Source organism: Panthera leo, chromosome B3 (assembly GCF_018350215.1).
Source record: "Panthera leo isolate Ple1 chromosome B3, P.leo_Ple1_pat1.1, whole genome shotgun sequence".
Classification (NCBI taxonomy): Eukaryota; Metazoa; Chordata; class Mammalia; order Carnivora; family Felidae; genus Panthera; species Panthera leo.
This window is the reverse complement of record NC_056684.1, coordinates 119,530,218-119,584,225: the sequence shown is the minus strand read 5'-3', so window position 1 is coordinate 119,584,225 and position 54,008 is coordinate 119,530,218. Positions and strand designations below refer to the sequence as shown.

The 54,008-nt window shown below is 42.5% G+C and overlaps 1 protein-coding gene across 1 annotated transcript; it reads left to right on the top strand.

Annotated features, from left to right (window-relative positions):
• The first annotated feature begins 14,196 nt into the window (after window positions 1–14,196).
• On the top strand, window positions 14,197–53,747 carry TMED10 (transmembrane p24 trafficking protein 10). Its single transcript, XM_042943830.1, has 5 exons — window positions 14,197–14,457; window positions 33,788–33,899; window positions 38,829–38,902; window positions 52,024–52,150; window positions 52,549–53,747. The coding sequence occupies exons 1-5, from the start codon at window positions 14,233–14,235 to the stop codon at window positions 52,668–52,670; spliced, it is 660 nt and encodes a 219-aa protein (XP_042799764.1). The 5' UTR covers window positions 14,197–14,232; the 3' UTR covers window positions 52,671–53,747.
• Window positions 53,748–54,008: the final 261 nt, after the last annotated feature.

The window sequence follows — 54,008 nt, the reverse complement described above, 5'->3', positions numbered from 1 at the left end:
ATTTTGTGGCTCAGAGCAGAAAAGTTTCCCAGAGATTAAGATTTTTGAAAATCTGGGTATAAACCAAGTTCTGGGGGTATATATATATATTTTTTTTAAGTTCATTTATTTATTTTGAGAAAGACAGAGAAAGCCTGAGTGGGGGAGGGGCAGAGAGAGAGGAAGACAGAGAATCCCAAGCAGGCTCCACGCTGCCAGTGCAGAACCGGGTGCAGAGCTTGAACCCATGAAACCGTGAGATCATGACCTGAGCCTAAACCAAGAGTCAGACACTCAACCGACTGAGCCACCCAGGTGCTCATATCCCCTGGGGATATTTTTAAAGCACATTCTAAAGATATATTCCACTACTTTGGCTAGAAATTAGCTTTGGAAGTTTTAGATAGAGGACCCAAATGAACTAGCTCACCGATCATTCATTAGGCCAAATATCTTTGGGTTTACTTACATAACCCTCTGGGTTATGCATTTTGATGTTCAGAAAGGTTATTAGTACCCTCAGGACATTCTGATGACCCAGGAAATCTTACTCATAAATAGTAAGTTCTGAGAACTTAAGTCAAGCAAACTATAATTTTTTTTTTTTTAACAAAAGGGAAGGAGTGCAAATTCTTAGCTGATCATAAATACAATTAAGAAACAAGGTCGATTTTAAATTGATCTAGTGGCAAGACTATTAATAAATTCTCTTTCCTTTCTTTACCTATTTTGCTCCTTCTGCTAAATTAGCTCCAGTCACCGATTAGCCATTGCTATCTGGGTCCACAGTCACCAAAGGCTTTTTTATTCCCTGTTAGTAAAGAGAGGTAATGATTAAGTTAATTTCTCCTTCAAGATTGGTGCAATGAATAAGACCGCCTTGGAGTCCAATAAACTTGGGTTTAATAAACCGCTCTGACACTTGTTCATAGTTTAACTTGGAGTAGTTTTCCTTCTCTAGGTCTCGGTTTCTGTATCTGTGCAATGGGGACAATAATGCTGGCCCCCGTCTCCAAGATTCTGATGCCGTTGGTCCAGGATGACTGTGGATCCTTGGAATTTTGTTATGAGGATCAAAGGAATGAAAAGCCCTAGAACAGCGCCTGGCACCAAGTCAGTGCTCAATAAATGTTTCTTTCCCTTCTCCTTTGATAACTTCTTCCCTGATACCTTCCGTTCATTTCCACTCCAGACCTCAGATCACATTATGTACAGGTAACATGTGCATAAAAACACATTATTTTAATGTGTAAACATATTCCGTGTACATATTCACTCATTTGTTCAACAAATAGTTATCGGGAACCCATCGGTGCCAGGCACGTGGTAAACCAGTTAGACAAGTTCCCATTTCTCATAGATCTTACTCTCTAGCTGGAGAGTATTCCCTGTGTTGGGATAGGAAGGCAGGGGTGTGGAGAAGGAGGGCCACAGGGACCAAGCAGGGGAGGCTTCTCTGGAAAGAGGGGCTTTGAGGCACAGAGGATGGGGAGGAGCCAGCCACAAGCCAGCCCGGGGCGGAGCACCCCAGACCGAAGCACAAGCTTGGCCTGTGCAAAGCCCCAGGGGCGGGGGTGGGGCGGGGGAGGGGCGCAGCTTGGTGCTTTTGGAAACAGAAAGGGTCTAGGGCCAGGAAGGACGAGAGTGAGGGGAAACGGCAGGGCCCTGTTGGCCAGGGTGAGGTGTTGGGATTTAAATGTGACACACTGACGATGCTGAAGTGGGGAAGGAATGGGATCTGACTTAGGTTTAAAAAGCATCTCTCTGGCCACTGCGTCCCAGAGTGGATTGCAAGGGGCGAGGATAGAAGCAAGTGCACCCGACTACATACACATTCCAGGCATGTGGACTCCCAGAATTAGAAAGGAGCACAGAACAGCTCCGGCCGAAGGTGTGGGAATTCCCAGGGGTTGGGGGTGGTCACCAGCCTGGGGAGCACCGGTTCACAGTCACCTGAGGGCACAGTTAAAATTCCAAGGATCCACACAGCCGCTCCCATGGGCCAAGAGAATCAGAATCTCATAGATGGGGGCCGGCTCTTGGGATTTTCTTTACAAAACTCCCCCGGGGTATTTTGTAGGCATCCAGAGTTAAGAATCACGGTGTCTGGGTGAACTCTCCAGGGCCCGAGACGGCTTTCCAGCGTCACACATCCCATTACTACAATGTCCTTTTTCAGTGGAGCTTCCCTGCACACCCACTCTCGTGGGACCAGCCAGCAACTCTTCCTCCTACGAAAGTTACCCCACCCTCCACCCCCACTGCCACACCCACCATCACCCAAAGCAAAGGGAAGGAAAGAACCTGATGCTTCGGGAACTCTGGATAGGAAAGGGGTTGTCAGGCTTCTGGGCATGCCCCCAAACCCCTTTGGGGCCCCGTCTAACAGGCCCTTGCATCCAGGAGCACTGTGTGGACTGTCAGAGCCTCTGTCTGACCAAGTCCCCAGAAGGTGAACCAATGACTGTCCTCCCCAACCCAGTCCACATGCATCACCAGAGAATTTGAGCACTGGAAGGGCTTTCCCATAGGCAGTTTAATTCTAAGTTAACCACAGGTTGGCAAGGGGGTGGGGGGAGGGAGCCAGACACTAAGTATAATCAGTCTTGTATTTCTGGAGCATTCTTAGAAGCTTGGGGTGGGGGGAGGGGGAGGGAACTCCATCACCTACATTCTGGCAGGCCCTGTGCTCTATAATTTACAGTTCTCACAAAAGCTCCATGAAACAGATGTGGTCATTCTCTTTTAGGGACTCGGTAGCTGAGATTCAAAGAGGTAGAGTAGCTTGGCCAGGTCACACAGCTGGCCAGTGCTGAGGGCCCGATGAAAACTGAGTCAGCCTTGCACCAATGCTGGGGCTCCGTCTGCCACCGCACTGTGCTCCCTCTTGGTTATCCTTCTCTAGAATCTTCCTTCAGCGGAGGGGTAATCAGCATCACCCCTTTCCCCAGGTCACCCCATTTGAACCCAGGAACCAGCTTGCCACGTCCTGCTACTCCCCCTTGCCCAGCATTCTGTGCCCCCTACCAGCACCCAGCCCCTTGCCCCCCTCTGTCCTCTCCCTCCTCCATGTTTCCTGCAAACTCGGTCCAGAGCACAAAACAACCCCTTCAGTAGCAAGAAAGAACAAAATATGGAGGGCAAAAGGTTGTCCATTTTGCCGACATGTTTTGACGGAGGGGCAGAGAGAAGGAGCTGCTTTTGGGTCTTGACATCTTGCTGGTTGCTTTGCCTGGCTTGTTGTGATTTTACATACTTAACAGTGAGAAATTTCCCAACTACTCAAGGCCTACAGTGGTCTCTCATTTTAGGACTTGACCCCAGAGTTAGCACTTACGTAGGAAATCAACTTAATCCTATCATGTTCTCTTGTTGTTGCAGATGGACATATTTTGATTAACACCGCCCCCCCCCCCCCCGCCATGCCCCTTGTTTAACCACAGGGTTACTTATTTTTTTTTAAGTTTATTTATTCTATTTTGAGAGAGACAGAGACAGTGCAAGTGGGAGAGGGGCAGAGGGAGGGAGAGAGAGAATCCTAAACAGACTCTGAGCCACCATCACAGAGCCCAATGCAGGGCTCGAACCCACGAACTGTGAGATTATGACCTGAGCCGAAACCAAGAGTAGGACGCTTAACCACCTGAGCCACCCAGGCACCCCAGGGTTACGTTTTATACATCATTTGTGTTCCTTTACACAGGAGTCGCTAAAGGTTCTTGTTGACTAAGTGATTGGCTGACCCTGTCATATGCAGGGACCACTCAGTTTCTACCTTAAAGGTGGCCCCACATCTACTCTTAGACTTCACAAGAGCAGGGCCTAGAGAAAGAAGCCATTCTTCAAGCATTTGCTTTCAAGGCAGAATTCAGTCCCTGGAGGAAGCCACTCCTAAAACCACATTCCTCTTCCACCTGAAGGAACCCCGGGGCTCCTGGCAGACCTCTCCCCACCCCGCCTCCCCCAGGAACTCTGGAGCTAATGTCTTTATCTCTGGTGCTCTGCCAGGCCCTTTATGGATCTTATCTTAGCTCGCTCTCACAGCACACCTAGGCAGCGTTATTCTCGTTTCAGAGCTAAGGATACTCCAGATCAGAAAGGGTAGGAAGTAACTTGTTCCAAGGTATATGCAGCTGGTATAGAGCAGAAATGGGATTAGAACCCAGGGGTGCTGGGCCACAAAGCATCAGAGCATCTGATACTCATTTCTGGGCTTTAGCTCAACCAGATTCAAGGCTCCTCAAGGTGGAGACCAAGTTTGGATTCCCCACAGGGCTCAGCACAGGGCAGAGGCGTAGTGAGTGTTTGCTCAGCAAATTGTCAGAGGAAGTTTACCCTGATTACCTATTGTGTGAGAACCAGTATTGGGGAAAGAGGAAGTGTTTGTGCAGTGATAAGGTCTGTGTGCCATGGTGGCCCCATGCCCTGGACCAGGGACAAGAAGTGGGAGGGTGGGCAGCAGAATGGGGCAGGGTGAAAGGCTCCTCCCTTACAGGGGCTGAGGGAAGAATTAGGGGCGGCTGAGAGACCCGGGATTTAGGAGAGGATGGGAGGAAGATTTTGGGGGTTGACTGGTTGTTGACTTCCCTGGCATCCAGGCCTACAGGTTTCCCCCACCTGAAGAAGCTACAGAAATAAGGAAGGAAGGGGAAGGCAGGCTCTCAGTGGATACAAGGACCACCTGGAGGTTGTAGGAGAAACCAGTCAGTGGCTGCGCGAGAGGTGAGGGAGGACATCAGGTTTGGGAGAACTTGGGGGCAGATGTGGGATTTAAAGGAGCTTCCGGGAAGTTGGAGGAGAAAGAGGACTAGATTCAATACCTCTGAGAAGAGGACATTTTCTTGAAGAGTCCCATACCAAGAAGGCAAAGCATGGAAGCATGGCTTGGAGGGATCAGAAAAGATGGGATTTGGTGTGGGGAAACGGCAGGGGAGGTTTAGGAAGCTGGTTCGGAGAGGTAGCTGGGCCTGATGAGGGTACAGGGAATGCCTTGTGGGGGTGGGGTGGGGTGCAAGTTCAGGGAAGCAGTGGGACCGGGGACCCAAGCTGATACTTCACATCCCCACCTCACCATTTACTGAATGTGGGACTTTGGGGAAATTTCTTAGCATGTCTGACCCTCAGTTTCCTGAGCCATAAAATGGGAAAGAATAATACCAGCTGCCTTATACCATCATTGTGCAGGTGAAATGAGATAAAGTGTGTGCACTGAGCTTAATATGGTGCCTGGAAAGAGGAAAGGCTCAACAAAAATGAGCAGTAATTGCCGATGGTGGAAAGATTAGGGTTTGTTCCTGGGAAGGAGGGATCTAGGAATATTGTGAAAAAATAAGCCACTGCCAACCTGTTCTGTTTCATGACAACTTAAATTTCCTGAGTGCCGAGTATGTGCCAGACTCCTTTCTATGTTTCAGATGTTTTATTTCATTTGATCCTCCTTCCCCCACCCCCCCCCCAACCCTATGAGAAGGCACTACACTTATCCTCATTTATACAGGAAGCAGAAATATGGAGGGTTTGGTAATCAGCCTGGAGTCATATGGTAGATGACAGAACTCAGGCATTCTGACGCCAGGCCCACATGCGCACCTCCCGCCTCACATCAGCTTAAGTAAATGTAAGACATCTAGAGATGCGGCCGAGAGAATGGGTCATAGAGTTCACGGCGTAGCATGAGGCTTCTCAAACCTCTGGGGCATAAGGTTCCCCTGGGAAATGATCTAAAACGCACAATCCAGGGCCCCGTGCCCAGAAAGCCTGCCTCTGGCAGCAGAGACAATAAAATATAGGGGCTGGGGCAGGGAGGTCAGAAACGTATATTTTTTAATCAGCTCCTTAGGTGATTCTGATGCAGCCTGGAGGGCTAGAGGTAGGAAGAGAACACATGAACAGTGCAGGAATAACTAGATGGCCCAGTGGGGACGATATCTGAGTGGCATGAAGAGGCAAAGTTGCCCGGGTAAGGTGGGATTTGATGTAGGCATTTTTTAAAATTGAAGTATAATTGACATATTAATTTCAGATGCACAGCATAATGATTCAATATTTATATAGATTGCAAAATGATGACCTGGGCTTTAAGGATGGGTAGGATTTTGTACACCTTTCCACCCTTCTCCATTTGGAGGCTACATTGGGTTAAATTGTGTCCTTCAAAAGATATACTGTAGTCCTAAGCCCTGGAACCTGTGAATGTGACCTTATTTGGAAAAAGGGTTTTTGCAGATATAATTAAGGATCCTGACGTGAGATCATGCTGGATTATCTGGGTAGATCCTAAATCCAATGACAAGTGTCCTTTAAGAGACAAAGGAGAGACACAAAGAGAAGTCCCTGTGAAGACAGACACAGAGATGGGAGTTATGCAGCCACAAGCAAAGGAATGCATGGAGCCACCAGAAACTGGAAAAGGTGAGGAAGGATTCTCCTCTAGGGTCTTCAGATGGAGAACATCCCTACTGATACCTTGATTTCAGACTTCTGGATTCCAGGCTGTGATATAATACATTTCTGTTGGTTTAACCATCCAGTTCGTGGTGATTTGTTATGGCAGTTCTAAGAAACTAACACACTTTCATCCTACGCACACCATTCACCCTGGGGAAATCTTTGTGATTAGACACTGAGCTGTGGAGCTCCCATCCTACAGACAATTCGGCTGTGCTTGCTGGATCCCCAGCCAGGACACCAGGCCCTAAAAGAGGGTGATGGAGCACAGCTGTTAGTAACATGGTGGCATCACCTTTGTAGACTTGTGACTTCTCCATTTCTCCTTGGATGAAGACTTGTGAGAAGTCAAAAAAAAAAAAAAAAAGTCTCAGTCTCTGGCTTCACAATTTACAAAGGAGGAAGTCACACCTAGAAAGCATAATTTCCAGCCCAAGGTCACCCAGTGAGTGGTGGCAGGGCAGAGCCAGGACCCCCATCCAGAGCATACATCTCCCAAGGGATGTTCAGTCCATGGTTCTCAGTGTGGGCTTGCCATGAAGCCCTGGTTATTATAATGCTATAATGTTGTTGCTTTCATTTCACTCTGAAAGAGTCAATTATCTGCGACGATTTTCCTTGGTGGTCGGTCTTCTTGCCCCTGACCGACATGTGGGTGCTGGTGTTTGACCTCTGGCTTAGAGATTCTGATGGTTCCCTTCCCCATAGCTGGGTCTTCTGCTTTAGGGATGCAAGTTGAGCTATCTTTGGAAACTGCTATCTGAAATGCAGAAGTTGGCCATCTGTAGAACTGAGAGCACTGGCTGTGGTCTGTGAAACACCAAATCTTGGAGAAGTACCTCTTTAGAAAGGTTATTAATACTTCCTTGTCCACGTGCCACAAAGATTTTGTGCAAGGGAGAAGAAAAAGATTCCCCCATGTGCCTGCAGAGAGCTTCCTCCTCATCCTCCTCATCTGAAGCCCTTGCTTCTCATTCTTTCCTGTCTGTAATGCTTGAGCTGGTAGCACGTGGCCAGCCAAGGAATGAACCTTGTCCCAAAGCTGGTGTTCCAGGTACTCTAGTTACCAAAGGACTAATTTTGTGTCATGTTCTAGGAGAAAGGGTAGCAGAGCTTCAGCAGGAGAAATCAAGAAGTATTTATAGAGAGCACACTAATTGAAAGGCATTGGAAGGTTAGGTGTTGAATGGGGTCAGGAAGGGTTAGGGTGGAGCATTAGCTTTCAACCCTGAAGGTATGTTGGATCCCAAGGATGTTTTTAAAAATCCCAATGCCCAACTGCACCCCGTACCATTTACATCAGAATGTCTGTGGAGGGGAGTCTGGCATCAGCATGTTTTAAATATCCCCCAGATGATTCCAGTGGGCAGTCAAGTTAGGGAACTACTGAAATATGCTATTCCTAGGGATTATACCCAGATATTCTGTTTTCAGTGGTCTGGGGTGTGTCCTAGTTAGGTCCTAGGCATCGGCGGTTTTTAAAAAGCTGCTCAGGTGATTCCAGGGTGCAGAGGCGATTCCAGTTAAGTAATAAAGGTCAAGTCATATGGGCATTATCAAGGCTCCTGCAGCTGGTGCTCTTGTCCCATCTGTATGGATCCACATGTCCCACAAGATGGAGCTTTTGTTGAAGGAGAACGCGTTATGGTGGATTTCAGAGACAGCTGGTGACGGTGGACGCCAGATGTTGATTCCTTAGTGGGCTATCAAAGAAAATACATTGGAGAGAAAACCCAAAATTTTCTCAGAATCAAGAATGAAGGCTGAAAACAGTGTAGTCCTATGCTCTAGGTCACCCAGCTTTAAGGCCTCAGAGTACTTTTGAAGTAATTCCAAGCTCTTTGAGGATCTGCCTGTGGACAGGCTTCAGTCATGGCTATGTCCAGATGCAGAGTGTAGCTAATTTTGGGGGGTAGGTGCATTTGGCTCTCTGTTAATCCTCCTTTGGATTAACCTCCTTTGGTCTCAACTCTGGGGCTGCTTCACTGAGTAACTTTCCCCATTTTCCCCTTCTTTCTTAATCCCTAATCCTTATGTCTATAGGATTCTAGACATAAGACAAATAGGAGACCCTGCATTCCCCATCTTACCTCCTTGCCCCTACTTCCTTCTCTCCTAGAGTCCCATCTTCACAACTATTCTTCTCTGTCCCTTGGTTCTTCCATTCCAATTGGTCCAGTGGATTTCTTTTCATCTCATTCGTGCCCTGAGATTCTTCCTTCCAGGCCTCCAGAACTCATCTCTCTGTACTGGGCTCTAGGACTGGTGTCCTCCATAAACAAACAGTGCTTATGGGCTAGAGGGAATGCCTCCCATCTTCAACTCCCAAGGTTGGCCTTCTCAACTTTGGTTACTCTCAAGGCATGTGGGTAGTGGTGATGGTTCATGTGTTGGCTCTTAAGTTTCCTGAAACTTGTTCTTTCTAGACACATTTTATATCCTTTACTTGCATCATCTCTAAAATTCTTCCCAGTAATTTCCTGGGTTAAATCCAGACTTCTTAGTGCTCTCAGCTCACACATAGTACTAGAACTTTGATCCTGGTAATCAGGATGTACAGGCTGTAACATAAAAGGCAGGGTCCTGATAGTTTATCTTGCTTGACATGTTCTATAGACAACACTGAAGAAGGGCATTAACTTTCATAGAGAGTTGGTGAGGAGTTCTTGTTTCCTACCTAGGAAGATAAAAATTGAGCATCATGGGAATCTGGAGAGGAAGATACGTCTTGTTTTTTTCAAGCAAGTGAACTTGAGCTAGTGAGCTAGTAGATGCTACCAGTTTCACATCAACTATTGACATCTTCATGGATATTCTGGAAGACTTAAATTCACTTAAGCCCCTCAAAAGTTGTATGATGCATATAAGTGAGGATAGAAAAAGAATCTAAAACTTCTCAGTGGAGTGGGAACTAAATGATAAGTGCCCTGTTTAATCAAATGTGGTGACAACTATGCCTGAAAACTGGTCTTCTCAACTCTAAGACTAACTCATTGTGTGGCTTGAGACAAGTCACTTAACATCTTTGGACCTCAGCTTCTCCATATGAAAAATGGCAATTAAAATACTATATAAAGGAACTAGTGTTTATTGAGCAACTGCTCTATGTTGATGTGCTAAGTGCTTTATTTTATGTTGTATCCTTTCATTCATTCATTCAGCAAGTATTTGTTGAGCACCCAGTATGTACAGGATATTGTACCTGGCCTAGGGATGTATCAGGCACAAAAAACAAAGACCTGGCTTTCTTAGAAGTAAAATGCAAGTAGGGCTGTGTGAAATTAACTAGAAAAGAAATATCAAGATACTCTTGATTATTAATGAGTACTATATAGATAATAAAACTAGACCACGTGATAGAAAATAACCTGGGGACAGGGTTACTTATGCAGGGTTGGCTTTCTAGAAGGAGACATTGGAGTTGGGACTTGAATGATGAAGAGCAGCCTGCAGAGTCCAGAGTCCATGGGACAAGATCTGGGAGACAGCACTCCAGGTAGACAGTAAGTGCAAAGGCCCTGATGCAGGTAGGAGTTCAAACTGTCTGGAAGGCCATGTGACTATAGATAGGAGAATGAATGGGTGCGTGGTAGGAGGGATTGGACACTGGGCAAAATGAGACTAGAGAGGTAGGCAAGAGCCAGACCACAGTAGCCTTTTGGGTTGTGATAAGGTATATGGGCTTTGTTCTGATTGATCTTATTTACTTTTTTTTTTTAATCATTAAAGGTGTATTAAGGAGAATAGTGGGACAAGAATGGAAGAAGAAATGACAATAGGGAGGATGTTTTCTTACCCAGGTGAGAGAAACAAACTCTTTCTGTAAAGGATCACACAGTAAACATTTTAGGTTTTGTGAGCTATATAATCTCTGTCATAATACATTCTTCTCCTCTCTCTCCTGCTTCTCCTCCTCCTTTTTAGACAACCCTCAAAAAATGTAAAAACCATTAGTCTTGGGCGATACAAGAACAGGAGTTTGCATGCTGGATTTGGACTGTCTAGCTGGGCAGTAGTTTGCAAACCCCTGGCTCAGAGAGAAGTAGAAACTGACTGGCATATATTTAGGACACAGAATGGGTAGGACATGCTGATGAACTGGGTCTGTGTGGGGAGAGGGTAAGAGAAAGAGGAAACAAGGATGGCCTCAGTGAAGAAGTAGAAGGTGGTGCCATTTACTGAGATGGGGAAGAAGCACATTTGGGAGTGGGGGGAGAGGGGAAATTAAGAGTTAAGTATGAGTTGCCTGTTAGTCATCCAATTTGGAGATGTCAAGTAAGGAGCCTGATATAGACTCTGGAGCTTAGAGGTCAGGGCTGGAAATCCACATTTGGGAATTGGGGAGTTATCAGACTATGGATCCATTTAAAGTCATGGGACTGAATGAGATCAACCCCCAAATGCAGCACAAAGCTTCCAGGAACAGGTCTTGGGAGACTTTAGAACTTAGAGAACCCATAGAAGTCCTTGGAATCATTCTCTGGGTCAAAGACACATGACAAATATTGCCAAATGGCTTTCCAAAAGGGTCTTTTGCATCTTCACAGAACCCATCTTGTTTTCGCTGCTTAAATATACTCTATAAGCGGGCCTGTACACATGAATGGGCAGAGACACCAGAGTTAGGAATTCTTGACTGCTTCTGCGTGGGAGTGGGGAGCCTCAAGCCACACTGGAGGATTCAGCTGGTTAAAGGAGGCATCAAGAAGGCAGAAGGCAGATGGCTAAAGCACTTCTAACCACAGAAAGGACTGTCCAAGGACTTCTAACCACAGAAACACCCAGCAAGTTTATCACAAATGCAGATTCTTAGTAAGAGTTCTGAATCACTGTCTGGGGTGAGGTGTGTTTTAAACATGCTCCCTCTCTATAAACAAAAGGTTGAAAAACCTGTGGCTCAGGGATAGTCTGGGTAAAGAGTATGTCCTGGTGACATCTATTCAGCTCCAGAGGCCCCAGGGGCTTCAGGAATCTTGGGAACCAGGGTCCGGCTGGGGAAGTTTCAGGATGATACGATGGCAGAGACTGTTAGGCTAGGAAGTAACATTTTTTTCCGGTTGTGGGACACTTCCTGTTTGCTCTCCAATTCATGAGGCCTTTTCCCTGCAACAAATGAAAAATGGTACCTTCTTTAATGCAGATGTAGAGTTTAAAAGTTTGGGTTCCCTAGGAGTATCTACTCTACCCTCTAGTTCCATAGCATAGAGGGGAGAATTTTTTTCCCCTGCATTTTATTGGTAAAATTGAAGTTGTATCTACACTTTAGATACATCATGGATTAATTAAATTTGTGTGAAAACAGCTAAGGAATAACTGAAGGAAATTTGCTGTTAGGTCTTTTGCTAGAAGCTAAGGGATCAATATTGCATTTACTGAACCATTATTTATTGTGCCTTCTAAGTGCCAGGCCCTATTTTATTTAATTAATTTATTTATTTATCTATCTATCTATTTATTTATTTACTTATTTTTAGTTTATGTATGCAAGCCCCAAGTGCAGCTCAGAGCCCATTCCCATGACCAACTGTGAGATCATGACCCGAGCCAAAATCTAAAGTCAGACGCTCAAACGACTGAGCCACCCAGGTGCCGCATCAGGCCCTATTTTAGATTCAGGAGATAAAGCAGTGAAAAAAATAGGCAAAAATCTCGGCCCCTCACAAAACAGATACCCTAGTTAGGGAGACAGATTAATAAACAAGATAAATACGTACAATGTATATAAAATAGTGGCGAGTGCTAGGAAGAAAAATGTGAAGGAGGGAAGGGGGACAAGAAATAGTTGGAGGCAGGATAAGTGAGAACATAGGACAAGAAAGTATACGTGGGCTGTGACTTGGGAAAGTAACTCAATTTCCCTAGGTCTCAGTTTCTTCATCTGTAAAATAATAAATAATGGTACCTTCCTGAAGAAGGCTCAGGCCCTCAGACTGACTTTGTCACTTTTAAACAATGGGATCTGGAGTGTGAAAGATCTTTGGCCTCTCAGAACCTCAGTTTCCTCATCTGTAAAATGAATAGACTTGCCCAGCCTATGTCATATGGTGTTTGAAAATGTCAAGTGAGATAATTATATGAAAATATTTTTTAAAATAAGCTATTATATAAATGTAAGATAGAAATTAAAATACATGCATACATACACGTGTGCGCATGCACACACACACACACACACACACACACACACACACACAGGATTTTATGGGTTGCAAATCTTTGGCTGATGGTCAGCAGAGCATAAGGGCTGAGAATAAACAATGAATTGAATAACTCCTTGATACTGATTCCCTGCATGGGCAGGGAAAAGGCCAATGCAAATTATGAGGATGTGCTGAGTAGACTAGCAATCTTATCTTAGATAGGGGATAAAATAATCAAACTAAATGTTCCTAAATGGACACCTCATAAAATAATTATTATATGGCATTTGTCAAATTTTAAAATGTTTTACAGCTCCTTTATGTTTGTTCTTGTTTTGTTTGTGGGACTTCAGTTCCAGGAAAAGAACTAGATGGACTGAAAGGAGTTATAAATACAGAACAATCATTTAAATTGCTAAAAGCAGAGAGTCCAACTTCTGGGTATTTCTGTAGCTGATCAATGAACAGCAATCAAAGTAGATGATTCTAAACTTAGGCTCTTGTGTATTCCTTTTTCATCTTCATATTTTCTTCATTCCTATTTGATAGCAATAGTGGTTAAATCAAAACATGTCGGTATTCATGCACGGTATAGTGTACCATCATCACATAGTAGGTACTCAATAAATACTTGATGAAAGAACATATGAGCGATTACCATGTACATTCACTTAACTACAGACTAGCCTATTTGATCCCTAAAGTGTTTATGCATTAAAAACACGTAATTACTTGACAACGCTTATCTGGTAAATGGCATCGGCTCCATTTTTCAGACTGAATTAAAACAGTGTGTTTTATTGAATTTAAATGGAAAACACACGGGCACCAGACTGCTTCAGTCCGGTGGAGCCTTCAATTCTTGATCTCAGGGTTGTGGGTTCCAGCCCCCACCCTGGGTGCAGAGATTACTTAAAAATAAAATTTTAAAAAGAAAATACAAAATCCAAATTTCGTTGAATGTTACCTAACATAGTAGGTGCCTAAGGTTTACTAAATAAGATACACATTCAGAAAGCAGTTACTCCAGCAGTTACTGTGCTCAAGTGCACGATCTGTGCCTACGCCCAGCTCACATTCATCAGGTAACCCATACACCTAATCTGAGATACTGGCTCCGCTCGCCTAACAGCCAAATTAGAATCTTTCCGCTCAGCCTCTCGAAGTTTTCTTCTCTAGTGCTCAACGTCCCAGTTGTCACCAAGGCAGCAAGGTGCTGGGAAGGCCCATCTGCCTGCGCCCCGCCCGGCGCGCCTTGGAGGCCGATGGGCGGGACTAACCAAGGGCCTTTGTGGCCGTTTCCTATTGGGGCTTGGTTGCTATGGTATCCCCGACCTTAAAAACTCGCGGGCACTACTTCCGGAAGTTAAAAAAGAATTACTTCCAGGGCTGCCCACACTTGTTACGGCTGACTAAGCGGTTAGTAAGGTTAACAAAAATAAAACTTTTGAGGGAAACTTCTAGAAAACCGAATTTAACCATTTTAATTTGTTGATATTACGTGGTATCATATCCTGTTTTCCCTTTCAAGAGAGTTATCATATAGTCCTCGTTTATTTGCCAGTCTCCAAAATGGCGCTCACGGCATTCGGTCAGAGGTGAGTCACGTGGGACCTCCCGGTTCCGGCGCGGTAGAGGCCCAAGGAGGTGAACCGTCTCCGGCACCATGTCTGGTTTGTCTGGCCCACCAGCTCAGCGTGGCCCTTCCCCGTTAGCGGTGCTGGTTTTATTCCTGCTGGGCCCCAGCTCGGTGCTCGCCATCTCCTTTCATCTCCCCGTTAACTCCCGCAAGTGCCTCCGCGAGGAGATCCACAAGGACCTGCTGGTGACGGGCGCGTACGAGATCACCGACCAGTCTGGGGGCGCTGGCGGTCTGCGTACCCACCTCAAGGTGCGGCAGTGGGCGGCGCGGGGAGGGAAGACCGTAGGCGTCGACCGAGGATGGGGTGGGGGGGCGGCCTGAGGCCTGGAGGGCGGCCTGGCCTCCCTGAACGCGACGGGTGCGCGGTCGAGACCGCCCCCTCATCCGGCTGGTCGGAGTTGGCGGGGCGGGGCGGGGCGCCAATGCCAGGGAACCCTTACAGGGGCCGCGAGGCCTTGCTGGATGTGGTGACCGCTGGGCTGGGGCGGCCTCGACTTTGGTCGTGGTCGGGGTCCTGTAAGTGTTCCGGTCCTAGTTATCTTGAACTGGAACTTGTTTCTCCGAAGAGGCCTCTGCGTGTTGAGTATGTGTCGGGCTTGGCATCATCGGACCCCCTGAAACCTGCAGGAAAATCATGGAAGGGCTGAAGCTTACTGTGAATAATAAAAACCGTTATTTGTTGAGCATTAGCTGTGTGTCAGGTCCTGTGCCACGTTACATATGATACTATTTAGTTCGTTACCGTTGGTTTCATTTTACACGTGAGCAGACTGAGGCTTAGAGCGATGTAGAATAAATTGATGTCCGAGCTGGAATTCTTGGTTTGGGAGTTCAGTAAGGTGAAAGAAAAGGACTGCAGTCTTATACTCGCCTTGCTTTTTATTTGTAATACCTGTGATTGGTTAAAGTCGATCGTTGGTCACAAAATGGTCACTCTGTAGTATTTTCTTTAATGGTAGCCCAGAGTTTGGATTTGGCCAATTTTGATGCAAGATTTCAACAGTATTCGTTGATGGTGACAAACTACTACCGTAATGCCAGTTTGGCCCTATTGTGCCATTAGGATGACCAGCGCTGTCTTTGAAAAGTTAATATAACATGATACCCATAAAGCTTTGATTGTTTTATTCATTCAGGATAAGCGCACAGTTTGTTAAGAAAAATGGGTCTTAGACTAAATAGGAAGAAACCTTTTTACTTTTTAATAGAGCTTCGGGTATAGTAAGACCATAATTTATGTTTAAGGTATTGGAACCCAGTAGTGGTAATTGTTTATATTTTATTTGGGAGATATAAACTATTTTTAGGGGTTTGCTCAGTGACCTTTTCTTTTATTATTCTCTTCAGATACCAAACTTCTGTCTGACCAAGAAAGCTGTGATCATATAATTTTAGAGGTTTAGATACAGTGTTTTGAGAGTCATGCTGCTGACTCCTAGAAGGATGTAGTGCATAGAATAAGAGAATTTGAGCAATCAAGGAGATGTTACTCTCATCTCCAGTGTTGTCCCCTCTGATTTATATTTATATTTTGAAACCCTCACTGTTGCTCATCTGATAAAGTTTAAATTTTCCATCGTGCTCTGTAGCGCTCTTTATGATCTCTTTCTGGAGCTTTATGTATTTGGTCACTCCCCATTTTGCATTTTAGGTATGAGCCACCCTGAACAGTACCCTGAACTTATTTTCATCTGATATTGTAGCTATTTGTCTTTATACCTTGCCTTTCTTATTAGATTGTTAGTATTCTAAGGGCAGGGATTATTTTCATGTTCATATTTTCCAGAATATCAAGCATTTGGCCTGCCTTCTATTTGCCCTTATTTGCCTTCTATTTGGCCCTTAATAAATACAGGAAGCATAGTTTAGCTTTATGGCCTCATGTGAATTATATCGCCTCCAAGACTGCTGGAGACACCTCAACAACACTAACATTTTGCCATCACTCAGTTGGTCTCCCCACGTGTGCTTCATTCTCTTGCTTCTAACCAGCTTAATTGGATCACTCCTGGGATCCTAAACCCAAATAAATGCCAGGTAGGCAACATAAATGAATGAATTGGAACAGATATGATTATAAACAGTGGCAGTGATGATACCTGGGAGACGCTGGGAACTGTTAATTTGGGGTGGCCAGTACCGATCTCTTGATGTAGGCCTTGTTGCCACATCTAATTTTTCACATGAAGTCAGAAATCCAGGTTTTGATGTGAAATCTCCTGATTTTTAAATGTCATCAACCGATTCAAATTGGTTTGGTTATGGTTTGTTTGCAGTTTTATAGAGAAGAGTATGGTCAGTCCACCATAAATACAGTACCCAGATTCAGTAATTCAATAATTCAAAAATAAACAGGGTCTTGCCACACTTGTTTCATCGAAATTGCCTCTCCTCATTTTATGCTGAATTTTTTTTTAATTTTTTTTTTTTTAACGTTTATTTATTTTTGAGACAGAGAGACAGAGCATGAACTGGGAAGGAGCAGAGAGAGAGGGAGACACAGAATCCAAAACAGGCTCCAGGCTCTGAGCTGTCAGCACAGAGCCTGACACGGGGCTCGAACTCACGGACCGTGAGATCATGACCTGAGCCGAAGTTGGACGCCCAACCGACCGAGCCACCTAGGCGCCCCATATGCTGAATTTTTTTTAATGTTTATTTTTGAGAGAGAGAAAGCAAGCACGAGTCGGGGAGGGGCTGAAAGAGGGCGGGAACAGAGGATCTGAAGTGGGCCCTGCGCTGATGGCAGAGAGCCCGACGGACGCGGGGCTCAAACTCACGAACCAAGAGATCTCCACCTGAGCTGGAAGTTGGATGCTTAACAAAAGTCGGATGCTTCACCGACTGACCCGCCCTAGTGCCCGTATGCCGAATTGTTTTAAAGTAAATCCTAGATATCATGGTATTTCAGTCTTGCACACTTAAGCATGAATTCCTTTAAGCACGTAGTCACCGTGTTATGTGGCTATACTCCTCACAAAATTAATAATGCTATCCAGTAGTACTCAATTCATAGTCAGGTTTCTCCACTTGTCTCAGAAATATGTTTTTAAATTAATTTCTCAGATCTCTCAAGTCTTCTTTAATCGAGTCTTGGCAGTTGTATCGTCAGTCAGTTGTCGTAAAATGTCCTACGCTGCGGCTTTGTCTGTTTACTTCCTGGAGGTATCATCCAAACAGTTCTGCTCCCCGTGTTTCTTGTAAAAGGAATCAGCTCTAAAGATGTGCTGCAGTTAGTTTCAGGTTTATCTTTTTGGTGAAGAGTACTTCGTGGGTGCTGTATGCCTCATGCGGCATCGCAGCAAAGCACGCAGTACTTTTTGTGCCTCTCAGTGCTAAGATTGATCAGTGGGTTCACCTTTGTGTTAGCGTCCTACTGCTGCTGTAGCAAATCACCACAAACTCAGTAGCTTAAAACGAGACACATTTATTTATCTGACAATTCGGAGGTTAGAAGTCATAAAATCAAGGTGTCAACAAAGCTGTGTTGTTTCTGAAGACTCTAGGTGAGAGAATCCATCTCCTCGTCTTTTCCAGCATCTAGAGACTGCCTGCATTCTTTAGTTGGTGACCCTTCCCCCATCCTCAGAGCCTGTAATAAGTATCTCTAAATCTTGCTTTTTCTCCCTCTTTCCCACCGTCTCTCTCCCCCTCCCTCCTTGCTTCCATCATCTTCTGATTTTCCTGCTTCTCTCTTTCCCTTATAAGGACCCTTGTGATAATCTCCTTATCACAGACCCTAATTTAATCACACTTGCAAACCCCCTTTTGCCATGTACTATAACATTCATGGGTTCTGAGGATTAGGGTGTAGACATCCTTGGAGAGGTGGGCATTATTCTACCTACCTAAGGTGGTAGCAGCCCAAAGTCTCCATTGTAAAGCTTCTCATCATTCTTTTACTTCTGAGTCTATTGCTGACTGTTGTGCGAATTTATTGTTTCATTAAGGTTGTGTAATGATTTTCTAATTTTGTTATTCCTTCCATATTTACTAGCTGGAATTCTTTTTTTAATTTTTAATGTTTATTTTTAAGAGAGAGAGACAGAGTGCGAACAGGGGAGGGGCAGAGAGAGGAAGACACAGAATCCAAAGCAGGCTCCAGGCTCTGAGCTCTCAGCACAGAGCCTTTGCGGGACTCGAACCCACGAACCGTGAGATCAGGTCAGAGGAAGACAGAATCCGAAGCAGGCTCCAGGCTCTGAGCTGTCAGCATGGAGTCTGATGCGGGGCTCGAACCCACGAACCACACGGAGTCTGATGCGGGGCTTGAACCCATGAACCACGAGATCATGACCTGAGCTGAAGTCAGACGCTTCACTGACTGAGCCACCCAGGTGTCCCTTAGCTGGAATTGTTCTTAAAGAATTCATCAACTTTTAAAACCATTTGGTTACCCTAAAATTTTAAATTCATATAGAAAAGGCAGGATAAATGCAGAATTCATTCCTTCTAATTGACAATTTTCAGAGTAAGAGAGAGTTGCCTTTGTCACTTCCAATGTAGTCTGAAGAAGGTGTTATTTTAATGAAGTATTATACTGAAATCATTTTTTGTTATTTCCATTTTTAGAGTCATTGTTTTTATCCCTTGCATTCTTTCTTGAGGCTCACATGTCCCTCTGGTTCCTGTAGCCTTTTATTTTAACACAACCCCATTAGGGTTTGATAGCTTCCCTGTTTTGTGGAACAAGGTATCCTAGGCTCATCTTTCGTCTGCGCAACCACTGACCTGGAAGTGGCGGTTCCTCCAAGGAGTCCTGTCCATTTTTGTGGGGAATGGTATTTTAGAGACCACAGGCTGGGTGTCATTTTAAAAAATTTAATATACTGTTCAGGCCACAGAACACTTTTGTGGGCTTGATCCAGCCCCTTATCACGGTTTGCAACCTTTTTTCATAGCATCTATTCACTTTCTTTTAAATTTTGACCACTTGCGTCCCACACTCTGCCCAAGGATTCTCTGTGCATCATTTCTGCTTCTGAAGTATACCTCTTGAGTGAGAGAATCTGATTGGTTCAGCTCTTTTTTATACGCCAGGCCACATTTCAGGTTTCTCACAGCCTACTGACTGTCTTCTCTTTGGTGGTTTGTCCATCCTTGGTTCAAGCAGCCATGGTTTGGGCTGAGGTTAAGAGGGGAGCTGGAGGCTTTCTGTAGTGTAAAATGTAGCCAACCGGACTTGGCATTTCGTTGTTGCTCTGAATAAGGCAGTCTCTCTCATAAGGGTCTTTGTGAATATAGTGCCTCGATTGGCCTAATGCACTTTCTTTCTGTCAGGGAGTACCTTAATGTCCAGCGAATATATCAATGTTTTCATATATCACTGTATGTTGTAGTTCTGTGTTTATATACACAGTTTTGTGTTTTCTTACATAGACTCTAAACTCCTTGAGCAGAGATTGTATTTCATTCGCCATTGAAATGCCTGTCTAATACAGTGCCTGGCACATAGTACATAGTAGGACTTCAACATCAGAAATTAATGGACAAATGAATTGGCAGTGTCCTAGCCGTATCTCTGATTTTTTTTTCTCCTCTTCCTTCCTCTTCATGTCTTTCCTCCCACTCCTGACTCCAACCGTACTGAACCTCGTGCAGTTCCTTGAATGCAGTGTTCTCTTAATCCGGACCAGTGTTTGGCTGCACACCCCTTCTATGTGCTTTCTTTATAACCTGTTTGACATGGCACTTTTGATGTAGCATGGTGCTTACCCTGTGAAGTCTTTCGTGTCTCATTCATCCCTGTGTCTTAGTTCAATGTACTGTATACTCATTATTGTACAACTGAGTCAAATATATTAGCCTTATTAAATAAGAGTTGAGTGGAAAGACCCTGGATGTGGAGTTAGACAGATTTGAGTTCAAATCTCAGCAACTCCACCACTTAAATGGCGTATGGTCTTGAGGGAATTACTTAACCCTTCTCCTTGAGTCCCTGATACGTAGCAGGGCGATGATAGAGCTCATAGAAGTGTTGGAAGGACTAATTGAGGTGGTTCTTTATTATTCAGGGGATTATTCAGGTCATATATATTATTACTCTTTTGTTTCCTCTCTTCCGAATGAAAATTGCTAATCTGACTCCCCTGTCGTATGTCATTGCAGTGACCTGATAAAGAATGTTATAATGAGAAGAATTCTGAGGATTTTGTTTGTGATTCTCCTATTCATGCAATGAATATTTTAATATTTAATATATGCCAGACCTAGCTGGGGAAATGGGGATGAAGAGCAGACAAAACCCTTGAGTTCTAGTTGGAAACAAAAACAGGTTAAAAAAACACACAGTTGCAGCTTGTGACAAGTACTGTAAAGAAAAATCAAACACTAGGGGGGGGGTAGGGAGTAACAGAGGGGTATAGCATCTGAGTGGTCAGGGAAGGCCTCTCTGAATGGAAATGGATTGAAATGATGGGCAGGACTCTACTGCAAAGATTTCTGCTTCAGGCCTATGTTAAGATGTGTTTTGTGCTGAGATTTCCAGTGAATTTATCCCATACCACCCTTCCCTGTTTTTTTTTTTTTTTTTTTTTCTTCACAAAATGTGGCTAACTCAGGCTGAACAGTATCGGATTTAAAGACTTTGCTATACGAAATTGAAGCAGGATGTATTGACTCATCATTTATAGTGAATATAGAAATTTTTTCATTGCTTCAGGCCCATAATAAGAAGCCTGTTGTAGGAACTCAGAATCTCAACTCTGTTGATTTTGAGTTGAAAACCACATTTTCGGGGCGCCTGGGTGGCTCAGTCGGTTAAGCATCCGACTTCATCTCAGGTCACGATCTCGCGGTCCGTGAGTTTGAGCCCCGCATTGGGCTCTGGGCTGATGGCTCAGAGCCTGGAGCCTGCTTCCGATTCTGTGTCTCCCTCTCTCTCTGCCCCTCCCCCATTCATGCTCTGTGTCTCTCTGTCTCAAAAATAAACAAACATTAAAAAAAAAAAATTAAGGGGCGCCTGGGTGGCGCAGTCGGTTAAGCGTCCGACTTCAGCCAGGTCACGATCTCGCGGTCCGTGAGTTCGAGCCCCGCGTCAGGCTCTGTGCTGACAGCTCGGAGCCTGGAGCCTGTTTCCGATTCTGTGTCTCCCTCTCTCTCTGCCCCTCCCCCGTTCATGCTCTGTCTCTCTCTGTCCCAAAAATAAATAAAAAAACGTTGAAAAAAAAAAATTAAAAAAAAAAAAAGAAAACCACATTTTCATTAAGACTAGATGATATCATAATAGTTTAATAAGCTCCAATACCATTTATTATTTAGAATGCTTATTAATAGTGCAAATTGGAGGATGAATTAGTTTTAGGTGATGAGATGAGTTGTTGCCTAAGGGTGATTTGTACGTTACAAATAGTTTACAGAGTGCAAAAAGCAGTTGTGAGGAGTTGTCATAATCATCACCCAAAAGGAAAGAAAAGCCTAATGGTAATAATTGAAATGATTTATACTTTTTCAGCCTCTTCCAAACAATCTAATTGGTCTAACTTTTTTTTCATTGTCATTTTTTCAAGAGTGCTAATGCTAATTAATAGTTCATTTTGCTAAATGCAATTATTTTTTATTTGGATGTTATACCCAGTTGTGGTGCCAATCTTTCCCAACTAGCTTATAGATGAGAAAGCCAAACAGATCATTTGAGGAGTTCAGCCTTGAGTCATAGGCCTATCATAATTTAAGCCTAAAAATGATCAAGAAGTATCTTGGCAGCTGGGAAACCATGGCTTTTAACTGTTTCCACCCCCAACTGAAAGCTGTATGAAAAGATTGGGGTGTGTGTGTGTGTACATATATATATATATATATATATATATATATATATATGATATAGTTTTGAGATTACTTTATTTGGAACAGTTATTTCTGTTTATTATTACTGGCATCTATACTGAGAACTGATCTTTTTCTGTTGAGAAAAATCTGTCTCTTTTAGGTTTACATGTGATGTGATTATCATCCAGTGGGTTAGAAACAATTCAATAAATAGGTGGTTTGGTACAGAAGGCCAATTGGTACATTAACATTTAATATTATTAAAAGCTAGTTTCTTTTTGTATTATATTCTGATTTCTGACCTTGTGTTTCCTTCTCTCTAAAAGTTAAACATCATGTTACTTCATTTAAGTTTCTCTTATTCGGTGAAAAGTTGTCTACAGCCTTCTCTGTTTTGAACTGACCTAGAGAAGGGGCTGCTTAGATATTGAAATTGGTGAGGCGCCTGGGTAGCTCAGTCTGTTCAGCTTCCCACTTGATTTCAGCTCAGGTCATGATTCCAGAGTTGTATCGAGCCCCATGTCCGAGCCCCATGTCCAGCTCAGCACTGAGCATGAAGCCTGCTTGGGATATCCTTCTCCTGCCCCCACCCCCCACTTGTGCTCTTTCTCTCTCTCTCTCTAATAAAAATAAATAAATAAAAGTAAAATCGAAATTGCTACGCCATGTCTTTATGATGATTTCTGGAGACTGTGCCTAGTTTCTAGGAAAATGGAAAAGATTTATAAAGGTAATCTAGCGGGTACAGTGTCTTCTATGCTGTTTCTTGTGTGAATTGCTGACTGGTGGTTGATCCTGAGCCATTGCCCCCATATGCATACTCAGTCTGGCAGCCTGGACAAGTAGAGCCCTCTGTGAAATCAGCTAGCTGGCCACGGACCAGAATTTGGGCTCCCAAACAAGCCTCCAACTTGAGGGAGGTTGATGTCATCTGCTTTATCCTGTGCCCCCAACCTCATTGTTCAACGTAATGTGTGGGAAATCAAGGGACTAGTTGTTAAGAAAGAACAAGGCTTTGTTTGTGCCTGAAAGGGTCACGCTGGAGGTTTTTACCGTAAATAACTTTGGAACAGTATGAAAAAAAACATTTGATCTGGCTTCACCCCCGCAGTAGTATTGTTAGGGCAGCAACTGCTCTTTCGTTCTCATTCCCCTCCCTTCCTCCCTCTTTCTTACTTTCTTCCCCCAACTTCTCCTCCCTCCCATCACCCCCACCCCCCCCATCCCTCCACCCCCACCCCTACCCAGTCAAGCATGACTATGTTGAGTTAATGTAGCAAATGCTGATAGAAGCAGGAAGAGAGCCTCTATCCATTATCATATACAGTGCCTGGAAATTTCCCATCTCTCTCTCTCTTTTTTTTTTTTAATTTAAGTTTGTTTATTTATTTCTTTTGAGAGAGACAGAGATAGCACAAGTGGCGGGGGCGGGGGGTGCGGGTTGAGGGTGGTTGTGCAGAGAGTGAGGAAGAGAGAATCCCAAACAGGCTCGGCACTGACAGTGCAGCTCGCAACCCACAAACCAAGAGGTAATGACCTGAGCCGAAATCAAGATGCTTAACCAACTGAGCCACCCAAGCACCCCTGGAAATTTCTCATTTCTAGTTTTCAACACTTCTGCAAGTTGCCTCAAGCAATACTATGCCGCACTGCATCATTGTTGAATTGTGTTGGAAGTTTGAAAGAAGTTAGTGTTGCTTAATGCTGCTTGAGGCCTTTCTAAGTTTGACTTTGTTCTGGGTAGAATCTACATGTGATCCTTGGATTTCAGGGATGCAGTCGGTAGACTTGGTTGGTACTTGCTCTTGCTTCAAAGATCAGGGTAAATTCATTTTATGCCCATTAGATACATAGCTTCTAGGCCATCCATTGCCTGTGTTCTTCAGGTTTGAAAACATCGGTGACTTGTGGTAGCTCACCTTTCCTGTGGTGATGGGAGATGATGAAGTGTCTATGTGATGAGATGAAGTGAGGTGAATGACAGGCATTGTGAAGTAGCACCAGGCTACTCTTGACCTGAACGTGCATCTGAAGGAGGGTCATCTGCTTCCGTACTACAGCGGGCCACAGGTAAGGGAGCCACAGAAAGGGAAACCAAGGATGAGGGGAGACTACTGTACTGTTTTTCCAGTCTAAAACTACAGCATCTTCAGTGACTTGGTGTTCTCTCTGCTTTTTTATGTCTTAGGGTAGTAGATCCCATGGCTCAAGATTTCACTTGTGAACTTTTACCAAAAGAAGGGTAGAGGCAGGCCTGCAACCGCAGATCATGCACACACAGTCCTCTCTTCCCCTCCGCTCCCCCTGCACCTAAGGTTGTTGGGTCCTGCTTGTAGGTTATTACTTGGCAGGTTAAAAAAAAACAAACACATGCCAGAAATGCTGGTGTCATCTTGTATTTCTTACTGTAGCTTGTTAGCAGCTAAAAGGTTTCATTGAATCCTTGCTTCGTCAGACATTTTGTCTTCAGGTTCCAAATCTTGCTGCTGCTTCCTTGAGAATTTTGCCTTTTGTCTTTTTCTCTTTCCACGCGGTAACTATTTGGGCCATAATTATCCCTGAGTTTAGTCAGGATAGTGTACTTTATAATATAGTTGGCCATCTAGTAACACTATTAGGTCGAAAGTATGGTTAGTGACCTAAATGTTTATGGAGTTCTGAGTTACGACTAACAAATAGTTACCATCATGAGAAAAGGACAGTAATAGTAACACTTGAGTGCTTGCCACATGCCAGACGCTCTTCTAGGCACTTTACATGTGTTAAATGAATTAATTAACTAATTTATTTATTTATTATTTTTTATACCTGTATTAAATTTAATCCTCACAATAATCTCACAGAGTATGTGCTATTGTCCTTATTTTACATATGAAGAACAGAGAGAGTAAGGAATATACCCAAAACTTTACAGCTAGTAAGTGGCACAATTGTGATTTGATCACAGACCTGAGGTCTGACTCTAGGACATTCAGTCTGTTATCCTATACTGTCTTTCAGAGGGAGAAAAGGATATGTGTTTCTGTTTTAGTTCATTCTTATCAGTGTATAGAACTTGTACAAGAGTCCTGATGTTTCTAAATTCCTGAGTTAGTCATTCAGAAGCTATAATGATAGTTACCTTTAAAATAATACGCACACATTGTATAGTCAAGTGTTCGACCACAGACTGATTGTCAACCTGAAGAAGACAGAGTCCAAGTAGGAGCCTAATTGAAGGAAATTACATCGTCAGATTTTCACCATCTACAGCAAAGCTGCAAGCTGATTGATCTCTGCTGCTATGGTAGCCTTCCTGGAAAAGACGCATGGGTTTTTTTTGTTTGTTTGTTTTTTTAATTTGAGAGAGCGAGATTGTGTACACGAGCAGGGGAGAGGGGCAGAGGGAGAGAGAAAGAGAATCCCAAGCAGGCTTTATGCTAAGCGTGGAGCCTGATGCCCACCCAGCTCGATCCCACGACCTGGGATCATGACCTGAGCCGAAATCAAGAGTCAGATGCTCAACAGACCCAGGTGCCCCTGTTTTGTTTTGTTTTGTTTTGTTTTTAAACATTTTCTTGGGACTGGTGGGGTATGGAGCTGATTCAGCAAATGAAAGCAATGTGTGACCTGTGTCAATACAAAGACAGACTTGCCACCTTCCCTGTGGATCATATGTTATTTTACAGGAGTAGATATGGACTTTGTCCAAAATAACTATTTGTATGTCCCTCATTAAAGTTTGTGAAAATGCTTGATGCTTGCTTGGCTCTGAGTAGCCTATAAATTTCTTGAGAATCTGCAGACACATGTGTATATATGCATTTGGTTTCATCTTTCTGGATAGTATTTTTTAAAACAAACTTTAAAAAAAATTACTTATTTATTTTGAGAGAGAGTGCAAGTGGAGGAGGGCAGAGAGAGAGAGAGAGAGAGAGAGAGAGAGAGAGAATCCCAAGCAGGCTCTGAACTGTCTGCCCAGAGCCCACAGAAGGGCCCGGACTTACAACTGTGAGATCATGACCTGAGCCGAAATCAAGAGTCGGACCCTACTCAGACCCTTAACCAACTGAGCTGCCAAGACGCCCCTTAAACAAACTTAATTTAATTAATTTATTTAAGTAATCTCTATACCTCACATGGGGCTTGAACTCACCACCCTGCGATCAAGAGTCGCATGCTCTTCCGACTGAGGCAGCCAGGTGCTTCACAAACTTTTAATTTTAGAACAGTTTTAGAGTATTAAGATGTTATTATTGACTAACGTCCATACTTTATTCAGATTTCTTTAGTTTTCACCTAATGTCCTTTTTTTGGTTCCAGGATCCCATCTAAGATCTTTTACATTTACATTGGGTTCCTTTAGATCATGACACTTTCTCAGACTTTGTTTTTGAAGATCTTGTGAGTTTAAAGGAGTGTTGGTCAGGTATTTTGCAGGATGCCCCCCCCGCCCCCCTTGGGATTTGTCTGATCATGTTTTCTTTATGATAAAGCTGGGAGTATGGGTTTTGGGGAGGAAGCCCACAGAGGTAAAGGACCATTTTCATTACATCATGTTAAGGGAGCATGCTATCTGCATGATTTATCACTGTTGCTGTTGATCTTGGTCATCTGGCTGAGGTAGTGTTATTGTCAGGTTTCTCTACTATAAAGTTACTTTTTCTCTCCCGTTCCTTGGTGTGCTGTTTGGAAGGAAGTCCCTATAGGCAGCCCACGCTGCAGCCCAAGCTTAAGGAGTGGGGAGGTCTGCTCCGTCTTCTTGAGGGTGCTGTTTTCTACATAAATTGAGTCTTCTGCCTGGGAGATTTGTCTCTGTTGAATACTTTATATCAGTATGGATTCATGAATATTTATACTTTGGGTTACAGTCCAATACTACTTTATTTTGTTGCTCACATTGTTTCAGTTTGGGCTGCTGGGAGCTCTTTCATTTGGCTCCCGTGGCCCTTTAACATACCCTCCTTCTTATTTTCTGTTTTGTTTTGTTCTGTTTTTGAGACTTCTTACTTTCTGGCACTACAAAGTGCTACAGACTCATCTTGTATAACTTTCTGCCCCCATCCGGGATCAGCCATTTCTAGGAGAATCCCTGCTTCCTTTTATTGGAGAATGAATGGTATTAGAAACCAAGATCTGGGTAGGTAGTATTATTTTTAAGACCTCTCTTCCTGGCTTTTTTTTTTTTTTTTTTTTTAAACACTATTGTGGTTTCAGCAAGTGGCCAAAAGTAGTTCCAGTCTTCTTGCAACTTTTAGAGTAAGTCTGGGAATTCTGTGAGCAGTAAGAGGGGGGTGGGCTGGGCAGAGAACCCTGGCACAGGAGCTGTCGTCTAGGTCCTTCGGGTCCCACCTTTGCATTAGGTCAGGCACATCATTATAGAGGAGCACTAAAAGTACTTATTCGAACTGTATTTGTATCTTTAGCAAGTTTATGGTTGAAATTGGAGAGTGATATTGGTCACTGTCCTTTTGCAAGGACCTTTCTGATAAATTGTTCTTCATGTCTGGTTCCAGGAAAATTATCTATCATCAGAAAACAAATGATGTGTAACCTAACTTGGTTCTCTTATAGTCTTTTAATCTTGGCTGCCAGAAAACTTAGAGCCAAATTTATTGTGTACATATCATTTGCTGGATTCAGGTTCTTGATAGTGCCTATTTGTTTCTTCCTGCAGGTGACTTCTAATTTCTTTTATTCCTAATTGCTTTATTTGCCTAGGGCATGGGCCTAACCTTCCTAAAGATCCTTTTCAAGTAGGCAGCATATTATCTTGAATGTTTCATGGAAGCAATGGGAGCACGCTCCAGGAGCAGGACCTGCTCAAGAACCTGTTTTCCGGCTACTGCCTGGGATGGTCCAAGAAAATCCAATTCTTAAGGAGTTTATTTTCCTGGTGACCTGGATTTTCACTTATTTTGACAGTTTCAGTGTGAGCATTTACATATTCTTGACATCAGCTACCCTGCATATAGAATTAACGCTTTTTCCTTACTTACTAAGTTGTGAACTTTGGTTTGCTTTTATTCAGAAGGTGTTATCTGGAACAAAGCTGTATTACTTCCCATTCCTTGATGTCATATGGGTGAATTTTATGGTTTGATATGACCTTTGTTTAATTAAGGATCTTACAATAAACATTATAAAGGAAGTAAACTTTTAAGGGCTTGCTGTTACAGGAGGTAAAAGTGGCTGTTATTTATTGTATTACCAAGGTACTTTAGTAGAATTTAAGGAAAAAAAGTAGAATCTCTCAATTCTTGAGACACCAGATGACTTTTTAAGGTGATCTGTAATTAGAACATTTTAATTTGAGGAAATTTAAAACCATCATTTCAGGGTTTTAGGCTTTGCCAGCTCTGGCTAGTCACTGAGCTTGGCTCAGTTTTCTATTTCTTAGCTACCTACTGATTTATGTAATTATTTTGGGGTTAGTGCATATGCTTTTTTTTTTTTAATTAATATTGATGGTGTGGCTTCTAAATAGCTGCAAAGTTATGAACTACATGGGAAACTGCCTGATTTTCAGAAAAATTCTAGGATCTCAGAATGCCCAGCAGTCCTTAAGAACTTAACATGGAGGTTAAGTTCTCATGTTGCTTGCTTGGATTTCCAAATATCTGAATAAACAGCCTTTCTACAGTTGTGCCAACTGAAGGTCATAGGGAATATAGAAATGTGAAGGCCCTTAGGGAATTGTGATCATTATCACACACTTTCGGGATTACATTTCATACTGATAAAAGGGGTAGGCAGTGGTGGTTCCTTTGCCTTCAGCCTCTTGTAAAGCATTTGAGTCTTTGCACGAAGATGAATCTTTAATGTATTTTCAGATGTCATGGAAAGAACCATGAAAGCAAGTGATTCTACCATAATTGTAGTACAGTGCACATTGTAGCAAGGGACTGCTTAAGCCATGTTTACCCCTTCCTGAGTACCAATTGGAGGTATGGATTATACCAAAGTCTTTCAGAAGAACATGGCAGGCTTCTTAATTCATTTTGCAAAATACCTGATGAAGGATTTTGCTAATGACTTAATCTACACTCTTTTTATCACCTAGCTCAAGCTCCTGTCCTTAAATTAGTAAATTTTTTTGAAAAACCTTCTTAATATCTTAAGAGATAAAAGAGATCATAAGCCAAGCACAATTAAATTGGGTTGTTTTTCCTAGGTCAGTGTTTTTCCTAGGTTTTTCCTAGGAAAGACCTGGCCTCTTTCCTTGCCTGACTGTGGAGATGATGGCATCTGTGGTGACTGTTCAGTCCTGCATTTTTTTTTTTTTTTAATGTTTATTTTTTGAGAGAGACAGAGTGTGAGCAAGGGAGGGGCAGAGAGAGAGGGAGACACAGAATCTTAAGCAGGTTCCAGGCTCTGGGCTGTCAGTACCAAGCCTGACATGGCCTTGAACTCCCAAACCACAAGATCATGACCTGAGCCAAAGTCAGATTCTTAACTGACTGAGCCACCCAGGCGCCCCAGTGCTGCGTTCTTGATGCTTATTCCTTGCTGTCCTCTACTGGTTTCATTTACATTAAACATTTCTAGTAGCCTGTAATCCTTTCCTACTGCCTTAAGAATTAAATTAGGGGTGCTTGCCTGGCTCAGTCGGTAGAATGTACGACTCTTGATCCCCGGGTTGTAATTTCGAGCCCCATGTTGGGTGTGGAGATTACATAAAAATAAAATCTTAAAAAAATTTTTTTTTAATGTTTATTTGTTTTTGAGAGAGAGACAGAGCATGAGCAGGGAGGAGCAGAGAGAGAAGGAGGCACAGAATCCGAAGCAGGCTCCAGGCTCCCAGCTGTCAGCACGGAGCCTGATGCGGGGCTCGAACTCACGAACCATGAGATCGTGACCTGAGCTGAAGTCAGATGCTCAACCGACTGAGCCACTCAGGTGCCCTGTAAAAGAAAATCTTTAAAGAGAAAAAGGAATTAAACTAGTGTAAGCAAATCTGGAAGCTTGTTTTTATCCAAGTAAGCCTTAGAAAAGTTCCACATTTTCTGCAACTTTATTCATAGGAGCCAAACTAAGTTAGAGTTTTTTAATCAGCTTGGAATGTGAAAATCTGTTATTCCTGCAGTCATTCTTTCTGAACTTCCTCCTTGCTCTTAAAAGTATTGTCATTGTGCCTTTGGGAGCTAGGGAGCAGGGACATATGAGTGCCTAATGGGTGACATCCTGAAGAAAGGGAGAATAACACATTGCTGTCACATTGGTGACTACACATTACTTTGGGAGTTGAATAGTTCCCAGACCTTTTTGCCCTATAATACGTGTGTATTCAAGGTTCTAAAGTAGTCTTTTCTTAAGCCTTTTCTTTTAGCTGATTGAGAAAAAGTATCACATGAACAAGAGGCTTTTAGGAATCTTCAGGGCTAAGTGTTCCCTTCTCCTTGCAGATTATATAGTTATTGCTGCTTCAGGACCTCTACCTTGCGGCTGCCTGCTAGTCCCTCCAAGATGAAGAACGCAGACTGAACAGTGCAGTGCTCGCTTGAGAGGACTCTTACGCATTCTGATTTGCACAGACCCAGAGAATCTATCACATTCTGTTTCTTAGTCTTTCTTATCATCTGTGCATTCCATTCTTTCACACGTTCCTTTTGTGGGGAAGCAACATGGAATGGAGGAAGAACATGGATTTTCCACTACTTCAAATGCACGTACAGAATTTATTAACTGTGATAAACAGGCTACTGGGTTTCCTTGTCATTAAAATGGGGATAATAAGACGGGCCTCTCTGGGATTGTTGTGAAGATTTAATAAATATTATGTATAAAGTTTATAGCATAATTCCTTAATCCCTGTATGCTTCCAAAAGCAGTTGCAGTACCTCAAGCCTAGATCACTTACTACTTTTCTTTGTTCCTACATCCTGGTTGCTAAGTGTTGCCACTTAGAAATCCATGGCCCATGATCTCAGCTGAGACCTCCATGCTGCCCAGCAATGCTTTCATGTGATTTTAGCCGCTTTTTTTCTTGTCGAATGCAGAGGTCAGAAATTGTTGGCCCAGAAGAACTTGGTTCCCTAGACCTCTTTTGTTTGGCCTTGACATAGTTTTTCATATGTTGGGATTGGCTGTGAGGATTTAAAATTTAGGAGATGTCAACTAAAAGTTAAAATGTCTAGCTTCTTTTGAAAACTTGAATGATCTGAAAACCCAGCATGACATGGCAGTCATTGGTTTCTCCCTTGAGACCGGTGTATCTTCTCGTCTTGCCAAATTGTCTACCACCTTGTGGACTGACCCTGGCCCGTGCAATTCACTTAGGTTGCTCAGTTGATCCTGGGAGGCTTTGACTTTTTCGGTCTTGTCCTATGACCTCTTCCTCCTTAAAATCCCTCAGATCCATCCCCTTCTCCCCATCACTCCTAGCCTGGAGTGCTGGAATAGTGTCCTAACCCATCTTCTTATCTCTAGCACTGTCCCTCTTGAGTCTGTCTTCACGGTATTACCAGGTTCATCTTTCTAAATTGCAAACTGAATCATATCACTCTCCTGTTTCAAATTCTTCATTGCCTTTCCACTTTGTACAAATGAAGTTTAAACTCCTTAGCATGGTGTTGCATTTCTTTTTTTTTTTTTTTTAAGTTTATAATTATTTTGAGAGAGAGAGTGCATCTGCGCAAGTTGGGGAGGGGCAGAGAGAGGGGGAGAGAGAATCCCAGGCGGGCTCTGCATGGCTCAAACTCCCCAACCATGAGATCATGACCTGAGCCAAAACCAAGAATCCGACGCTTAACTGCCTGAGCCACCCCGGTGCCCCTGGTGTTGCATTTCTGCCTGATCTGGCCAGTACCTCTCCAGCCACTTAACCTCTCTGTGCCTTGGTTTCCTGCTATTGAGCATGAGAGAAATAATAGTTCTTATCTATAGTGTTATAATAAAGATTAAATTTAAAATGCATATAAAGCACTTAGCATAGTACTCAAAATTTAATAAGTGCTTAGTAAATACTAGTTATTAGTATTATGATGGTACTATATATATATTTTTTTCCAGGTCTTCATATTTGCTATTTCTTCTACCCTGAATGTTCTTACACCCCTATTTTTCCCTTTTTAACAAAAATTTTTTTTTCATGTTTGTTTATTTTTGAGAGAAAGAGAGATAGCATGAGCAGAGGAGGGGCAGAGAGAGGGAGATGTAGAATCTGAAGCAGGCTCCAGGCTCTGAGCTGTCAGTACAGAGCCTAACGCAGGGATCAAACTCACAAACCATGAGATCATGACCTGAGCCCAAGTCGGATGCTTAACCGACTGAACCACCCAGGCACCCCACTCCCCATCTTCCCCTTAATTGCAGCTTATCCTATGGGACTTAGCTCACATGTCTCTACAGTATATTCCCTGAACCTCAATATCCTTTGGCACGTGTACTTACCTCTAGTAGTGCAGTTTTCACATTATAGTGAAGTCTCATTTCTTACTCATCTCCTCATTTAGACTTTTAAGCCCTTTGAAGATAAGAACTGTCTTACACATCCCATCCCTGTATCCCGAATGACCAGTGCAGATCTAAGCATTGACAAATTAATGATCAACCTCATTCATGGCAGAAGATACTTGATTAATATTACTACTGTTAATTCTTAGGGAATTGAGAAGATGTGCCCTAAAACCTTTTATTAAGCCCTCATTTCAATTTTTTTTTAATGTTTTCTTCTCTATGTGTGCCTTTTTTCCTTCTCTTTTTGCATCAGTGTCCCATTTCCATTCTCTGCTCCTACCGCCACTCCATCAGAGTTTGTTTTACAGAAGAGATGTGTTCTTATATGGCTTTTGTAGTGTATTCTTTTGGTAATTGTCTGCTTTGTTTTTGTGACATATCCCTTTCTAGATAATGATACTGGTATACATTTTATAAGGTGAACTTTTGCTGATAAACCCAATCTGTATCAACTGTATCAGCTTTTAGGTTTGGTAAGACTTTTTTTTTTTAAGTTTATTTATTTTGAGAGAGAATGTGCAGGTGGGGGTAGGGGGTAGACAGAGAGGAGCCCAATGTGGGCTCAGTATCATGAACCGTTGAGATCATGACGTGAGCCAAAATCAAGAGTCGGATGCTTAACCAACTGAGGCACCCAGGTGCCCTAGGGTATGGTAAGACATTCTATAGCAGCAACATGTTTTAGCCGTCAGTGTGGATACTGTTTGAATGAATAAAATTTGCTATGTTTGGGTTTCATCTTCTTTTTTTTTTTTTTTGTAAGTTTGTTTATTTTGAGAGAGACAGAGACAGTGTGAGTGGGGAAGGGGCAGAGAGAGAGGGGGAGAGAGAATCCCAAGCAGGTTCCGCACTGCCAGCGCAGAGCCCCATGTGGCTCAAACCCACAAAACCATGACATCGTGACCTGAGCCAAAAGCAAGAAGTGGACACTTAGCTCACTGAGCTACCGAGGCGCCCCTGGGTTTCATCTTCTAATCCAGTTCCTGTCTTTAGGAATGGAGTGAATATAGTCATCATAATGGGAAATAGCAACTGTCTTTTTTTTTTTTTTTTTTAATTTTTTTTTTTAATGTTTATTTATTTTTGAAAGAGACAGAGACAGAATGCGAGTGGGTTGGGGCAGAGGGAGAGGGAGGCACAGAATCCGAAGCAGGCCCCAGGCTCTGAGCTGTCAGCACAGAGCCCGACACGGGGCTCGAACTCACGAGCTGTGAGATCATGACCTGAGCCGAAGTCGGGCGCTCAACTGACTGAGCCACCCAGGCGCCCCGTCAACTGTCTTTTATAGACAATGTTTCTTTCCATTTCTCCGGTTTCTGTAAGTTCTCGTCCCCAGTGTTATTTTCTTCCTCTTCTTACTTGCTTTTTCTTTTAGATCACAGATTCTGCTGGCCATATTCTGTACTCCAAGGAAGATGCAACCAAGGGGAAATTTGCCTTTACCACTGAAGATTATGACATGTTTGAAGTGTGTTTTGAGAGCAAGGGTAAGTAATCAGAGTGTTTTTCCCTGAGTTAAGTGTCTTCTCTCAAATTAGAGCATGAACTTTCTCTCCTGGGCCAGTAGGAAGAGGAAATGGAAACTACATTTGCTTATATATGTCTTTCACACATATAAGTGAAAGTTGGCTAATCAGCCGAGTTCTTCATGTCGTGGAGTAGGCATTTCTTGAATGATGTGACATTTGGTTTGAATGATAGAGTTGAATTTCGTAGAGATGCTAGAAAATAGTACATTTATATGCTAGTGACACATTTTCTAAGGGATTAGAAATAAGGTCTGTCTGACAATATATAGCAAAGTTAGAAATATTTTTGGTCTCAAGAGCACTTCCCTAGTTCTATCTTGCTATGGATTCTTCTGTGCATCTCAAGGCCAAGATCCTATCCTTAGTACCTTTTAGACTAATTACGTGATGGCTTCTGGGCTCCGTAATGGGTTAAAATAAAAGGCAAATTCCTTTTCACTCTGCATTTGTTAGCTTCAAGGACTCTAGATTCTAAAAGCTGTATGCATTTGTATTTGTTACATTAATTGGGACCCTTTGGGGTGACAGGACATAAAAACAAAACTCAAGCTGCCTTGACTCTCTGAACTGGGAAGTCTGCAGTATGGTGCTGACCTCAGGCACAGCTGGTTCTTGGGAGTTTTAACAGTGTCATTGGAATTCCACCTCTCTCTTAGTGCTTCCTTTCCTTGCCTCCATTTAATTTTATTCTCAGGCTTTCTCTGTATAGTAACAAAAAGACTCCTGGCAGTTTTACATTTGTAGAATATTCAGAACAAATGATCCTAGAAGAGCAAGCTCCTTTGCCAAGAGTGGCAGTAGATTCCCGGGAGTGGCAGATCAACTACCTGCTTTTGACAATTAACCAAGAATTGATTCCCTTGATCTAAAGTTGGTCAATTTACCCTAAAAGCTAAGGGAGTTTGCCTGAAGTAAATGGAATAATAGATTAAAAATTAAAGGATTTTAATGGTGATTTCATGAGTGATATCCTTCTGTCTGCTCCTAGCTGTGCCAGTTCCAGGATGTCTCAACAGTATTCTAGACATTTCCACATAGTTTTGCCACCCTTATCTCAAAACCAAGATGTCTAAGACGTCTAGAGGCCATATTCATGAGCCTCTCTTCCAAATGAATTCCTCTCGCTTACCACCGTTCCCACTACCCTTCCAGTTACTTGGGCTCACATTTGGAAATTATTTTTTCCTTTGTCAGCCTATCATTGAGTTCTGCTTATACTTCTTTCAAAATATCTTCTGTGTCTGTCACCACACAATCTGAACTCTAATCTTTTAGATCCTGGATTGTGTCATTAGGCTTCAGATACCCCTGCTCTTAATATATCCAAATACTGTTACCAGATTTGTCTCCTAAAACACATATTTCATCATGTCAGTCCTTTTTCAAAAGCTGTCCCTGCTCTATAGTGGTAGTAATGTTCCTATGCTATAGAGTGAAACCCAGAATCAGAATTTTTGAGCTAGAAGAGATTTTAGGCATCCTGGCATTCAATAGTCTTTATATTCTTGCCCTAGCCTTGTCTTCCGCTGCTCATCAGTCCCAGCAGGTCTAGTTTGCTCTGCCCTCTAAACACATCACGTACATTCATTTGCTGGAATGCTCTCTTCCAATAAAAGCATGAGTTTACCTTAGCTTACCTCCCTCAACCATTCTAGCCTGCTCAGTTTCTCAGTCGATTGATTCATCTAACACATCATTTATTAAGTGCCCTTACATGCCAAGCGCTGTTTCAAATGTTGGGGATACAGCAGTGAATAAAACCAGTTCTGTTCTCATGGAGCTTACATTTTCATTGACGCAAATAGACAATAAACAAGTAAATATAAATCAGGTAGTAATGAGGACTTTGTAGAAAGAGCCAAATGCCTTGAGATGCTTAGCATACCTCAGAAACAGCAAGGAGGTTAATGTGGCTTCCTCTAAATAGTATATCACTCACTGATGAGATCATTTAGGCATTTTTGAATATGTATGAATATATACATCACACAGCTTTGTGTTATTTAAATGTCTCCTGTATGTCTGTCTTACATTTCCAATTTTCAACTCTTTGAAGGTAGAACTTATCTTTTATTCTGAGTGTTTTATGTGCTGATGCTGTGCATATAGATGTCCAGGAACTAGTTTTTAAAATATATATGTATGAGGCACCTGGGTGGCTCAGTAGGTCAAGCGCCCAACTTCAGCTTAGGTCATGGTCTCACAGTTCGGTTTGTGAGTTCAAGCCCTGCATCAGGCTCTGTGCTGGCAGCTCAGAGCCTGGAACCTATTCAGATGCTCTGTCTCGCTCTCTCTCTGCCCCTCCCCCACTTGTACTCTGTCCCTCTCTCAAAAAATAAGCATTAAAACATTTTTTTCATAAAAATTATGTATATATATATGCATAAATGTATACACATACACAGTATAGTCCCCACTCAGTTTCCAGTTTCATTTGTTTTGATATGGCAATGTGATAACTTGTAGTCTTTGGAGCCCCTTTTAAAAGATTGTTCATTTGGGGGCACCTGGGTGGCTCAGTCAGTTAGGCAACCAACTCTTGGTTTCTGCTCAGGTCATGATCTCACGGTTTGTGGGATCGAGCCCTGCCTCGGGTTCTATTCTGACAGCTTGGAGCCTGCTTGGGATCCTCTCTCTCCCCCTCTCTCTCTCTGCCCCTCTTCCACTCATGCTCTCTCTTGCACTCTCTCTCAAAATAAATAAACATTGGGAAAAAAAAAGTAAGTTAAAAAAAAAGATTCTCCATTTGACAGAGAAATGCAGAGAAGGTTTTGTTCTTGTTCTTCGTTTGTTTTGTTTTATTTTGTTTTCTTTTTACAAAGGGGACCCTTTAGGGCCACGATGTCAGCTACGGGGATAAGTTGGCTGGTCTCTACAAGAGACTATATGGTCTGGACTGAGAACAGCCAGAGGTCTGTGGTTTTGTGGTTTCACTTGTGTTTGAATAATGCTTAATGCTGTGCTGTGGCAACAGAGAGGTGGTGGAAAGAGTCTATTAGGAAGAGAGTATCTTGATCATTTGGACCAGGTGGGGTTGTGAGCTGATTCAGTTACATAACTTTTTAAATGAGGAAGGAGAATCAAAAATCTGCACTGCATCTCTTATGGGCCAATGTTATGATCAGGATTATACATGGGATTTGGGGAAAGAGATCTATACCTCTCTGGGTGCCACTGTTTTGTTTTGGAAACTTACTGGTTTAATGCTCAAAAGGCATCTGTGACTTGTCTTAGTTTCTTATTAGTCCTACCTATGTAGTCTTATTTCTCTGGCTTTCAAGTGATCTTTCTAATCTATCCAAAAGAACTTCTTTACTGTCTTTTAAACCTGCCATACTCATTTCAGTATCTGAACCTTTGCCCATACTTTGCCCTCTGCCTAGAGTACTCTGTCCTTGCCTTCAGGTGCTTTCTCTTTAGTGAAGTCTGTCCACAACTATTGCCTTCCCTTCTCTAACCTTTATTTCATAGCTGAGACTATCTGAACTGGGTTTTTTGGCTTTTTTTGTCTTTTTAATGTATTTATTATTGAGAGAATGTGTGCATGTGGGGGGGGTTGGGGAGCAGAGAGAGGGAGAGAGAGAATCCCAAGCAGGCTCTGTGCTGTCAGTGCAGAGCTGACACAGGGCTCGATCTCACAAACTGTGAGATCATGACCTGAGCTGAAGTCAAGAGTCAGATGCTTAACTGACTAAGCCACCCAGGTGCCCCTGAACTGTTTTTTTTTTTTTTTTTCTTCAAGTTTTATACTGCTTTGCATTTTCACTGTAGTTGTTATGCATATATATGTCTTAGATTCCCATGGAATTACTTGAAGGCAGAGATTGTAATTCAGTACAGTTCTAGCACCTAGTGAGTTCTTACTGAGTAGTTATTGAGTTGACTTTTGTCCATATCAGAAACCTCCAGTGTTCAGGCAGCAGAGGGTACAGTACCATTCTCTCTGGCTTATAGTCTCAAGAACCCCGATGCTTAAGTGGCATTGTTTCCCTAAACTCCTAATTTCATGCAGGCAGCTTCTTATTTTATAAATAATTTGGTGAATTGATGAATTCCAGGGGATTGGGGCCGAGCAGTTTCCTGCGACTCTGAGTCTTTTCCTCTCTCCTACCTGATGATTTAAGTTTAAATTCCTTTTTGATCAAGCTGAATCAGTTTACTTTTTCTAATATGAGCATAGTTCTGTTGGCCCTGCTATGCCAAACAGACATTTTTCTAAGAAGCATCCCTGAGAATTGTACTCTTATTTACAAGTATTTTTCTTGGGCTCTTCTAAGTGTTTTGTGCGTCCTATATAACATTTTATTAGCCTACTGAAGTGGCCTTCCATTGACCAAAATGTTCGAATTAATGTGGAATATTAGCTAGATCCTGTGTTGTTTTCAGTACTCATGTTTATATTAAGTAAATTCAAGCTTAGCTTATACCCATTAATCTTTTTTTTTTTTTTTTTCCAAAAATTGACAGGCCTTTTCAGATGTGGAAGTGTCCTTTTCAGTCTGAGTTGGTGCCCGCTACCTATTGGCTACTCAATTTTATACTTTTTGACTTGAGTTTTATTTCCTAATCTGGTAAAGTCCGTATGTTGTCCCTTCTGCTCTCCTATTCCTCTGTAGTGCCAGCTGCAGTGGCTTATGTCCTGCCTGCTCAGAGATGTTTGCCAGCAGCATATTCTCACTGCTTTCCGCCACCACGCACAGATCGAGGCTTTGTCTGGAATGCTTGTGATTTTAGCCAGAGCCAGGAATTTTCTGCAGCTGAGTAGGGGGAGGAGTCGCGGCTGTTTCCCTCTATTGAGAGGGTAGGGGTTAGAGAGAGGGAGGGGGGTGGGTGACTTCCCGGAATTTTAAATATTCTACACAATGAAGCTTTTGATTTCTCTCTCAGGAACAGGGCGGATACCTGACCAGCTCGTGATTCTAGACATGAAGCACGGAGTGGAGGCGAAAAATTACGAAGAGGTACGTCCTGCTGGAACAGCCAGAGGAGGCAGTAGCGTGCTGGCTGTGAGGTTTCTGTGACCTAGTCAGGCCGACCGGCTGTGCTTTGCCCAGAAGGCTTTTGTTTTCTCATCAATCATGTGACATCCAGCTACAGTCTTACTGATGCGAGAAGTTGTATTAACAGACTTGAACGGTAATTATGGCTGTGCCATCAGCCAAATGACTGAACCAGCTATCCCATAGAAATGTTGACGTGATAAAACACTCAAGCGTATGCCATTAGCACTCTTGAGACAGAAACCCAGAGGTATAGCTGTAATTTTTTTTTAAGTTTATTTATTTTGAGAGAGAGAGGGCAAGAGCCGGGGAGGGGCAAGAGAGACGGGGAGAGAGAGAGAGACCGAGACCCAAGCGGGCTCCACGCTGTTAGTACAGACCCTGACACGGAGCTCAGACTCACAAACCTGTGAGATCATGACTTGAGCCAAAACCAAGAGCTAGATACCTAACCAACCGTGCCCCTGTCATTTATTTTTTATTTTGGGAGAGAGCGAGCAGAGGAGGGGCAGAGAGAGAATCCCAAGCTGACTCCGTGCCGTCACCACAGGGCCCAACGTGAGCAGGATGCTTAACCAATTGAACCACCCAGGCGCCCCTATATTTGTAATTATTAAAATTACAGATTTCATTTATATGTTCAAGATTAAGAAAAGCAATGTGTTTTTAATTCCTGAGGATTTTACTCCAGATGGACAGCTCTATGTATGTATGTGTGTGTGTGTGTGTGTGTGTGTGTGTGTGTGTGTGTGTGTGTATGTACATATATATATATATGTATATATCTAGGACATGGATTCAGTGCTATTTAGACACGAACAACCGTGCTGACTTTGAGAAACACCATAATCAAAAGTAGCTTATAGTTAATAACACAATTTCAGTCTTTTATGAAAAGGAGCACGATGGAAGGAAAAACAGTAGACTGGAGAGCTTGATAACGAATAAATATTTTTGCTGACAGGTAGTATTATAAGGAATAAAAACTGGCATTTATTTGGGTGGTATGGAGGTGGGGTGTGCATAGAATAAAGGTAAGGGAACTGAGCTTTTTCATCTATTATGATAGCACAGAATGGTTCTTTAAGTGAAGAGCACCTTTTAAAAACCTCAAGGACTATATAAGAGTGGAGAGGACTATATAAGTGGACTTATATAGTGGACTATATAAGAGTATTTTTACCCAAATCAGAGTCTTTTTACTGAGGGCATGAAGAAGAGGTGGGGTACAGGAAATAAATTGGTTTTAAAGACTGTAGACTCAATATTAACAAAGAAAAGTGTATTTAAGAGAATATTCTAGGACTGATGGAGCTAGAGAAGTTGCTCTGCCTTTGGCCAGGACCTGGAAGCGAAATATCCTGGAATGGAATCAGGTTGGAAGTGACTGGCTGGCTCTGCAACAGGAAGGAGTAGTACAACAGCTGCAGCTCTTCAGGTCTTTCCTCTTTTTCCTAGTTCAGATGTCCAATTGAACAAAACCAGGCTGAGTTATGTGTAGGTGATAAACGGGAGCAGTGATGCAGTGGTGAATGGAAGACCGTTCCCAGCAGAGACATTAATTTGCTTGTTACCATGTCTAAACTAGTTTAAAGTTGTTGTTTGTTTTTTTAACGTTTATTTATTTTTGAGACAGAGACAGAGCATGAATGGGGGGCGGTCAGAGAGAAGGAGACACAGAATCTGAAATAGGCTTCAGGCTCTGAGCTGTCAGCACAGAGCCTGACGCGGGGCTCGAACTCACGGACTACGAGATCATGACCTGAGCCGAAGTCGGACGCTCAACTGACTGAGCCACCCAGACGCCCCATAAAGTTGTTGTTTTTTTTAAACATTTATTCATTTTTAAGAGATGGAGCTTGAGCGGGGGAGGGGCAGTGAGGGAGGGAGACACACAATCCCAAGCAGGCTCCAGGCTCCAAGCTGTCAGCACAGAGCCCAACGCGGGGCTCAAACTCACAGACTGTGAGATCATGACCTGAGCCAAAGTCGGACGCTCAACCAACTTGAGCCACCCAGGCACCCCTAACCTAGTTTAAAGAAATAAAGCAAGAGAGCCTCTTTATTTGGTGAACTGAAGAGTAAGTTGAAAAAATCCTTTTAAACTTTGAGGGTTCAGAAGAATCTTAATTATGTTTAAATATGATACTGTGTGTTAAAATGGTGTTATAAGGTATAAAAGAAAAATGCTGTTGCAGTTATTATGAAGTGGAAGAACAGGTAAAATGATTTTCAGTTTTTGATTACTGCCTCACTATCCTCAACTGCAGACCGTTCTCTGAGCCAGGTTCCTTTAAATTCCTACTGTGTACAATTTTACCTGTTGTAACTTTTCCTCCTAATATGATGGCTGTCATTAAGTGGTATACATTAAATAATAGGGCATTTGGAGACGTTAGACATCATTTCCCCCTCTAAAACAGAGACTATTATTTGTGAGTTTACATATATATAAAATGATGTGGATATCACTGTAACAGGACATTTTGGAACTCCTATTCCTCCTGGAATTTCAACCATCCTTGGACTTTGTTGACATTGGGGAAGGGCCTTTATCTTTCCTGACCTTTTGCTTAACCCAAGAGGGGAATCCCTACCCGAAAGGAAACCGCAGCACTTCCTTTGCCTGCTTCCTGCTTTGGAAGCCTGGCATGTCCTAAGCATTTCATTACGCACATGGTTACAACACAGCTCTAAATTCTGTTTCTTAACCAAGTAACTCTTATTACTACTTTCTTCGGTGATCTTACCACCCCCCCACCCTACCCCCCCACCACCAAAAAAAGCAAACCAAACTGAGAGGAGGAGAAGTGGTTATGACACAGGCCAAAGACTAGCCCTTTTCTCAGTCAATGGCTAGGTTCCCTTGAATCTTGCTTAGAAATAGCTGTTACTTGTCTCTCGGCAAATGCCTGTGACAAGAACATGAATAATAGAAGCACTTGTTCTCTGGTTAATTACCAGAGAGCATTGAGCATATGTAGAGGTTTTGAGGCATTTAATTTCAGGCCCTTGAGGTAATGGAGAGCTTTTATCTCCAGAGGATTTGGGCCTGTTGGCATAAGTGTTTAGCTTTGGGGAAGTGGCACATTTCTTTAGTTTTTTTTCACACGCAGAACATCTTTCCCTCGCAGCTTTGGGCTTCATGACTCTGAAGTCCCTTGTGGTTTTGTAAAGTTCAATAGTAGTCAATGGTTCGATAGCTGGGCAGAGTACCACAATACCTACTAAATTGGTACAGAGGATTTACTTAATTAGCGCATGTGGAATTGCTGTGTCAATAATAGAAATGTAAGGTGATGCTATTTGGAAGCTAGAATGGTTGTCCTGTTGTAAAGAAGCATAGAGTCTTGAACTTTGAATTCTTTGAAGAGTTCGGAATGCTATCTCCTCAAAAATAAAGCACTTTTGATTCCCTCTGTTGAATTTTAAGGACCTCTCACCACAGTGTCTTTTGCCCATGAAGGGGGCATCTTTTTAGAGTCAGTATGTGAATTGAGCCGTTTTTTGTTTTGTTTTGTTTTTTTTAGTGTTTATTTTTGAGAGAGAGCATGAGCAGCTGATGATGGGCGGGGGAGGTGGCAGGGCGGGGAGACAATGGATCCCAAAGGGGCTCTGTGCTGACAGCAGAGAGCCTGAATAAAGGGGCTCGAACTCATGAACTGTATGAGATTCTGACCTGAGCCAAAGTCTGATGTTCAACTGACTGAGCCACCCAGGCACCCCGAGCCAATTTTTTTTTTTTTTTTTTTTTGAGTTTGTGGTCTGTGAACTAGAGCAGCTGTTTATGAGGACTTAATTGTCTAATCCTGCAGTTGTGGAAATGAAGGCAATCACTGTCTCACAAAGAAGGAGCTATCTGACATATCCTCTAACTCTGGGGCTGTGTATGTCCCTTCTTTCTTTCTTTCTTTTTTTTTTTAAATGGGGCCCCATATGCAACATGGGGCTTGAACTCATGACCCTGAGGTTAAGAGTCGCATGCGCGAATGATTGAGCCAGGCAGGCGTGTGTATGTCCTATCTTGATGTGGATGTCAGCATTTTCAGCACAACTAAAATCCTGTTTTGCATGTGGGTTCTATTAGTATGTCATTTGCTATCAACATGTACACCAGAAACACAATTGCCCTTTTCGGAGCAACAGCTGAAGACTTTTCAAAAGTTCTACTTTTCTGAATGCCCTCGGGAAGGAGGAACTCTGGTTCTGCATACTGGATCCAAAATCCCTTTCTGACATAAGTTAAATGAAATAACACGGGTAAGGAACCTGACACATAGTTGGTCAGTTCAGCAGATTTTGGCTCCCTTCTCCCGCCCTTTCTGGAAATTGAATATGACAGAGTAAATAGGATCATGCTAAATTTCACTTCGCCCTAAGATTGGCAGTATTATCTGGCCTTATTTTGGCACATTGTTGACCTTTTGAGCTTCTGTGAAGAGGCCTGTGATTCACATACCTCCCTACACAAGTAGACTTGTCCTTGGTTATAGGTCGGCCTTCTTTATCTTAATTGTGCTCGATTAGATGGTCTCCACTGTTGCTGCTGTGCTTCTAAAATTTGGGGGGTTGTGGAGGTAACTGCAGTTTGACTGAATTTGGCTTACCACACCAAGCTTCTCTTGACTCTCCGTGCTCCACCAGGAAAACAATCCAGGGATTCTCTGGAGGCGGGTTTGTTTCACATGTCTGTTTTAAGAAGCAGTTTCTCAGAGTTAACACCTTTTCTTGGGGCAATTACATGTAACTCGCAACTCTAGATTCAAATCTTCATTAGAGGAGGGGAAGATTTGGATATGGCCTAAGAAGGATAATTTCAGCCGTTTTGGAAAGTGTTGTATGTATGCAGGGAAAGGCTTTATAACTTGTAGTTTTCCAAGCATTACCTACCACTACAGAGGAGAGTGAAAGTGTGGTAGGGAGGACCTTCTCCTGGGCAGAGGGTGGAAGTAGATGTAGAATGTTCTTAACTTAGAGGAAGCCCTTGCTTCAGGGGACCAACGGCACTTATTTTCTGCTATGAGAAAGTTGGCTTCTCTGAAGAAGGCATGGAATGGACATGCTACGCAAAGTATACATTGTATTCATTTCCTTGAGTTCAAGGGCCAAAGTAGTGTGGGGAAAGAGAGGTGCCTGGGTGGTGCTGCCGTCTTGTTAAGTGTCTGACTCTTGGTTTCAGCTCAGGTCATGTCTCACGGTTTTGTGGGTTCGAGGCCCACATTGGGCTCTGTGCTGGCAGCATGGAGCCTGCTTGGGATTCTCTATTTCTCTCACACTTTCTCCCCTTTCCCTGCTCACGCTGTCTCTTTCTCAAAAATAAATAAAACCTTTAAAAAAGTTTTTAGAAGGATAAAAATCAAAACTATGAATATGACAGTGTATGATTGAGTTAATTATGTGGCACAGTCTAAGTGCTATAGGATTTTAGGAAAGAAGGAATTGGTGTGGACAGAAATGGTTAAAAGGAAGCTTCGTGGTTAGGGCTTAAAACATAGGTAGGATTTGGATACACTGAGTGAATGTGCTTTTGGAACTCAAAAATACGGTTTTGATCGCAGTTTACAGCAGAGCTTTGCGTCTTTTTTTTTTTTTTTTTTTTCTAATTTTTTAATGTTTATTTTTGAGAGGGAGAAAGAGTGTGAGTGGGGGAGGTGCAGAGAGAGAGGGAGACACAGAATCTGAAGCAGGCTCCAGGCTCCAAGCTGTCAGCACAGAGCCCAACGTGGGGCTCAAACCCATGAACCATGAGATCATGACCTGAGCTGAAGTCGGACACTCGACCGACTGAGCCACTCAGGGCCCCAGAACTTTGCAATTTTGATGCTGAATAAATGCTTCGGTGATCTTGGGTAGGGAGTCAAGAGACCATGGTTCTGTTAGACTTGGTTTTCCACCCAAAAGACTGAGTAACCATGGAATCTTCAGTTTCTTGATTTGTAAAATGAGGTCGGTCTGTCTGTGGTGGCTCTTTGATTATTTAATGGCTAAATGCAGCCTACAAGGGGAATGCTTCCCTCTAGTGGAGATTGTATGGTACACAATATTGTCAAATAGGCTTTGCTTTTATCTAGCTGTTGACAAAATACACATCATCCTTTCAGCCTAGGAAGAGAGAAGTAGACTAGGATAGTGACCTGCCATCATGAAACATGTATAATTTCACATTCTTCTTTAAAAAAAAAATTATTTATTTTTTGAGAGAGAGAGACACACACACAGCACGAGCGGGGGAGGGGCAGACAGAGATGGGGAGACAGAATCCGAAGCAGGCTCCAGGCTCAGAGCTGTCAGCACAGAACTCGATGCAGAGCTCAAACTCACGAACTCTGACATCATGACCTGAACCAAAGTCAGACGTGTAACTGACTGAGCCACCCAGGTGCTGCTATAATTTCACATTCTTGCAAACACTTTGAACCTTAAATCAGACTTTTATTTTATTTAAGTTTATTTATTTTTGACAGAGCGAGCGAGCATGAGCTAGCGAGGGGCAGGGAGAGAGGGACACACAGAATCCGAAGCAGGCTCCAGGCTCCGAGCTGTCAGCACAGAGCCTGATGCAGGGCTTGAACTCACGAACCTTGAGATCATGACCTGGGCTGAAGTCGGACGCTTAACCGACTGAGCCCCCCAGGCTCCCCAGATCAGACGTTTGAAAGAGCAGAACAACAGTCTGGGGATTTTGATAGAGGTTTTCTTATTAGCTTTTTGTGCCAACTATGAGAAAAGTCATGATAATACTCATTGAATACTTCATCCTAGGCAAGCAAAGAAGGTCTTCCTGAGAATAGTGATAATTTGCTTAAAAATTTTACTCTCTTAGTCTCTAAAAATGAGAATAATATCAGTATGAAACCAAGGAAGTTTGGCTGATAAACTGGACAACTTACCTAGATCCTTGAGGCCTAATATAGCTTGATCACTTCACCTTTGATCCAGAAAAAACTTAGTGTAGTCTGCTAGTTTCCTTCATCAGATTTTCAGTACCTACAGAGTAAAAATATAAACTCACACTTGGATTCCAATCTCAGCTCCACCAAGCTCTGAGAACTTGGGTGAGTTATTTAACACTCTGAACCTTAATTTCCTCATCTGAAGAATTTAGAGATAATAATATCTCTAATACAGGGTTATCTCATACAGGGTTAGGAGGATTAAGCAAGATTACAAGGTATGAAATATGTACACATTCTAGATATATACCGGTAGGTCTGATTCATTATACAGCCTTCTTCATCCTCTTCCTCAGTTTAACTCCAGCCTGACTTTTGAACTTTATGTTTGCTGTTAGACACCACCCTCCCCCAGGCACGTATGTGTGTTGACGTGTGAGTGCACACACACATACACATCAGACTACCTATGACTAGACAACTCATGGTCTCCTAAGCATGGCTTGCAGTTTCCTCCCTCCAAGTTTTGGTGTGCAACTTCCCTGTAACCTTGAATGCCTTTCTATCTCATCTCTTTCGGAATCCTGCAGAATTCATGAGACTCGGTTCACTCATTTCCTGTTAACCTTTCCTTTATCCTTCCAACTATGATTAATCGTGTGCTGGTTTCTTTCCTTTCCACTTTTTTTTTTTAAGTTTTTTAGATTTATTTTTATTTTGAGAGAGTGTGAGCGGGAAAGAGACAGGGACAGAGGGAGAGAGAATCCCAAGCAGGCTCTGCACTGACAGAGCCTGACGTGGGTCTCGATCTCACAAACCATGAGATCATGACCTGAACCCAGGCACACCCTTTTTTTTCCTCTTTACACTTTTAATGTGTACTTTTGTTGTAAAAGTTAATACATAATGCCTTATATTATGGTTATAGCTTTTTATATGAGCCTCTCTACCAGACCGTGAGCTTCTTAGGAACAGAGATCATCATTTATCTTGGTACCTTGCACATAGTAAGCATTGTTGTTAGGGTCTTAAAATGTTCTGTTTTTGTTTTTTTTTTTTTTTAACAGCTTTTTACATTTTTTTAATCTCTAAGTTTAGATTAAATGTAAATATATATCCATTCATATTGTTATTTACCATTGAGTATCCATGATGTGTTAGATGGTTGGAACAGCAAATTAGTTTTCAACATTGTTTTAATATCTTGGCAATTCTTTAAGTTTCCTAGATTTAAAAGTATCAAGAATTGGTATCAAGAATAAAGGTATTAAAAAAAAAAAAAAAGAATAAAGGTATTTATTAGGCAGGGATGTGTTTTAGGAAAAGAGACCTTCATCCCACTCATAGAAGGTCAAAACGAATTTACCAAAGTAAGGACAGGGTTGAGTAGGGATTTCATTGAGGAAATATCAACTTGGAAAATGGGAGTTGGGCTGTTTGGTTATGAATAGAGCTAAAGAGTCTGGAGTAGGACCTATACTAGAAGAGGAGTTGGGGAATTGAAGGAGTAAGTAAACGGTGGCCTGTATGCAGTATGGAATACTGTGCAGCAGTTAGGAAGAATGAGGTGAATCTCTAAGCGCTGAAGTTTTTTGTTGTTTTTGTTTTTGGACTTATTTATTCACTTATTTATTTATTTATTTTAATATATGAAATTTATTGTCAAATTGGTTTCCATACAACACCTAGTGCTCATCCCAAAAGATGCCCTCTTCAATGCCTATCACCTACCCTCTCCTCCCTCCCACCCCCCCATCAACCCTCAATTTGTTCTCAGGTTTTAAGAGTCTCTAATGCTTTGGCTCTCTCCCACTCTAACCTCTTTTTTTTTTTTTTTTTTCTTCCCCTCCCCCATGGGTTTCTGTTAAGTTTCTCAGGATCCACCTAAGAGTGAAAACATATGGTATCTGTCTTTCTCTGTATGGCTTATTTCACTTAGCATCACACTCTCCAGTTCCATCCACGTTGCTACAAAGGGCCATATTTCATTCTTTCTCATTGCCAAGTAGTACTCCATTGTGTATATAAACCACAATTACTTTATCCATTCATCAGTTGATGGACATTTAGGCTTTTTCCACAATTTGGCTATTGTTGAGAGTGCTGCTATAAACATTGGGGTACAAGTGCCCCTATGCATCAGCACCCCTGTATCCCTTGGGTAAATTCCTAGCAGTGCTATTGCTGGGTCATAGGGTAGGTCTATTTTTAACTTTTTGAGGAACCTTCACACTGTTTTCCAGAGCGGCTGCACCAGTTTGCATTCCCACCAACAGTGCAAGAGGGTTCCTGTTTCTCCACATCCTCTCCAGCATCTATAGTCTCCTGATTTGTTCATTTTGGCCACTCTGACTGGCGTGAGGTGATACCTGAGTGTGGTTTTGATTTGTATTTCCCTGATGAGGAGTGATGTTGAGCATCTTTTCATGTGCCTGTTGGCCATCTGGATGTCTTCTTTAGAGAAGTGTCTGTTCATGGTTTCTGCCCCATTCTTCACTGGATTATTTGTTTTTTGGGTGTGGAGTTTGGTGAGCTCTTTATAGATTTTGGATACTAGCCCTTTGTCCGATATATAAGCGCTGAAGTTTTTGGAAAGATCTTACTAAATGAGAAAAAGCAAGCCATAGAGCAACGTGTACAGTATGATCCCATTTATAAGTATGTTTTTAATTACATGTTTGTGTGTACACTTATATGCACGCAAAAGCATAGTGTGTTATCTTCTAACAAGGTCTAGATAGATATACACCAAGTCCACAACCATGGTTACCTCTGAGAAGGAATGTGTGGATGTGGGAATTGGGGAGCTAGCTGTGAAGGTGGGCTTTTTGTTTTTGTTCCCTTTGCTTCTGAATGGTTGAAATTTTTAGCAGGAGAACATGTTTATGTATTGCTTATACAACTGAAAAGTAAACAGAACACCAGAAATGAATCAGGAGCAGGATTTTTGGTCTACAGTGCACAAAGGCCATCCTCAGTACCAAATGTATTTTAATTCCATCATAGTCTTTCAGGTTTTAGGCTTTTGGCCTATTGTCATTTAATAAAAAAGGTAGGAAGGGTTAGAAGTTGTCTTCCAAATAATTTTTTAAAATAATACTTTCAGCTGGCAGAGGCACAGCCATAGTTTCACTTCCAGTTCCTTTTTGCACGTTTCCATTTAGAGAGCCTTGTATCATTTATCGCTAAAGAAGTTTCATGCCATTGCTTTTATTCTGTCTCATTCAGGAAGCTTTGGAGGCGAAAGTGTAGACCAGGAAGTAAACAGACTGAAGTTCAGCTTATGATATGTCTCTTGTATTGGTATCTTTTTCCTGGGGAGTTCAGTTCCTTTGCTCTGTGGCTCTATATGAGATCAATCAACTGATACATATTCTAGATTAATGGCAAAACTTGGCATTTGGGCATTCAGCTAGGAGAGTTTGCTGAATACATTAACTGACCTTTAGTTAAATGTTGTAGTCCGTTAGCGTTATTCTGTTTTGTAGCTGTCAGTCACACTAACCAACATTTTACAAATGTAAGAAAACATAAATCCAGTGAAAGAAAACAGGTGCATCATTACAAATTCATTGCATTTTATGTACTTTAAATATAAATCTAATTTTTGTATCCCTATCTTAACAGCAGTTTCTAGTTTTATTTTTTAATTTTTATTTATTTCATATATGAAATTTATTGTCAGATTGGTTTCCATACAACACCTAGTGCTCATCCCAAAAGATGCCCTCTTCAATACCCATCACCCGCCCTCCCCTCTTCTAGTTTTATTTTAAAAAATATTCAGTGAGGAATCTAGATTAGCAAAGAGAACATAAGAACACCCTTAAACTCTTCCTGTTCATCCTTTGTTAATTGCTGTTAACGTTAACAGGAAAAGAACAAAGAAAGTGAATTGGACAAAAGAGAAGAAAAAGTAGGGAGTTGTAGGGGCGCCTGGGTGGCTCAGTCGGTTAAGCGTCCGACTTCAGCTCAGGTCATGATCTCACAGTTCGTGAGTTCGAGCCCCGCGTCGGGCTCTGTGCTGACAGCTCAGAGCCTGGAGCCTGCTTCGGATTCTGTGTCTCCCTCTCTCTCTGCCCCTCCCCTGCTCATGCTCTGTCTCTCTCTGTCTCAAAAATAAATAAAAACATTAAAAAAAAAAATTTTTTTTTAAAAATAAAAAAAAAAAAGTAGGGAGTTGTAGAGAGAACATATGGTAGATAGAGAGTAAAGAAGCAGATATAGGAAAAGAATATTTATTTATTTAAAGTTTGTGTAGAGAGAGCACACACGCAAGCGGGGGAGGGTAAGAGAGGCGGGTGGAGAGCGGTAATCCCAAGCAGGCGCTGCACTGTCAGCACAGAGCTCAACATGGGGCTCACAGACTGTGAGATCATGACCTGAGCCTAAATTGAGAATCAGGGGCACCTGGGTGGCTCAGTCGGTGGAGCGTCCGACTTGGGCTCAGGTCATGATCTCACGGTCTGTGAGTTCGAGCCCCGCGTCGGGCTCTGTGCTGACAGCTCGGAGCCTGGAGCCTGCTTTGGATTCCGTGTCTCCCTCTCTCTGCCCCTCCCCTGCTCATGCTGTGTCTCTCTGTCTCTGTCAAAAATAAATAAACATTAAAAAAATTTTTTAAATCGAGAATCAGACACTTAACCAACCGACTGAGCCACTCAGGTGCCCCAAGGAAAAGAAATTTTGAAGAATTCTGTATGTAGGAAAATTTTAAGTACACCTTGGTCTGGTATGTGAGTTTTAAGATCTGGAAAGCTCTGGTGATGTATCCCCATTTTAAAGCAATTCATAATCTAAGGTTGATAGGAAAAAACAAATAAAATAATGAAATCCTTTCTTTTATCGTATCTGCCTTTAGTTACTGGATGCTCTTGGAGGTTTCACAGTGGTCTAGGTTGAGAAAGGAAAACAATTCATTTCTCACATCCTTCATTCCTTAGCATACAAGGAAGTCCTTGGAGATTTCTTTTGATAACTGGCTGTGTAATTCTAAAAACCAAAGATGCAGTGTAATTTTTTTTGTAGCAGACCCAGGAGTCATCTGGGCTCTGGAGCTCTGATATAAACCTTAAAGCTCTTTTGGGATTTAAATGAGCAAACCAGAATTCTCTAATTTTGTAGTTTGAGTTATTATCTTCATGTTATAGTTACACATACTCTCATTCCTGTGCATTCCCTATTGGGAATTTGGATGGTTGTCTTTTAAATTAAATCACATCTAATATCATGACTCTCCCACTTATTATGCTGATAATACGGTTTCTTGGACGTGAGTGGAAGGGTAAAGTAAAATGCTTTATTAAAATCAGGAATCTCAGGAAAATGATATATTTTAATTGATAGCCTACCATATGATAGAACTTCTAAGGAGGTTTTAATCAAAATTAAAGTATAAAGAAAAGTCTGAAATGGAAACACATAAACAGTTCGTGGGGAAGGGCAAAAGATTTTAAAATATGTTAGGGGCACCTGGGTGGCTTAGTCAGTTAAGCATCTGACTCTTGGTTTTGGCTCAGGTCATGATCTCACAGTTTGTGGGTTTGTGCCCCGTATTGGGTTCTGCACTGATGGTACAGAGCCTGCCTGGGATTCTCTCTTCCCTCTTGTACCCCTACCCCACTTGTGCAGGTGCTCTCTTGTCTGTCTGTCTCTCTCTCTCTCTCTCTCTCTCTCAAAAATAAACAAACTTTAAAAAATGAAATATGTTACAGTGATAACAGAAGGGATTTTAAGTTTTTGTTTTTGAAGATTTTATTTTTAAAATCTCTACACCCAATGTGGGGTCCAAACCCACAACCTCAAGATCGAGAGTCATGTGCTCCACTGACTGAGTGAGCCAGCTGGGCACCCCCAGTTTGGTGAAACTTTTTGTTTTTTTATTTGTTTAAAGGAAATTCAGAACCCATTTTATTAATGTTCGCTTATTTTTGAGAGAGAGTGAGCAGGGGAGGGGCAGAGAGGGGGAACAGAGGATCTGAAGTGGGCTCTGCACTGACAGCGTGGAACCCGATGTGGGGCTCGAACTCACAGACCATGAGATCCTGACCTGAGCCGAAGTCAGACACTCAACCAGCCGAGTCACCCTGGCGCTCCTTGGTGAAACTTTTTTAAAAAACTCCTCTGTTGCCTTGTGTTCTAGACTAGAGTGGATTTTTCAAGGAGTGGGTTCATAATTCCTTTCTTTTCCAGATTGCCAAGGTTGAGAAACTCAAACCTTTAGAGGTGGAGCTCCGACGCCTAGAAGACCTCTCAGAATCCATCGTTAATGACTTTGCCTACATGAAGAAGCGAGAGGAGGAGATGCGAGATACCAATGGTGAGGGAGAGGCAGCTCTTGTTTGTTCATAAAGGCGCCAGACCTCTTTTCTCGGTTTTGCCAAATGGGGGTAGGGCTGGGCTGATGGGATGATCACTTACTTCAGAGCTGTTGCTTCTTAAGGTAAACGAGCTTGGTTAGATTTTCAAGGGGAAAGAAATTTCTTCTGTGATACGCAGTTAACCGTATTCTCAGCTTATTGTGTATCAAACCGATAGTGCTAATCTTTGTGATTTTTAACATTTCTATATAGAACAGTGAAATTTTAAGAAAAACAATCCAGAATCCTACTGCCTGGCCTAGGGACTGAGTGGAGTTAATTAATTGCCTTTTCCCCCGGCCACTGTTTAGTCTGCTGAACCTCACTTCATTACACTTGTAACATTTCTGTTTTTTAGAGTCAACAAATACTCGGGTCCTGTACTTCAGCATCTTTTCAATGTTCTGCCTCATTGGACTAGCCACCTGGCAGGTCTTCTACCTGCGTCGCTTTTTCAAGGCCAAGAAGTTGATTGAGTAATAAAGCCCAGTGTCCTCCCACCTGTATCTCAGCCAGCTGAACATCCCTGGGACGTGCCTCGCCTAAGGCATCCTACTGACAGCACCATCAAGGCACATTGGAGCTTTCTTGCCAGAACTGATCTCTTTTGGTGTGGGGGGACATGGGTTACCACCTACACCCAATTAAGTCAATGAGGGACTTCTTTATTGGACTGGTTTTGCAACAATAGGACTATTATTAGAGTCACCTATGACAAAAAATAGGGGTTACCTAGCTAATGCCAAAGCCAGCATTTGTACTGGGTTTCCTCATGTGCTATGTTTGAACCATGTTTTCTTTCCTTTTCCTACTTGCTCACCAGCTTGAGCTTCCACTCTAGTTCCTTCACCAAGGTATGTATGACCATGTTGAACTTGTTTCATTGATCATCCTCTTTGGATTTCTGTGTGAAAACACACTTAACTTTCTCTTGACCCTTAGCTGAAATGTGTAGGTAGCTTCTGGTGATACCCTTTCATAATTTTTATGTCTCTTAAAAGGGTGATCGATGGGACACCTCATAGAGAGGAGCTTTGAACTGTAGATAACTCTTAAAGAAGACATCGTTTTAGAGAATTAAAATATTTGTGCTTAACTGCCTGAACCTTTTTCGTGTATTTACGTGTGTTTAGTTCTATGCAGTTTTGTCAGGTAGAGATTTGTGTGATCACCACTGCAAGATGCAGAACAGTCCAACTCTCGTATCCTTTGTACTACTACCCTTTTATAACCATGGCCACCTCCCTTCCTTACCCCAGAGCCCCACCTTCTGGCAACCACTGATCTGTTCTCCGTCTCTAATTTTGTCATTTCAAGAACGTTTTATAAATGCAATCATATAGCATGTAGCCTTCTGAGATTGGCTTTTTGAACTCAGCATAATTTCCTTGAAATCCATCCAAGTTGTTGCATGTTACCAGTAGCTTGCTCCTTTTTATTGCTCAGTAGTATTCCACGGTATGGATGTACCACAGTTTGTTTAACCATCCCCCCACTGAAGGACACTGGGGTTGTTGTCAGGTTTTGGCCATTTCTAATAAAGCTGCTGTGAACTTTCATGTACAGGATTTCATGTGAACATAAATACTCATTTCTCTGGGATAAGTGCCCAAGAGGGCAATATGGTAAGCACGTGTTTATTTTTGTAAGAAACCATCCTACTCTTTTTCCAGAGTGACTGCCATTTTACCTTCCCACCAGCAATGTGTGACCAATCCATTTTCTCCAAATCTTCACCAGTATTTGCTATTACCGTTATTTTTATTGTAGTCATTCTAATAGGTGCGTGTAGTAATACCTCATTATGGTTTTGATTTG

What these genes read in the sequence shown, in the direction of transcription:
- TMED10 (XM_042943830.1), top strand. Translation starts at nt 14,233, where the DNA reads ATGTCTGGTTTGTCTGGCCCACCAGCTCAGCGTGGCCCTTCCCCGTTA. An exon ending in GTCTGCGTACCCACCTCAAG is followed by an intron (nt 14,458 to 33,787) that starts GTGCGGCAGTGG and finishes TTTTTCTTTTAG; the next exon opens with ATCACAGATTCTGCTGGCCA. An exon ending in AGGCGAAAAATTACGAAGAG is followed by an intron (nt 38,903 to 52,023) that starts GTACGTCCTGCT and finishes TTTCTTTTCCAG; the next exon opens with ATTGCCAAGGTTGAGAAACT.